At 41.8% G+C, this 72,089-nt stretch overlaps 1 protein-coding gene across 1 annotated transcript; it reads left to right on the top strand.

Annotated features, from left to right (window-relative positions):
• Positions 1-21,047: 21,047 nt before the first annotated feature.
• grik5 (glutamate receptor, ionotropic, kainate 5) lies at positions 21,048-71,187 on the top strand. Its single transcript, XM_080472197.1, has 19 exons — positions 21,048-21,203; positions 22,912-23,076; positions 27,385-27,482; positions 29,005-29,170; positions 36,245-36,423; positions 37,534-37,587; positions 38,392-38,550; positions 38,932-39,084; positions 42,825-42,929; positions 45,622-45,729; positions 51,776-51,979; positions 52,979-53,092; positions 53,684-53,793; positions 54,042-54,215; positions 56,918-57,083; positions 58,912-59,137; positions 64,823-64,951; positions 68,096-68,217; positions 69,582-71,187. Exons 1-19 carry the CDS (start codon positions 21,092-21,094, stop codon positions 70,206-70,208), a joined length of 3,171 nt encoding a protein of 1,056 aa, XP_080328323.1. The 5' UTR covers positions 21,048-21,091; the 3' UTR covers positions 70,209-71,187.
• The last annotated feature ends 902 nt before the right edge of the window (positions 71,188-72,089 follow it).

The raw sequence follows: 72,089 nt of genomic DNA, 5'->3' as shown, positions 1-72,089 counted from the left end.
GGAAACACTGCGCTGTGCAGAGACTTCCAATGCACATAAACACATGCGGTGCACACTAACCTACCTGAACAAACACTGAGAGTTTCATGCACACACAAAATGCACGCACACACACACGCTTATAGAAACTATTTAATTTCCCTAATCACCGGGAATAGAGGGAGTAGTAGTAGCTAACTCAAGACGGAACCAGCTGGGACCAGTTCTTCCTCAGGCTCAATTAGGCTATTTTGGAGACACACACACACACACGCGCACACGCACACGCACACGCACCCACACATGGATTTTTACCTACACTGGAGTTGATTTCAAGACTTTTGCCACTTTTCTGATTTAGATGCAATTCTGTTCACAGAGCTGCAGATCATCAATCATGACATATTTCTTAAAAGTAATTTTTTTCAGATTCCTTTGGAAAAACAATATCTGGATGCATTAAAGACTGAGGCCTTGATATGCAGTACAGTACATGTGCTGTAGGACCATACTGCCTATGCGTACATAGAATCAAACGTCAAATGGATGAATCGCTTTTATTTGCAGGGTACTTGATCAGGCTTAACCGATCATTGATTTTGAGAAGCACAAGTAAATAACATTGCTAACAGCTGACTATTAAACTTTCAATGAAGACAATAAGAGTAATATGACCACCCTGAATGCAGGGCAGTCACACTTTTCACACCCATTCAAGGATGGGGACATATTTTTGATCCAACATGGGAATTAATGAAAGTTTTTATTGTTTTTCCGGAGATCAGATTTCCGTTAGCTGATACTGTCGGTTACATTTGTGAAGTGATGGATGCATTATATCTTGTACTGAGTTGCTTTCTAACATTTGGAATAGGACAAGCTGCTTAATATATTTATTGAAAAGACAAAATAATATAATGATTTGTCTCATTTTATTGGTGCAGTCTTTTGAACATTTTCCCTATGTTGGTCTTGCTGAGTCAGGTAACACACTTTGATCATAGTGAATATACAATGAAGGAAATAACAAAGACATACTGTACATTTTCCTCAGCGCTTTTGCTAGCAAAGTTATTAAAGGGTTAAATAGTATGATGTTGGGGCGATGTGGTGCAGTTTTTATATTTAGTTTTAATATTGTCTGAGGTTTTCTGCCCTAGGTGCTCCACCTGTTGAATTCAGCTCTGCACTGTAATTTGACCACAGACTGCTTTGTGGCTGATTATGCTTTTTTTTGTTAAGCGCTCAAATTTTCCCGTCCTTCACCCTCCTAAAAATGCTTTGCCAAACAGCTGAACTGTAATAATTCGTTTTAACAGGAACGGATCCAGTTGTATTACCATATTAATGTCATTTCAAGGTTGGAGATTGTTTGGTCGCGTGAATGAAATTTTTAAATGAAATTTGTTTTCATTCAACGTTCTCTTTGTTTCATTTCGTGTGCGTGCGTGTGTGTGTGTGTTTGTTTGTACACATATTCAATCTCCCCAAGTCCCACAGGAACTCTCCCTATACGTGCGTGCGTGCGCGCGTGTATGGCAGGAGAGTAGCATGACAGCTTGGGTGGAGTGTTTACAATTCAGCCATGTCTGCGTGTTTATAGGCGATTATGAATCTTTTTATGTATATGAGATGCGCTGGTAGCACGGTGGGAGTGTGTTTGTTGTCCGAGTGTTTGTGTTTGCGAGTGAGTAGTGTTATCAATCCGGACCAGATGACAGAAGCCCTTTAGTGGAGAGTTAGTTCAGTTTAGCATGAAGATGAGGTTTGCTGGCTTGTGCGTGCCAGTGTTACTTTGCTGTGTGTATTCCTGTGTGGAAGTGTGTAAATGAATTTGTGTGCGTGTGTGTGTGTGTGTATGTGTATATTTAGGGTGTTTGCGTGTGGTCTTTGATGTCAGCTGGTGGCTGCTACTGTTTGCTGCGTTAGGTAATCACAAAACACAATCATTCTGATCTATTCCTGAACCTGTGCCATTATATATAGCATTCTCCACATCCACCTACAACCACTCTCTCTCTCTCCCTCCCTCTCTCTCTCTCTCTCTCTCTCTCTCTCTCTCTCTCTCTCTCTCTCTCTCTCTCTCTCTCTCTCTCTCTCTCTCTCTCTCTCTCTCTCCCCCAGACACACACATTTCTGATTTTCCTCCACTTACCATCCCTCCTCTCCTCTGCTCTGCCACTCCTCATCTCTGTCCTCCATATCCTACTCCCACACTCACTCTATCTCTGTGGTTTGTTATGTATTACTGCTCTCTGTTGTTTGTCTGTGGTCTCTGGGCATTTTTCTTGTCACCCCCCCCCCCCTCCGTCCCCTCACCCGCTACCCACGATCCACACACACCACATCAGTAACAACGCCCTCGAACCCGCCCAGCCTGTTTTGCCCCTCTCCTTCATCCCAACCCTGCAACATCCTGTCTTTACCCTTGCTATCCCCCTCTTCTCCTTCTCTTTTGCCTTCCATCACATGTGTGCATGCTGTCGGAGGGGGAGTATTGATTGCACGCTTGGCTGACAGGCACAGTAATGGACGACTTGTAGTGTGTGTGTGTGTGTATGGGTTTGCGGTGTGTGTGTGTGTGTGTGTGTGTGTGTGTGTGTGCCTGTGCCTGTGCCTGTTTGTGCGGTGTAAGGTGAGCGGGGGGGGGGGAGTGGGTTTGGGGCGGGGGAGGGGGGGGGGGGGGATTTAAGCAGCAGTCCTGGCAATAACTCACCTGACCAAGCGGATGGCCACCAGGCAGGCGGAGTGAGAGGTGCTGCAGCGTGCAGTGCAGCTTGACAGCCTGCATTTGAAAGCAGCTGAGCCAAATATAGGGCAACTTTCAAATCACACCCTATTTCTTCCTCAGGGAGCTTGCTTTTGACCAGACGCACCGTGTGAAAAAAACACACCACAAACGCTGGCACTAAAACAGACGAGTAAATTCAGGAGCCAGGGTGACTCGTCTCCCCTGTCGACATATTATATTGCTGTACGTTTATCTCAGACATACAGGATATCAAAAGTGTTGTTTTCAGAAACATTGTGCACTTTCTTTTTTCATGGATCCTGAGCCATGCTCCTCAATAATCACCACTGCAGCATGGACAGCAACACTGTGCAAGACATACGCTGCAGTTAAAATGCTAATATGGGTGATTCAATTAAAACTATCTCTTTACCATCGCCCATAACCTTGTTTTTGTGGTGTTTTGTGTCCACTCTTTTATGGATTATTATGGAAAGCGAGTCGGTTTATTTTCTCTCAGGCAGTTTCTGGACATGGCCATGATGATTGCAGAGCTTAATGCAGCAGCTTTTCTGACAGTGGAATAGCTTTTGTTTCATGGCGTTCATCTAACCAAAGAGGGGCTGTGACATTTGCGTCCTGGCCGGATGTGATTTAATGTGTCACACATATATAAACCTAATTCTACTACATCTGCTGCATGCCAACGTCCTCATTATGTGGTTTATATAAATACCAGCACAATGGTTGTATTCGTAGTGACAAACCACACGTATGTCCTCGGCACCCTGCTGACACAGTGTGCAGAACGTATAGCACATGGGTGTTGCACATTAAAACTGATTGTGACTACATGCTATAGCACACAATATATCGCTTTCATTTCCAGACTGAATGAATTTAATTCAAGTCAATCAGCCAATATTCAAATGTGAGAAAGTGCAGCCGTGATGATACTCCATGAACATTCAAACAAATAAACAACTGCATAAATGCACGTATTCCATGGATAATTAAGTTGAATCTGACTGAGATCAAGTTACATGAATGAGTGATTTTAATCTGAGCTGCCAGTTGTAAGCTGTATAAAAAATGAATGTGCGTATTCATAATTCTGTAGTAAGCTGTGGAACTTCTAAGGCTAATGTACCATGGGCTAACTAAATGTATTATGCAGTTATTCACCAGTGCTTGGTACTGATTTAGTGAACAATGGAGCAAACAAATGCTAATCCTGCATTAAATATGGTGGCATTGCATAAATAATCTAACAGACATTGCTTTTAGCATATGCTACAGCCCATTAGGATAGATCTTACAGAGAGATAACCAACAATTTAGTGTGAAAAGGCTGAGCAGAATCCAGCGGCGCAGCATTTGACCACTGAACGGCAAACTGAATCACTTCATTAACCTTGTGAAGGTTACACTCTGGTCATGGAGACACACACACACAGCATGAATGTAACCTGCGTTTTTGCTACAAATAGGCACGGCGGCTTGTTATTTTCCTTTTATATTCGCCGGCTCTTCTGCAGCGAGGCTGTTCTGCTGGCTTTAGGAGCGGTTTGTGGAGACGGTTGAGCTGCCAATTTGTCCTGCTGGTGTGGAACATTAAATATTGACTCACAGATAGAATGAAGGCTCAAACCCCAAGAAATTATTCATCAATTGTCAGATGTAGTGTTTTTGATCATGGGAGCCCTTGTTATGCCTCAGACCTTTGGCCTCTGGAGCCCTGCAGTGACCTTGGACTGAATCTCATCATACCCATGTTGAGATGACGCAGATATCCATTTGCAAACTATTTAAACACAATCTGAGCGGCTGATAACATGGAGAATATAACCGACCATGTTCAAGAGTATTTAGTATTTACATAAAAACATACAAAATACCCTTCTTTTTTACTTAAATTGTTAACAGAAGGCGAACTTGTAATGTTTCTAAATTCAAACGTAAATACTTTTGTAGTAGCTTAAAAAAAATCACACTGGAAAATAAACTCATGTTGCTTGTAATCACCCCTCTTTTTGTGCGATGTGTTGACGATGTGCACGTTGTTGTAGTGTTACTGTGAGACATTAGCTGAGTTGTCAGCCTGATGACGGATTAACTCATTAAGTTCAGCTGAAGGTACATCAGTTAGTTGGAAGTCAAATTGTGGTACGCACACAAAGCTTTTAGTCTCTTCCATTTTATCAATCATTTACAAAGTCCAGTATTTTCCACTGAAATCAAAGAGGCTACAGTTTTCACAGTAATGCAGAACTGCGCTAAACACCTGTTCGTCATAGAAACAGAGTCATGAACACATTTAACGGCGAAGCAGAGCGACTTGCAGCAGCACTCATAAATGGGGTAATGCGAATTATCGGCTGTGAACACATCTGTGACACAGGTAATCAGCGCTCAATCTTAACACCCGCCAACCTACCAGATGTAACATTGCCAATCTCACTAGACATGACGCAGATACAGTTCTTCTCGGTTCCTGTAGTCTTTTCACATTTGGAATGCTGTACAACCTTGTCACAATACAGCAAGTCGGTTAGAAAAATAAAGGCCTGGAAATGGGGCAGATGTACAGTAATTCTACTGGGGTTACAAGAACCAGCAAGTAATTCATTATTAATATTCTAACCGGTATTGTTAACATGTACAAATGGTTGTAAATCAATCATTACCTAACGTCCCAACAAAAGGTTGTAGTTCAGTCAAAATGTTGAGTGGCTTGTTTGGACACACACTCGTCACAGTGACTGGAGAATAAACGCACACGCACGCACACACACACACACACAATCATCAGTGTGACCTGAGTACTAAAGAGAAGCAAAGGAACTTGCTTGTGCTTTCTGAAAACAATTAAAAACGTGTTTTGTTGTCAATACATTTAGCACAGTTGGATACACACATTAAAATAGTAATAGAATAGCAATGCATTTTTCTTCTACACGACTCCACTCATCTGGCTCTAATTGGCCAGGTCACCAGTCTGACTGTGAGAGTAAACTGTAGTACTCAGAGAAACGTCTCAAAGGTACAGGATGAACACGCAAACTCCATGCAGAGAGGACCCTGAGCACAACGCGGTTTCAAACTGGGGACAATCTCACTGTGAGGTGATAGTGCTGACCACTGCACCACTAAGCGGCTGCTATGAGAGCATGTTCTGAGAGTGCTTCTGGCTCTCCTCTCAGGCTGACGGGCCTGAAAGTGTGATGTCTGGTTTGGGTGGAGATGAACAGTTTTACACTCAGTTATGGGAGATGTGCAAGATTCTCAAGCATGGTTGAATAATTTTCATGGGAATAAAATTCAGATAAATATCGACCATTAGATCCTGATTAAGCTACAAATCTGAAAATGTAATTATAAGACTAATTTGATTTGATTAATATGTAGTGCAGCAAAGTCGAATGATTTAGTGCAGCTCACATCAGTCAGGAGCAGATAGATTATGTCAAGCAATTTACAGCAGGCAAGTACTAATAAATACAACTTTTAATTCCTATTAAATAGTGCTAATCTGAAACGAGCAGTCAAAATACTATATACAGTCCCAGGATTACTTAAATAACATGAAAGCAGTTTTTATGGACAGTAAATACAGATACTAATGTGCAAGGCTTCTAAAGAAGTATTAACAACGCAGGGAAAAAAACCAACATAATTTAAGTCCTAATATAAACAAAACACTGTGAACTCATTATTTTTTGTTATTTGCCTCCTACAGCAGGGGGATACAGCATTTTCCCACAATAAGGCAATAAATAAATACATTCTGTTGGCATTTTACAGTGTGCTGGTGCCGAATGAAAGACAACATGAGAGAAAAAGAAGAACATGAACCAAGGTCATGAGCTATATTCATAATCATGTTGTTTAGAGTATGAGACACAATGGAGGAAAAAAACCCTCTGGGCTTCATTGTGTTATCGTATTGCTTCTGTGACCTTTTTAAAATGGGTAGTGGTGTTTTTTATTTTTTTCTTTAAATGAAATTGCTCATAAAGAATTTGATCAATTATGTAATCCAAAGCAGAAACAAGAAAGAGGAATCCTGCCTACAGCTTATTCCTATTTTACCCATGTTTAAACATGGCTATGCATGTTTAAACTTATTTCTATGGACGGTTTTTCAGATATTTATTTCTCTATTTCTAGATGCCAGATTTATTTTTGTGGTGACAGTGAGATTTTCCAACTTTAGTAACACGGAGACCAGAGTCAGTATCTGTTAAGACCCAGACTGGAGATTGTGGCTGAGTCAACACAGATTGGTTCTGTCTCGAGTCACTTGGCATTATTCACGGCTTATATTCACCATCTGGCACTAATGCAAAGTTCTCAGCTATTTCTGCACCAGAATCAAATGTAACAACACGCTGTTCATGCGTTCACGCCGATGCACAGTCCTCCACTCTACACAAAACAATGGCAAAGAAGTGAGATAGGACAAGATAATTACTCAGGGCGTTTTCATTAAGTTTGATTTGTTTTGTTCATCGCTCTGTATCTACTTACAGGGCTGTCAAAGTAATTGATAAGCAAGTGAATATGTGACAAAGCCTTTTGTTCAACAAGACGCGTTCAAGAAGTACTCAGGAAAGGTTGTCGCTGATGTGCCAAATGTAAGATTTAAGTGAAGCTGACTGGTGCCAGCTTCAGGTCAACATTGATGGGCTCAACTCCTGTTTGCAGGGGCTTTTCCCAGCATGCATTTCTTCATGTTGTAATTTTTAATTCCATCAATCTGTCTTTTGCTTTATTCTACTCAGAGTCAAGGAGTGCTTCTCTATAGTCCATCACAGTTCACACACGCCTATCAGTCATTTCATTAAATAAACATGGGTGTATATATTGGTATATTAGTGTATATATTATATAGGTAACTACTACTATATGGCACAAGTCTCTTTCATAATGTTGTGATGACTTGTTGGCAGTTTGGATTCAAACCAAAAACGTCCACTTACACACTCGTAAGCTCGGTGTTATCCCAGGTCTTCTACGGTAAAATCTGGCCTGTGTGATGTTACGTAATTCATCCATTTGCCATGTCTGTGTAGTTGATATATGCTGTTATCTCCTCCTTCTTATAAATGTCCATTGTGATGTCAGTCCACGTATTTACAGTGTGCCCTGCCTGTGAAACCAGTTTTCATGAGAGCCTTTTTGTCTGCCGCCAACAAAGTATTTAACAATTATATTTGCTGTCTGACCAGCCGTCGGGCCTGAATCCAAACAGTAACATTTTGCAATGCAGAGACAGGGGAGGGTGATGAAATGAGCTATTATTATTATTATTATTATTATTATTATTATTATTATTATTATTATTATTATTATTACTATTACTGTTACTATTACTATTATTACTACTATTACTATTATTATTATTATTATTATTATTATTATTATTATTATTATTAGATAGTGCCAAAAAGGTGATGAGTTCCATTTGTATCTTAATTTTTTTCATTTTCAGGTTATTAAACTAAAACTTCCTACTGTAACCTTAAACACTGTTATCATTCTTGTTATTCATTTGAAGGTCATCACCCTGTCTGATCTCTTCAATAATAAATTGAATCTCCGATTTTCCACTAACTGTGTCTATGACATTTAACAGGTTACACAGTTTTTTCTTTTTTATTTAATAATGTCTCGCTGACTGTGAAAGTCTTTCATAACACCTGCAGCGATCATCCAACGTCGAGATGATTCAAGTCTTGTTCATTTATTACAAATCCATGCACACCTTCCTTTTTTTCTGAAGCGGAGAAAGAAGAAAATTCTCAACAATTTCTCTGTAAAATCACTCCAAAAAAAAAAAAGAGCTGGTAGAAATAATCTGAAGGCATGATGTAAGAGTCTGCGGTTTTTACCAGGATTTTAACCCCGGCCTTCTATCATAATACCTTCCAGTTTAGCTCTACAGGAGTGCATGATTGTTCTTCCCCTGGATCAGAAATACTGGCTTGCCCCACATAAACTGGTCTTTGCAGATTTACTTTGCATAGATGCAAGTGAATCCTTTTCTGATGTTGAACCGAGTCTGAGAAGTGCAGTCAGAGAGAATTTGTCTCTCGCCCGGGGCAGCTGAAAACAAACCAAATTTGAGCATGCTGCTTTCTGCAGAGCAAATTAGTACAGACGAAAACACAAACCAGAAGCCCCACATGCAAACTTGAATCAAAAGAGCACTTTCACACCCCTCAGTTGTCTCTTCAACTTCATGGTTTTGCCTCGCTGCTCATTGTTTACATCCACCCCCCCCCGCTCAGATTCTCTCTATCAGCACTGATAGGGCCATCACACTATCAGTGCTGATAGTGTGATGGCCCTTCCTGATCTCACATGACCAGTTTTAGACCATGGTTGTGGGAGACAACATTACGCAACAACCTGAGTGGACACGCAACATGTCCTAGTCGAGGAGTGTGCACGCCCGAGTCATTTTCAGTGTGCACACTTGTTCCCGGTCACGTAACAGTCTTTCTGTTTCTGCCTCTCACTACTAGAGCTCAGTCTAACACACACACACACACACACACACACACACACACACACACACACACACACACACACACACACACACACACACACACACACACACACACACACACACACACACACACACACACACACACACACACACACACACACACACACTGCAGCCGTGATGATGCCTCGCTTTACATGACCACTGAGCTCTGACTCCCCGATCTCTCATTTACCTGTTCCATCACCGGCTCCTCTTCTCTTTTGCTCTCTGTTTCTCCCTCCATCTCCCTCGCACTACTCCCTGTTCCCACTCCCTCCTCCTCTCATCCTCGACTCTGTTGCCACGGCAGCAAAACCTGACAATGAGAGAGGGAGAGCGAGAGACAGAGATACATAGGGAGCAAATGGCATCTGAGTCATTTCATCCCCAACCTGTGTATGAAGGTGAATATGTTGGATGTGTTTGTGTAAACCTCAGTTTATCGGTGTGTTTGCGTGTGTGTGTGTGTGTGTGTGTGTGTGTGTGTGTGTGTGTGTGTGTGTGTGTGTGTGCGTGTGTGCGTGTGTGTGTGTGTGTGAGAGCGGGGCACGTGGGCGTCTAAGTGGGAGAGCTGTGTGGAGTCGGTTCATCGGTTCAACGCAGAGCTCCGGTAGCGCGAAGGCAAACGCGCCACCTTTGTCTGTCTCGCTGCATGCAGCCGGGCTGCTTCCGCTTTCTGTTTCATGTTCAGTGTAAATATGTAGTAAATTTAAAGCAGCTCTCTCTCAGCTGCTTCAGGTGATTCACATTGTCTGCGTGCCGTGAAGGTTTCTGTGCTCTGACTGATACAACAAACAAGACTTCCTCCTCTCTCAAATGCTTTTATGATGTAACAAAACTGCTCTTGCTGAAAAATGACAGAAATAATTCAAATGTTGTGCATCGAGATCTCTTGCGTTAATACGAGTTCCCCGGGCCACCGCATCAGGTCACGTCAAGTCATATCAAGTCAGATTTATTTATTTATTTATTTTTTGTATAGAAGAATACAACATACAAATATTCTCAATGGACTTTGCAGCCTGACAACACTGGTGCTAAGCTCTCTAAGAAGAAGAGAAAAAAAAAAACACTATTCGCACAGGAAAAAAAAAAAAAAGCAAGAAAAAGCAACAAGAAGTAACCTCAGGAGAAGCTATTCAAGAAGACATCCCTCCTTGGCTGGCCGGCTGTGCTGGAGAGGCAGCAGTTGGGGAAAAAGGCGACTTAGAAAAGAAGGAAAAAAAACCACAAACTCATAACAGTAAATATTCAAAAGAAAAGACATTTTACAGACCAACAGAGGGGCATAATTCTTTCAGAGACTGCAGTATATACTAGTGCTGTTATATAAAATTGTGTATCCAAACACAGACCATCCGTTTATGATGAAAGTGAAAACAATTCATATCCACTGTGACGTCCACCTCATAGCCGAGGCTGATTTAAACTGACAGCACTCTATTCTTACTCAGACATTGTTCTCTTCGCAGCACCATGTGCAATAATATCACCCTTATATTTTCCAAGGCTTTGTTCGGAATGCAAATTTTAGCTCTCCAAACAAGCCAGGGGGCGAGTGAGTTCAAGGAGAGCTTCCTAATTGTGATTAAACTGCCGTGCTTACATAAGCCACAGCTGCAACAAGTGGAACCGGCATTGACAGTTAGAGACACCGAACAGCGCATCTTTTTTAAACAGTTCCCGGGGAAAGCGGTGCACCGAGCATCACCCCCGCTCAACCCAACACTCCTTGTGCACTGATCTGCACAGCAGGTGGCACATATGCATGCAGCAAGGCTGAAATGCAAACACACTGTTGGCACGTACAAACAAATAACACGCTGGCATGCATCGGAGTGCAGACATAGAGAGAACAAAAAGGCGCACTCTTGCTCGCGCGCGCACACACACACACACACACACACACACACACACACACACACACACACACACACACACACACACACACACACACACGCACACACACAGTGTGTGTCGCTTGTGGATGCTTGTGTGTATGTTTGTGCGTGACATAGTCGGATGTGACAGTGTCACAGGAGCACGAAGGTTCCCCAAGCAGGCGGTGTCACTGACTGAGGGCCTCTTTGTCAAGGAGAACACTGGGAAGAATTTATCCATGTTCAATGAACAGAGAGAGAGGAGGGGACGGAGACGGTGGAGGGAGTGAGGGGAGAGGGGACTGTAACAGAGAAAGTGCACTGTCGAGATTGAAGAGACCGCTGAGAGCTAAGATAGGGAGAGAGAAGAGAGAGGTCAGTAAAGAGACAGGGGTATAGAGTGTTCCTGAGGAGAAGAGACAAAATAGATAGAGGCTGAGGGAGACGAGATACAGGGGGGGAGAGAGGAAGGGGGGAGAGGCGGAGAGAGAACGAGTGAGAGGAGACGGTGAGAATGAGAGATCAAAGTGTTTGCAGCCCAGCTGAGGAAAGACAAGGTGAAGATGTATAGGAGGTGGATGTAAAAGCCAGACATGAGCCTTCGGTTGGACACAGTAGCGTTAACACCTGATGTTCTCCACGGTATAACAAATAGGTTCTAGTGGGGAATGCGGTGAAGGTTATTGTTAAGGTTGGTTTTTTCCCCTTTGTTAAGAAAATTCATATTTGCTTTGTGAAATATAAGAAAAGTAAATCATCAGAATTTATAAGATTTATTTAGTTTGCAGATTCCAAGGTCACGTTTTTTGTCTTTGACCGGCAGCTCAGATTCAACTTATGGTGTGGTTGAAGTAAATATACACTTTTGATTCATATTACCGGCAGAGATGAGAGGTAACAAAGTAAAAATACTACTATAGGTACTGTGGCATATTATATATATTTACTGATATTTATTTATTTACAAGTCACCTGTCCGTCCCAGGGAAAACACAAAGAGAGAGACAGTCAAAACACAATTTAGAATCACCCTCACATGTATGACACGCCCAACCTGGACTCGAACAAGTGGACTTTTTGCTATGAGATGACAATGCTAACCACTACACCACTATGAGGCTCCGCATCAGTACTTTACTTTTAAATGTCTTCTTTCCTAATGTCTGCATGGTCGGTACATTTATCGAAACTGGCTCTTTACTTGGATGAGTTTGTGATACAAAATCATCAGCCGAGACACGGATGAACTTTTAGTGTTTCACAATGAAAGACATTTGTTTGAACAGAGTTGGAAAATGTTGTGGGGTTTAATGCAAATTCATAATGGTTATCTCTCCAGCAGTGTGAACTCTTCACAAGACTCTCACTGAAATATTTTGAATTGAAGAACTTCTACACTCTGGTGCTGTTAAAGGATATTTTAAGATTTAGTTTTCTATAAAGCGATGACTTTTTAGAGTCAGGCATGAAAAAAAACAAAAACACACACACAACTAAATTAAATTTATATGTAATAAAAATCTGCAGGAAAGTGACATTGTATTTTCTCAACTTCTATTAAAAAATTCTCTCAACGTCTATAAAAGCTTACGCAATCCGATTGTCTCATTCTAAGCCATGTATTACTTGTGTCCTGCAGAAATGCGTTTTTAACAGAAACGTGATAGACTCTATATTTATTATTAACTTATAACAGTAAATTTTCAAAGCAGCAAGAAAAAGCTGGAAGTGATCATAAATTTACTCTATAAGCGGTTTAATCTGTATTTATCACTTAAGTGTCTTGTCCATTACACATATAGCATTGCACCATAGTTCTGTTTTATTGCTTTTAAGCTGTCCTCACTTTATCCATTATAGACTGTGCTGCGGTTATCCAGCTCTCACAATATGTGCAATTGATGAATGGAGATTTATTATTTGACCTAAAACAATCAATTCTGAAACAGTTTGTTTCATCAAGAATGATTGATCGTTTATCCATCTCCTATTACCGTTTTGCTGTGATCCCATCTCAAAAACTACAACAAAGAAGGCGTACTGGGAAATGTTAATTTGTTTCTCCAATCAATTTCCTCCTTTTTCACTTTCAAACCCCTCTCTTCTTCTTGAGAGAACTTGCTCAAATACCTTAAAATATTTTGTTTTCCTGTCATTGGTAAATTGTTTCAGCAAGATGCTTCCTTGAATACTAAGATAGTACATCTCAAACACAAACTGAAGGTTTTACGTCTGAGTACATTTCCATAAATGTATTTATTACTTTTACTGAAGTATGATAATTTAATCAACATTGCTTTCCCCAGGGTTTTTTTTTTTTACACAAATGTCTTTACTTGTGAGAATTTGAGGACTTTTTGTCAAGGTCAAGGTCAAAGTCAAGGTGAACTCTATTATGTCAGAGGGGCAAATTGTGGTGCCAGCCAGCAGTGAACCATGAATAATAGAGACAGCATACATATAACACACATGTACAAATGTGAAGTTGTAGGTCTGTTTGATCGACCTGACGGCAACAAATTGAACTGAAAAAAGGAGATGGTGGTTACAGTCAACAGGGGTCGCTTCAGTCCTTTTCGGGGTTCTGGTCCTTAGTTTTTGATAAAAGAACATGTGCTGGTTTTGCTCATCAACACAGTGTTCTCAGGCCAGCGTGTTGTCTATGGTGATGCCAAAGTCGTTATATTTTGTAGGACCTCTACAGTCTGATTGGCTGTGATGACAGGAGAGAAAGCACTCTGTATTTCTTTGGTTTTGAATGCTGAGGAAGGAGTCGGTGCACTACTGACTGAAGTCTTCCACTACAGGACCATCATCATTTCTGCCACCTCTGGCTACCAGTTGTACAGTGACCCTGCTGAGAGCTGTGCGGCTTTCCGTGTTGCACAAGGTCCTATGGCCCATTTAAAGTTTGTACATCCAACTGAAGGCAGTTGGTGCGTCACAGAGTGATTGTTTTTTAAAGGCTGTCATTCAATATGGGGCGGCTGTGGCTGTGATGGGTGGTCTTCTAGTTACAAGGTAGGGAGTGCAATGCCGCATCCAGCCCCTTTCATATGTTAAAGTGTCCTTGAGCAAAACACTGAAACCCAGATTGCTCAGAATTGAGGTTGAACACCTTGCATAAATCACCATGATTGTGACTAACACTGTAACGCACCTTGAGATCGCTGAAGCGGTTAGAAAATGCTCTACATAAGAGAAGTCAATTTACCATACTTGAACCAGTTTTTTTAAGTTGTGTTCCTCTACCCGAGTAGAGAGACATTGCACTGAATGTTAATGCATGTTAGTGGATGCAGTTTAGGGTTTCGCAGACTCGCTGTGTCCATGCTCACTCTAATGATGGGGTTGATGTAAGAGGTGTTGATTTTACTCAATTTTGACTCTGCAGTTTGTTATATTTGTGTGTTGCATGAACCAATCTATAAGCTCCACCGATTGTATTTGTTTGTGTACCAGTGTACTGGATTGCATTATTTACCATGGCTGTTCATGTTGCTGTGTCCTCTCCTTTTACATAGCTTACTTTGCATTTAGAGTAGTTTTGAAGATATGGAGCCCTTCCTCTCCTTTTTCTATATTGTCAGGCCGATATAACCTTTTACCCAACATTCTCCCAGTCAAGTAAACATTTTCAAAAATCAAATTTAAGATATACATGGCAGCTTACTGGGAGGCGACAACGTATGAATAAATCATATTTGCTCAAAATGTTAGACTTCACCTTGAAGTCTGTCAGAGCTCAAATCCAAATACTTAAAAGTCTGTAACAGCGAGAATGGCAGTCACAATAAAATAAGAAGGACACGGGAGGTTAAAATCCTCAAAATGGAGATGTGTTCAAAATCAAAAGGACTAAGAGAAAGAGAGACATGGGGGAGGACAAAGTGAGGAAGGAAAGTCAGTGGTGGGGACGTTAGAGGTGTGTGCAAAGTGAAAATGCTGAGTCAATGCGACCGAGAACATGTGCAGCTGCTTTGATATTAGATGCAGACGCAAAGTACTAAACACTTAATCCCACAAAAAGCCAAAAGGGGTGAGCGGAGGGGTCGGCGGTATTTTTCCACTCGGCCCGACACTTCACACACACACACACACACACACACACACACACACACACACACACACACACACACACACACACACACACACACACACACACACACACACACACACACACACACACACACACACACACACACACACACACACACACACACACACACACACACACACACGGCCTCTCAGCTCATCTACTCTGTCTATACCTGGCAAAAAACCCGATTCTGATTCTGATTGTGAAACGGCCTGACCGGTCTCGACCCGGCGCGCCACAACAGGCCCTCTCTGGTCAGTAGTGACTGCTAATTGTGAGAAGAATGAGCAAAATAACACTCATGTTCCATAATGGCTGGCGGTACAGCCTCCTTAAATCCACAACCACTGGAGCTGTTCCACTTGCAAATTCAATTATGGGAATGATTCATCCTCCCATTATGATAACTGTCAGATTTTCTTGTGTCATACAATAAGGCAGGAGGGAGAAAACAAACGATTCGCCAGCCCCCCCACGGACACCTTTCGCCTCTCCTACTCTTCATCCCTCCCTCAAGCTGCTTTTCTCCATCAGAGTTCTTTTTGTCTTTCCCTGAATCCCTCTCTTTTTCCAGTCCTCCCTCGCTATCGCTCATCCCGCTTCCACTGCCATGGTCTCCTTTCATTCTCTCATCATCTGCCTGGGGGTGCCAGGCAAGATAGCATTCCCTCGTTTTCTGATTTTCTCCATACCCTCTTTCCCCACCACCACCACCACCTCCCCTCATTCTCTCTCTCCCTCCCACTCTGGCCATCCCTCCGCTTGCTCGCCTAACGTAAAACCCACCCCCACCTTCATCCTCATGCCTCTCTCTAGATAATTAAGATCTCTGATTTTACGGTTTTCTCTTTCATAATAGGCTCTGTAGACACTGTGAACAAGCCGCCAAGTCTCCAGCATTCACACACACTCAAGCAAAACAGCACACACGCACACACACACACACACACACACACACACACACACACACACACACACACACACACACACACACACACACACACACACACACACACACACACACACACACACTAATATGCATACGTTTTCATATGTAGACACACACGCTAAGATGAATGCATGCACCAAACAACTAAATTTCCAAATAGGATGAATGTCCCTTCTCTAAATCTCAATTCCTGCCTCTCTTTTTTTTTTACATGCACACACACACACACACACACACACACACACACACACACACACACACACACACACACACACACACACACACACACTGAGTCAGGATATTTATGTATTTTAGCTTTTGTGTATATCTCAGTGGTGTCAGCATGTGGGGTGACTTACAGCAGGGTGCAGAATGAAAGTGAGGCAGGGGAGCTAGGAGCGGTGTTCTCCGTGCAGCTCGTACTAGTCTGGCTCTGTTCGGCCCTCTCGCTGCTCAAGCTCCCTGCAGACTGACGCCCGACTGCTACGGGGAGTCAGCCATACACTACTGCAGCAAGCAAGCTCGTACAGCAGCCAGAAACAGCTTTTGCAAATTAAACACAGCAACGGTGTCTCTGGGTTTGCTCTCTAGTTCTTTCTCACTATGTCTTTTTCCCTTCAACCTTATTCCACTATGTATCAGCTGCCTATTTTCTCTCTGCCTCTCTCCTCTGCAGTCAGGAAAAAGGTACTGAGACACAAACTAAAATATGCTATATTCATTGCAATTGAAGTCATCATGCTGTTTTGACGATAGTCAGACACACTCTTTTTCCCCATGACTTAATCATTGAAAACCACACATTCTCTTAAATCTAATTTGCACGTTTAATTATTTCTTTGATATTTTGTTTTTGCACATTTTTTAAACGTTCATATTTTCTATTGTATTCTATTCACAGTAATAGTAAAACATTGAACGCTCATACACATATTTACACTGTTTTCATGTGTTCATGCACCTGTTGAACAAATGTACCAGCATCAAATGCAGTTTAAACAATATAGACAGAAACAGCATGGAAATAAAAGTTTAAGATACTGAAGTTTTTCTGCTGGGCATTGAGAGTTTAATAACTTTAAATCATTTAGAATTGCAAGATGTTACCAATCTGCAGACATAAACTACTTTTGCACTGATGCAGCAAGGCAGAGTGAATAGAGTCTGTTTCACTTTAAGTGTCATTCTTGGGCTGTTTTGTGTCTGTCTGCTTCTGATTGACGAGGGAAAAGGTCCCTTGTGGCTAAAACAATGTAAAACTGCCAATAAAGACATGAGCACAGGATGCCCTCACAAAATGTGATAATCCTCGTAATGACGGTAATAAGGTTTGTTGGCAATAATGCTGCTATCAGAAGGTGTCACCATGCTATGTTATTGAGGAAGTATAATGTAAAATCTCAATAAAGTAACAAAAATAATGCTACTCATAATGCAAAAATGGCCCCTTTGAGACGCCATAAAACATCAGTAATGACAAGTCACGAAAAAACAAACATATGAAACTAACAACCGGCCATCAAGTGACAAATTCCTCCCCAAAAAACAATGACTGAAGCCATAAATACGTCTGCTTTTAGAGCCTTTAAAATTTTAGCTTTGGGGGGGTTTGCAGTTCTTTCCATTAAATCTATTAAAACCTGAGGCAAAACATGTGTCTCTTTACGATCGAAGCAAAGGTTTGTGCGCTGCTCCCTTTAAAAGGAGATGTAATGTGGTTTCACCTATATCTGGAAAACGTGATGCTTTTCATTAGACAGGGCTCTTTAAAAAGATCACGTCACTGAAGATGCACTGAAGTTGCTGAAAGGTTGCCTGCACTTCACTCAAAACTATAATGGGTTAAAATGTGTCTCTATTGCACGTGCCGTAATTAGATGTGATATACTTGGAGTTAAAGAGTACTTGTATTCAATAACTTCATATGAAAGAGAGAAGAGATGTGAGGTTGAAGAGGATTATTTTCTTCTTGTTGAGAGGTTTTGAGTTCAGTGCATTTGTCATTAGTGATAAGCTCAACCCACTGTCATCACCAGGGTTTAACTGCTGAGCTAATAATGGGACACTGTAACAGTACAAAATGTCCTTCCTTATGTTTTCTTATACTGTGTGTAGAGGTTTAGTGATTAATTCATGTAACACAGAGTGCATACAGAATTGTAATGTGACAGCTAGGTGAGCTAATTATAACTAGTGGCTTTATCGACAGTGAATCTTGTGGTATAATTTGATTTATGTTTTGCTTTTTATAACTACCTGTAAGATGTGTAACAATGGCTGCAAAATATGAAGAATATTATTTCCTTTGAAATGCAGTTAAAGTATTAAATAGCATGAAATCAAAAATACCCATGGACAGCACTAGTATTTCAAATTTATACCTGAGCTTGGTCCTTGAGTGAATTCACTTCTTCGCCACTGCTCCTCTGGCTTTCTATCTCTATCCCGCTCTGCGACTCTTTCTGCAGAGACACTTTCCAATCTCTTCTCTCTGTATTCAATTTTGTTCTTTTATTCCCTCATCGTCACAAGCCCATTCCCTGTGCTTCTTTTTTTCCTCATTCTCCTTACTTCTATCACAGCTCCCCCCCCCCCCCCCCCCCCCCCCCCCCCCCCCACACACACACCCTCCCTCATCCCTCCCCTACTCCTTGGAGTATAGATACTATAATCTTCCCTGTCTAATGCTGTCAATAGCTCTCAATAACAATGAAATAGCACCGGTTCCATCCCATCATTGATGAAGGCATAGTCTCAGTTAGGATCTTATTCGTCATCATGGCAATCTGCTTCTTGGTAATAGCCAATCAGATGGCTCCTGTGAAATGCACCGCTCCCATGATAGGTTCCCCATTGTTTTGATTGACTGCACCTGAGGGCCCGCCACTTCTGCTGGACTCGATCAATACCCTATCACACGCACGAGGCAGGCACGTGCTCATACACGCCCTGGAATAAACACACACACACACACACACACACACACACACACACACACACACACACACACACACACACACACACACACACACACACACACACACTTTGAGGAAGAGTAAATTGAGAAAGAGACCAGTGGCGTTGGGAGCACACAGAATCTAGTGGGAACAGGCAGCAAAAAAAGGAGCACGGTGCAGCATAATGCACAGCTGTGTGACAGCAGTGGCTCCATAGAGATCTCACCGTGTGGTCAGAATAATCAGCTGTTGCATAACCTTTGTACACACGCACACAAATGTGACAGCGGCATGTGACTTTAACTTGCCAGTGCTGTAATTATTAGCCGACAGATTTGCTTTGGCGTACTGTTTTAAACAAGGACGATTTACTGTAAACAATGAGGGAGAAAACAACTCCCACTGAGGGCCTGTTTATTCTATGTTGTGTCACACATACAGATGGCCTTGCATACGCCCTACCGCGGTTCACTTTGAACTGCAGTGAAGCCATAATGAGAGCAATACAGCCATCTGCACAGTATGGTGCGTGCTATTAGTATTACAAACATGTTGACGCACATGTTTGCCCACCCCTCGAATGAGAGACACGTGGAAGTCAGATAGGAAGAAAGGGAGGTCAGCAATTGCACAGAGGGTGAAGGAGGGAAAAATAAAAAAGGAGACGTGTGTTGGGCTTATGAAAAGTGAAGAATCATTCAGAGCACAGGGTTGGAGATATTTTTGTTGTGCTTTAGACATCAAAGCCAAGCAAGTGTTGAAAAGGTGAATAAAGATCGCAAAGTGATAATGGGTGTAAAAAAAAAAAGAAGAAAAAAAAGCAGGACTGGAGGGTGGAGAATGTCTACTCAAGAAAGTGACCGACAATTCGCATCATCACAGTCCTTGATGTGATCACAAGTGTTTGCACAAAGACACAATGCCAACTCACTTCCGCCCCCACATTCACATGCCAGTGCTCCAGCTCCTCCTCCTACATCCCCAGTGTGTCCTCGCCTATAGCTGCAAGGGTCAATTGAAGGTCCTGAACTGAGCGTTTGAACTGTCTGTCAGACCAATGTAAAGCTCAGACCGGTGAACCAGGCGTTTGAAGCATTCCCAGGTCACCATCACCAACCGCCATTGCTTCGTCACTAACATCCCCGCCCCACCCCTCAGCCTCCCCCTGCCTGCCTGTCACACTCTTTCTCCTCTCCTCTGTCTTCTTCCCTCTCTTCATCTCTCCATCTTTTCACACCGCCTTGTCATGTTGTCAGTCAGAGCAAGGATTTGTCACTGCTGGAGAGGGTTGCTTAGCACCACTGGAGCTCAGCTGAGCGCTCTTTGTGTTTATTTTTCTATGTTTGCGTGTTGGTTTGAAGGTGTGGGTGGAGGACAGGTTACAGAAAACGCGCACAGACGTGTTGCTTATAGTGGGCGGCGCACTGTATCTGACTGTGTTTATATTGATTACAATTGTCTTTGTACTTTGTCTTTCGTTATGGGCCTGTTTGTTTATCTGTGTGCAGGCATGTTGATGAAAATGTGCAGACGTGTGTCAGTTTTGATGTTTTCTTTGAACTTCCTCTGGAGACCTCTTGAAGGCTGAATCTTGTCACTTCTAAACAGCTGACTTTCCACAGGGGACATGAAGAGACTTTTGTGTACCGTATTTCATTATGACACAGGCTGCATGAATGGGACTGTGCTGCTGCTCTGATAGATGACAGTGAACATCTTCATAGAAGCGTATGGGCCGACAAGTTACAGGTGTTTCCTCGACATAGGAAAATGAGAGTGCAAACTGAAGATAAGCCGCATGATGGGAATTTGAAGAAGCACGTCTTGTGCCGGGGGAGTAATATTGTGTCCAGTAACATGCTTTGTTAACGTCCCTGCTCTCCATCCCTGCAGGTGGCGGTACAGGCAGCCAGCAGACCATTCTCCATGAGGAGCAGTAGAAGATGCCGGCTCTGCCAGCACTGCTGCTGTCAATACACTTCCTCTCCTTCCTGCTAGTCACCATGCCACCACGCTCCCTCAGTCAGGCCCCCCTGCTCTCCTCCGTCCGCATGGGTAAGTCTCCCATCGTAATCCATGATGCCACTGATCTCCTTTCTGGTCCCATACCGAGTAAAACAATAGCTGGTATAAGTATTTAAAAGTCACCAAGGTGGACCATGTTCTTTCTTAATGTTTATCTCAGTTGTAAATATGACTGTGTTTGCTGCCAGAAATCATTTGAAAACCCCTCAGCATCTCAGATGATCCTCAGCATTTAGAACATTAACATCACTCATCACATACTGCATCGAAGGAGATGTAGTCATAAAAACTAGCAGAGAATAGGACTTAAATAACATGATAACATTAAAAACAGTAACTAACTACAATGTAAATATTGATATTCTATCACAAGAAATTGGTACAAAAACCAACATGCATTGTAATAGATTTCACTTATTTAACGCTTTTCTACTGCTTGAGCGGTCTCCAAAATGCTTTACATTGTTAATCACATTCATCCGTTCACACACACATTCACACACCATTGGAGGCGGCTGCCATGTAAGACACTCAGTCCATCCATTGAGAGCAATTTGGGGTTCAATATCTTACTCAAGGACACCTCAACAGGTGGGCAGATAGGGAATCAAACCTAGAACATTCTGACTGCGAGACGACCCGCTCTACCAACCCCACCTTGATGTGCAAATGGTGTTCATTTGTACAAGCTCTCTTTGCCTTGGTGAAAAAGTTCTGTTTTCAGTCTTTAAAGAAGGACAAACCTCTGTGAGGAGACAGAATGATAGTCAAGCCTTCAAAAGCCAAACTTGCATGAATAACGTTGTGAAATATGTCAGTGAAACCTAGAAAAGGTTTCCTACAGCTACTCTTGGCAGAGAATCTCCAGTCATTCTCAATCGAACTCAAAATCTTCTCATGTTCAATTTTTTGTCTGACTGAGACAGCCCTTGTACCCAGATGATAAAATAACACTTTTGAAATAAGTTACCGTCACAAAATTTGTCAGAGAGCTGTGTGATATTCTGCTCAGTGCCACTTAGAAACAATTGTCAGATATTCAATGGATCAGGCAATCAGCACTTTGAACCAGAGCTCCATGAAATTTAAATGACGTGTTTCCACAACTCTTGATATGTCAGTGAAAATTCTGCTTGAAATCTGCGGCAACAAAGACTTGAATATGTATGAAAGTTTGACTGCTTGAAAGAGGTGAATCCCATCTTTTTACAGTGGTGAACCATCACCCACTATGTGTAATAGCACATTTCCCAATCTTGTTCTTGATTGGATTTTTAACCATGTATTAATCTGAAAGAGGGAAATTGCTTCAGTTCTTTAAAAGTCACATGCGATGACCACATAGTTAACCCTTTATTTCTATACTTTACTAACAATCTACTAGATTGTCCATGATATTGAGGATGATCTCAAGAATGATATGTTTTTGTCAATGTGCAAATCCTGGTAGCCTCCAGGACTTCTACAACACAATGGTCCAATCAATTTGTAACTTGACTACTGTCAAAACACACATTACTATTGAACAGCCAGATATGGAGAGCTGGAGAAGAAACACTCACTCACATTTTTTGGACAGTTCTCCAGCCATGAAGTCAAAATAAGTCCAGGCTTCCTCACAAGACGTCCACTTCTGTTAGCCATCATGTTTTTACCTTTATTCACTGTCACTTCCCGGCATCTTCATACTCTATCCTTCTCTCCTCACCTCTGTCTCGCTCACTCTCTGCCTCTCCAGCGGCAATCCTGGATGACCAGTCAGTGTGTGGGCGTGGGGAGCGGCTGGCACTGGCCTTGGCCAGGGAGAACATCAACAGCGTGATGGAGGGCCCGGCCCGAGCCCGAGTGGAGGTGGACATATACGAACTGCAAAAGGACTCCCAGTATGACACTACTGACACCAGTGAGTGGAGTTGCCTCGACACACTTCAAAGACAACCAGATTTATAGGAGTCATCCGAGAATCATTCGGTCTAGTGAATGCCTTTTTCGAGAACAGTGTTTTATTAAGCACCGGCAGAATGGCGCCACTTATTATACCCATCGATATTATTAGTAATCTTGGAAATGAATATTAATCGTGACCAATGCATGAACAGAAAAGAGCAGAAGTATACACTGCAGTGCCGCAGTTTTATTCCCAAACCCTTCAGATACGCTGCTGATTTATAAATATATTTCTAAAAAAAAGAAAATGAGATTTTTTAAAAAGCTGCCTTTTACAAGGAAAAATCTCAAATGATGACTGGAATGATAAAACACCACCACTTTCATGCGATTAAGAGCCAGCAAGGGCTTTTGTTGATTAGTTTACATGTCATTGGAGACCAGTAATGGGCCACTAAGACTGTCTCATTAAAAACAGTGGACCCGTGCCCTCCAGTAACAGCTGGTGCTGTGTACTGTGTGGGACATGATAAAAACAAATCATCAAATACTAATACAGATCAACAGTACAGCCAACAGAAGGGAGCAGCATACCACAGAGGCTGCACCATGAAATTTGTATTGATACACAGAGTTAAAACAGAATGTTTGGAGTCTGCAGAGACAGAAGATGCACTGCTGAATTCAACCACTGAGGAGACAGAGACTCCCTGCCCCTCTTTGAATAGGTCACTGACCCTGCCACAAGCTACTGGCAAAATGTCTATGTGTGCTTGAGAAGGGTTGTGTACATATGTGTATGCTTGAGTTGCAGGCCTGTGTGTGTGTGTGTGTGTGTGTGTGTGTGTGTGTGTGTGTGTGTGTGTGTGTGTGTGTGTGTGTGTGTGTGTGTGTGTGTGTGTGTGTGTGTGTGTGTGTGTGTGTGTGTGTGTGTGTGTGTGTGTGTGTGTGTGTGTGTGTCCTTGACCGATGGGCAGGAGACTCTGACAGGCGTGTTTGCTCACAGCACTTTTTGGTCCCTGGATCAGAGAGAGCTCATCATCTTACAGCTACAGCTGACTGCAGCATGCGGGAGCGCACACACACACACACACACACACGCACGCACGCACGCGCGCATTTACACATGCATGCACCCACATCCTTTCTGCGCACTCGCACTAGAGCACGATGCGAGCGCGCACTCACACGTACAGGCACGCTTCCGCACAATCACAGACACTGGCAGATACCAAGGAGGACTAATTGGGCTGAATTAAAATACCAACCAAATACACCAAAGCCAGAAACAGGCTCATGACCATTAAAATTATACGGTGAAGTTACCAGGTTTATATTTGCTGTGTCCGTGAAATATTCTTTCAAGTAGGTACACAGAAAGCATAGTGAATAAAAATGGACATGAAGAGACAAAAAAACACACTCAGTGACCACTTTATTGCAAACTCTTGTACAGTTTGAAACGATCGAGTCCAACACCTCTGCCTTAACCGAGGTAAAAATGTTCTGTTTTCACAGATCATCAAAGGGAATTCATTTCAACGTTATATTATTTTTGTGGTTGAGCTGGACTTGACTGCATCAAGAGAAGTTTTAGATGGTTTTTTTCCACCACTCACATACAGTAAGTTAACATAGTGGCCAAATAATGAGGACGAACTCTCAGTCTATTGCTGAAATCCAGTGAAAAGTCTAAAATAAACATGGAAAGAAATTCAAGCCTCACTGATAATTCTATCTATTTATCTATCCATCTATAATCTTAAGCTAAATTGAGCATTATGACATTTATAAAGGCTTAATTTATAGCACAGCTGTTGTACTGGATCATATTAGTTTGAACAAGTGTACCCGATAAAGTGGCCAGTGTATATCAGTCAAGTATTTCTTGACATTAAAGAGCTGAGCCCTTGTGTGCACACTGTGGCCCCACTACTGTCTGGTATGGAGATTAACTTGCAAATGTTTGATTTTCAAAAGAACATTTGAGAAATGTTGTGACACGCGCCGATCTAATTCTGTCTTTTCTTCCCGTTGGTTCAATACAAATGTACAGCTTTCCTCAGCATGAAGACAAAAAACAAACAAGCCTCAATGTGTCCTGCAGGAACTAATTACACATACCGGTCCCAATAAAGCGTATTTATTGACGTAATTTGTTTAATCTGTATGAAAGCAGGAATAAATTGAACACAATTTGGCTGTTTTTTTGAGGGGTTTATGTGCAGGATTATCCTCAAAGAAAAGCCAGTCGTCTTACTGTATTCACAAAAAAGGTAAATTGTAGTTCTGCCATGCGCATTGATATCATGCGTTAATGTATCAATTTTTTTTTAACTTTTTGAAAATGACTTCAGTTGACAAAGGAAAAGAGCGTCGAGCGAGTCCAACGGATCACGTGCCATCCCAACCATGTCATGAGTCACAACTTCTGTTTTATGGTGTTACTTTGCACACTGAAGAAAAACATATGGATTTGCAAATTCCATAACTGTTTTGGCTACCAGGCTGCTGAAGACATTGAGGGAACTTCGATGTCTATGATCTGTAATATGTAGCCAGAGCTTACTGTGGGTTCCGCCATGGCTTGTTCAGGCTACCATGTTTTGTACTTTGATGCGTTTAGTACCAAATCTATTTTTCTTTTGTCTCTGTTGTTGTCAGTGATTGTGATTGTTTTAGTCTTTTTTTTTCCATTTTCTCCCTTCAAATGGCTGCCAGTTGCAATAGACTTGCCCTTGGGGATAAAAATAGTTATTGAATATTCAATTTTAAGAAACAAAAAAATTAACAAACACTTCGAAAGTGATCAAACATATTTTCAACAATTTTTCCTTTAAGAGACGCCTACATTCATTAGATTATCTTTGGCATTGAGGCGCGTGATTCTGTTACAGCTGTCAGTAACAATTTCAGCCGGGTCCTCAAAGTCAAGGGTAGGACAGGCAGCAAATATAACCTGTCCTGCTCCTTCATGTTTTTAATCAGTCATGTATCTGCCCGGTGTATTGAAAGCAGCAAACTGAAAAGGAGCAATATATTTTACCCCCAAAAAATCCGTGACTATCTCACGGTCATTGACCATGTTTGTTAAGTGCTAATATTAAAAGAAATCAGTTTTTCCACATTGAGAACTTTAAATGTTTCAGAGTCACTGGAAACATGATTAAATGGGTAAGCTCCACCAGGTGTGCCTAAACATTTTTTATTAAGGGTCAGATTCAAAATATATCAATGGCAGAGCAATTACTAGTGAAGCATAGTTTCACCATATTCTACAATTTGTAAATGATTGTGAGCCATCATCATTGACCCAGGCCTCAGTTTGGACACCTCTGTGCTCAACGTGTAATAAGATTCCCTTTTTTGCCTTTGGTTAAGCTCGACTTGCTCACAAATTTGTTTAGTCTTTTTTATTTCTTGAAATGGCGAATTAAATGTTGTTCTGGTGGGTTTATTTTGGGGTTGTGCTGTGAAAAAGCAATTTTTCAAGGTTTTGATAAGTGACCTCATTGTGGTGCATATTATGAGCTAAAACCAAAAGAAATAATGCAGGGAGAAATAATAATACAAAAAAACTAAACAAAATGTGCTTATTTGATAAGGAATGAAAAGGAGTATAACTTGTCAGTTCTTCAAAGGGTTAATTTATCCTTAATTATATGCAAAGAGAAGTGAGATCTGTCGGGGTCGTAAAAAGTGGGACCCTTTGCTTGCGTGTGCTTCACGCTGAATCCCAGAGACACAAAAGACATAACTGAGGTAATGGACCCATAATTTTATGATGTGTTAATGTAACAGACAAATGTGAAAACGATTTCTCCCACATCAACATTTGCGTCCTTATAAAGGTAATCAAGAAAATTGGCATTTGTAAACTGAAAGAAAGCAGCAGTCTCTTAGCATTGTTGTGATTCCAGAGCTATAATTAGAGTAACATGTGTTAAAAATCACTAAAGTCATTCAGAGCGACTTTTCAAACAAGTGAATAATAGCAGCAGGGAGCTTATGTGCCGGCCTGCGTGTCCTCTGAGTATTTTTTTCAGAATCAATCAGATTGTAATGAGATAGATTGTGCCACTACAGTGAAGCCAGCAGTTAAACTGGAATCGTAATGCATCCTCTGAGTTTTGACTCCGTTTTAGATTCTCGCAGTTTTCTTCCTGACTGCAGCTGCTGCTGTCTGCTTACTCGGTGCTGCTGTGAAAAGAAAAACACACACACAAACAGTGGAGGAGAACGGTGTGTGTGTGTGTGTATATGTGTGTGTGTGTGTATGTGTGTGTCTGCACACTCAGGGTTTGTTTTCCTTTCTGCCTTTCAGTGTGTCAGATTCTGCCCAAAGGCGTCGTCTCGGTGATAGGTCCCGCCTCCAGCCCCGCCTCTGGCTCCACTGTCAGTCACATATGTGGGGAGAAGGAGGTGAGTGCAGAAGATAAACGCACACATGCACAGTGAACACACATCACTGCATATTTAGAAGCTTCTCCCCTTCTGCCCACAAACACGCCATGAATGTTTCTGAGATTCGTCTCGCATATTGAATTTCTTGGACCAGCATCCACTTCTCCAGCTGTTTTCTTCCTTCTTCCAAAAGCATTTTATTCAAAGGTCTCTCTCTGTTTTCTGCCGATGCTACCTTTCTTATCTTTTTCACCCTCCAGCCACTTAAATGGATCTCCTTCATGTGCAATTCTTCCCGTGGTGTGTGTTTTGGGAGAAGAAAGCAAATCATAACATATTTGCTTTTTCTTGCTGATCCTGTTGTTTTTCCTTTTCTCCTCTCATCTCCTGGTTTGTGCTTTTCTTTTTGGTCGGGAGTAGAGTGTTTTGGAAGAAAAGTGTCCACACACTGACAAACAATGCATGTATGGAAGAGGAAGTGTTCCATATGGAAATATTTTGAAAGCTGTTGTATGTATATTTAATTGGGATGTATATATTATAGTGCAAACAGTAATGCAGTGGTTATCACTCTCACATTATAGCTAAAGTGTCCTCAGTTTGAGTCTTTGTTGGACTTGAGACCTTTCTGTGTGGAGTCTGCATGTTCTCAACATGCGCGCAAGGATTTTCAAGAAGTACTCACAATCCAAAACAATGTATTGCAGCTTTTTTTTTTAAACTCTACATATCAACCGTGGGCGTGAATGTGAGTGTGTGTTTGTCCTGTGATGGATTGGTGACCTGTCCAGGATTTACTCTCAGCCAGCTGAGATCAGCTCCAGTCCTGCAACAACAATTGTGCGTACAGCATATATAGTGTTGAATAAATAAATAATGGCCAATGATGTCATACGTGCCAGAAATGTTTTGTCCATTTTGACTGTTATAAAACAAAAAAAAGAGCAAACAATTTGATAACTTGCCAACAGTGTAAGAAAAAAGCTAAATACTTTTTGAAACCTTGGATGATTTTTTATACTTTGAAACTAGAAATCACAGTGTTGGCAGTGTGGAGCTGCTGCTGGTCTTCTTTAAGGCTTTTATTTATGTGTTGTACGTTTTTATTTCTTTCAATAATAACAACCATTGTTTGTAAGTTTAAAATGTTTAACCCTAACCCTTCTTTCATTCTAGCCTTGTATTTACACATCTTCTGTCTTTAGCAGGTTTGTCTTGTCATCACTTTCTCAGTCGACTCATAAGCACCTTGAATTGGGTTCATCTGCATGAAGAGTGTTTAATGAAGGAAGTCTGGCTGATTGGCAGCCTTTTGACTGTTTAGGAAATATGAGCTGTTCTCTGCTGCGTGGGGGCGGATGAGGAAATCTCGTATTGAATAAACATGTTTTGGTTGTTGATGGTTGTGCTGTTGTGCGTCAGGTCCTGCAGTTGTTCAGTGAAGAGGATTGGGAAAACCCAAAACCAAAACGTCTCCTTATTTATGTTGGTGAAATTTGACTGTGGTTTTGTTGAAAACTATCTTCTCGTTTTCTTGCAGATTCCTCATGTGAAAATCGGTCCAGAGGAAACTCCCCGTTTGCCATACCTGCGGTTCGCCTCTGTCACTCTGTATCCCAGCAATGAAGACCTGAGCCTGGCCATCGGAGCCATCCTGCGCTCCTTCAGTTACCCATCAGCCAGCCTGGTCTGCGCCAAGGCCGAGTGTGAGTGGCCTGTCCTATAGCCAAGTAGTGCTCAACTCCTCAACTTTATTGTCTATCCAGCCATATGTGCAGGACAGATGGAGAATCGAGATGCCTCCGCTTTCTCCGACATTGGTGATAAAAAAAAAAATTATAAAAAAAATTCAAGAGTCAAACAATTAGAAATACATACATGTGCATATTACACATATCTGAGACATAAAGTCACAAAACTGTTCAAGAAAAGTACCATAGCTTGGAGTTAATGAGAAAACACTGAACCAATACAACCCAGATATTTATATAGCTTACAACATTTTAGACATTTATCTGTTTTGTAGATGTATTTGCATTGTTGTTTTTCTTTTTAAGTAGGTGTAAATACTCATCTAGCTAGTCTATGTGTGTTTGAAAGTGTGAATGCCTCTGTGGGAGTGTTCGCACATTAACATTGTTTGGCTGCTTGGCGCCGTCGGACTCTCGTTTTTGACTGTCTGGTCGTGAAGTTGTGTCTGTTGTCAGGGTTCAGAACGTGGCTCAAGCTGTAGCCGTTCCTATTTATTACTCGTGCTCTCGCACACTGTCTCTTATCCACCTCAGAGGGTTGTTAGGCCAAACCAATTTAATAAATATTCATGTCTGAAATGCTTTCCAGTATTGGAAGAACTTAGGGGACATTTGATTTAACTTGCCAGGCACTCAGAGAGCTTTAACATCACAGGGGATTCAGGGCTTAGTCACTAGCCCTCTTTATTTTCATTTTGAAAGAGTGTGTTATTGATTTATTATGCACTCCCCTATCGAGAGTCGCAGGAATTAAAGGGCTTGGTTGGATGGTGGCTGTCGTATTCAAACAGAGCTTTGTGGAAATGTGACAGAATATGCTATGTGCTGTAGGAGGTGGAAAAATCCAGATTTTCTTTTCTTTTTTTGTCACTGAATAATCACTTGACTTTTTGTCCACTTCTGAGTGAAACTGAGCTGGGATGACTTGTTGTACAGCTGTTGCCTGCTCACACCAGCCAACCAAGCAGAACCATCCAAGAGCTGAAGGGCACTTACATAAAGAGTTTGTGGGACCAGAAACGTCTGCGCGCCTCCCGTGGCAGAGCGAAAAGGGTGGATTTTTGACAAACAAAAAGCTGTGACATTATGGAAGATTGATTCCATCGTTGCAAGGCTTTCATTATCACCCCAGCAGTTAGCGGGCGTCCCGCGGTTTCCTGAAAGTAAGCTGAATTCCTTGTGGACTTGTCATTTCATTGAACTAAAAGAGCTTTGAAATGGCATCAGACATCTTTTCAGGTTTGATCATCAACCGAATGGTTAGATAAGAGCCTTGTCTTTCACCAGGCTTTTTCCTCTCCGAAGAATTAGAGGCAACTCGCTGCCTGATCGTTACCGTCTGGGCCAACAAATGCAAGCTTTTACTGGTGGAGAAACTGAGAAGTGCATTTGTGTGTAATATATTTGCCTTGAAGGTGATCTTTACAAGGTTATCGCACTCACAGACTCTGACCCACTTGGCTGCGCTATCTATCGCCGTGGAGCTGGTTGCCATGGCTGCCGAATAGGTGCTAACTGCCACTCAACAGGCTTGTTCCACACTCCGAACAACTGTGTAGGTGTGTGTGTGTGTGTGTGTGTGTGTGTGTGTGTGTGTGTGTGTGTGTGTGTGTGTGTGTGTGTGTGCGTGTGCGTGTGCGTGTGCGTGTGCGTGTGCGTGTGCGTGTGCGTGTGTGTGTGTGTGCGCGCGCGCGTGTTTAATGCTTTTTATTCCTGTTTGCTTGTTTGAATTGTCCATATATGCGTGTGTTCAAGTGTGTGTGTATGTGCCTGCGTGTTTGTGTGCGTCGACACTGCCACAACTGTAAAAACATCATCTTATCACAAACTGAGCTCCATGGCCATGACGACAAGGGAGACATGCAGTTTGGTAGAATAACATGTGCTTCATTAATTAAACCAAGGAAAACTGCAGAGACCACAGTTGTAGTTGTCATCAGAGGAGTTGGTCGTGTAAATGCAGTACATTAATCAAACAGTATATTGTGCAATTAAACAAATCGTCCACCCATTTTATATATCACTGGTTGACAGTCCACCACAGGGCAAACACAGAGAGATAAACAGTCTCCAGTAATCTAAAATGCATGTTTTTGAATTGAACAAGGAATCTGGAGTAGCTGATGAAAACCTATGCAAACACCGGAATAACATGCAACCTTAAATCGAAAGGCCCTCGAAGCCCAGACTCAAACCATTGGGACACCATTGTGTGGTGCAATCGCTAAAAACTATATGATACAGCCCCAAAACAAACCAAACATCAACCAAGCCCAAGAGTTGTGTCAGCAGGAGGGAGGAGAGCAAACACTAAGATCGAGCAGAGTTTTTAAAGGAACCCTCACACACTGCACTCAGGTGTTGTCAGTCCTGCTGAAGAGTCCTTAATCCGGTAATGACAATTTGCTCCAAATCCACCTTCAGGACCTGCGATAGAAGCAGTCACAACTTAACATGCAGACTAGGCTCAACCCTCTCTTCAGAGCACAACCTCACAAAAACTCATACTACAGGTCTACCACTCTAAATTAGTTGTTGAAATAATTCTCTAACTGTCAAATTGAATGGGGACTGCAATGGAAAAATGACAAGACACTTCAGCCCCATTATTAAGATAACTAGGTCGTATGAGTGCAAGAAGAAAAAAAAACACCTTACCAGCCTCAGGTTGGAAAAACATGAAGCGCTTAAATGTCAGAGGATTATGGTAATAATATGAACACCTATTGTTAGTTAATGCTTTTCTATTCAGTGAATATAACTCTCCTACCTATCGCTCCACATCCATCTTCTTTACCCCTTTATACGATATCAGGTCGCGGGACACTGGGTCGGATCCCAGCAGAGTACGCCGTGTACAGGTCCCCAGTAAATCATAGAGCAACCACAGATAGACAGAAAATCACATTCACACACATTTAAGTCTGCAACAATTTTAGAGACAATGACATGTTCTTGGATTGTTGTGTTCGTCTCTCTGCAGTGCAGCCCTACTTACACGTTTTACGTCATATTTTCTAGCTTTTGATTCATTCTTTAATTACGACATTGACTCATGAAGCAGCATGTTTTATTAAACATGTTTATTTGATCTTCAATTGATGTTTTTCTTGTTTAAATCGATTTCCTCTAAAAAATCATAAGGGAAAAGTCCTAGTTGGGTTCTTCCTTCTTGTTAACCCCTAACCACCTTTCTTCCTGTTTTAACCTGCACCAATACCTTAAATTCAATTAATGTTCCTTCATCTGTTGATTTATTTTTAGAAAGATGGTGTCATCCTGAATGATAAACATGCATTCTTCAATCACAAAGCTTCCCTTCATATGACTAAAAGCGAAGCGGGATGTTGGTCTCAGCTGTGTTTATTTTCGAGGCAAAGTGTGTAGATTGAACTTGTAAAGTCTCATTTAATTACTACGTAGAAGTCCTTTAGTTTGACAGCATTTGTTGGAGAAATCACAACATGAAAGGTGAATATGGGAACTGAATGTGGTATTTATTCTATTAAACATGCAATTTCAGAACCAAATGTGATGTCGATCCGTATAACACATTGTGACCATTGCAGGCTATAACTAAAGAGTCATAGTAAATAAAGTTTCAGACTAGCACACCAGTAACTTACTGCCTGGCATTAGAACAGAGGATGTCTGTTCCACGAGAGAGCCAGTTTGGAGTAAATTGTGTGACTTTCATTTCGGATGCATTAGAGTTGGCTGCTCTGCTTTACTTTGATTTTTAGAAATACATTAATTTGAGATGTTTGTTCAGCCTGCTGGTGAAGTCGCTTTGGAGGATGCAGTTGATTTCAGCGCCTCTAAGCAACTGAAGTAATTCAGAAAAATAACAGATATGTAGATCAGACCTGGGGCAAATCGCACCCTGTGTATAACTGTGTGTGAGTCTGCCTTCCTGATTGAGTATATGATGTCTGTGTGTGTGTGAATGAAGTGTGTGTGGATAAATGTGTGTAACTGTGCGTGTGGCTCCACTGTGGCCCTGCAGAAGTTCCACGTCAGATAATATTTACCACCAGCCCACTGGTTTTATTCATCTTGTTTACCCCGGTGTGGTAAACAAGTGACGCGTTCAAGTGCACCCCACATTCTGTCTTTCTTCTGCGAGTATAGTGTGAACTCACACATTTCATTGACACCCACTAAACGTGAATACAAAGTAAGTAACGTATATAGAAGATGGTCATTTTGCTGGGCTGCATGCTTCAATGGCAATATCAATTTTTTTCCTCCTTTTAGCTACCTGTTGTGTTAAACGAACATGAGCCAGAGACTTGGGGTCATTTCCAATGTATGCATCCCATTTCTGTCTTTGCCTGGGTCAGAGCTATCTGAGTCTAATTCCATTATGCAGTTTTCATGAGATGGATGAGGTTAAGGACAGCGAGAGGGAGAGACTGAGAATGATGAGGGGGAGACGGTGGCAGTGTAAGTGTGAGATGGATAAAGACAGAGAGAGGTAACTGGAGCACGGGGCGAGGACAAGACAGATAGAGAGGTTAGAGCTTATGTGTGTGACGTAGGGAATATTTGAACGAGGGAGACTGAAAGAGGGGAGGGGAGAAAGCTGTAAAGTGCATTGATTTTCTTCTTGTCCCCCCCCCCCCTCCTTCCTCAAACTAATTAAAGTTTTGGCCTGGTTCAGTGATTACCCCACTGCTTACAGAGGCTTTCTCCTGCTGAAGGGCTCTATGTGCCACCTCTCCTCCTCCTTCCCCCTCTCTACTCTTCCCCTCAGTCCCCCAGATGCCTGCCCCACCACTTATTTACATAGCTAGGGGTGCTTTACTATGGAATTACAATTAGGAGGCAGCAGAGTAGACTTTCTAGTAAAGGCTTATTTCACACAGGATGTCAAGTGAGTCTTGACTGCCATTGGTTACTAATTTTCAAGAGGAATTTGCTTGAAGTGGGCGAATTGTCTGAAGTGCTACATTTCAAACCTTCTGCTCTTCTGTTTGTCCAGAATTACTCAGTTCTGTTATCCTTAGGTTCTCAGTTTGTTTGTTTGTTTGTTTGTTTGTTTTTTGGAATGGAATGCTTTAATTTACACTACGGTCATGAAATATTGATCTCTCAAAACACTACCACAATGACAAACCCGGAGACAAAGTACTTGAGGAGTACCTGATTCACAATGAGACTTCGTCACATATACATTTTTTACTAGCCACAGAGTCACAAATAATCATGTTCCAAGTATTCTCACACTAAGTGAACTGGACATATCAGGCTAATATTGAAACAATAATAGTTTAGGAATCAATATCATTTCACGCATCCATCAAATCATCTTTATACCTGCTCTATTAGTATCCCACCGTCCCTGATATTTTCAAACCTGCACAACATATTATAATTACACACATATTAGACATTCACTGTCAGTAATCTCACCAACATACAAAAGCAGGAACCTTCAGGATTAAAGTAATGATCAGATAACCAGGTTTCTTCCTGTGGTTTTATTTGAACTGTGCAAATCTATATTTGAAAACACGCATGCACACCCAACCTCATGACGGGCAGCCATGAATGTCCGGTGCATGTCCTTTCATTGTAGAAGGAAACCACCGACATCCCAGGACATGCAAACTCCACACACAAAGACATACTTGTTGGGAGGCGGCCGTGATCCCAGTACATAACTCAAAGAGCTAAAAAGTAATAACTGAAGGATGAGACATCAAAGAGCATTACATAGTACTCTGAGAGTGCCCACCTCGGCTCAGGCTGCACAACCTTTAAGATTTATTATTCTATTCAAGTGTAGAAACTTGTCATGTTGATTGATTGATGGCAGCCATGAATTTTGGAGCGTATTTTACGACTTTGTACAAAGATGAATTCCAGTTGAGTCACACTCATAAGCACCGTGCTCAGTGAATTATTTTTCGCCAAGTTGCTGTAGCACTAAAATGTCATCATATTTTGCTGTACTACTTGCTGTTGTGTTCAGATATATACACTTGTTATCTGGAGGCAATAACACGGTGAATTCAAATGTCAAGATAGGTTGGACTTATAAGTAAAACATGCACCTATGAGCACTGGAAAAAGCAGTGGAGGGTAGTCATGGATCAACCTGCAGTTTACACAAGCATACACAGACTGAGTGTATAGTAAATCAGTACACCTTGTGAAAGTTTTACCAGGTAGTTGAGCTTTTTATTTAATTTTTTTTTCTTGGGAATGCCACAGCAAACACCAGTACAGTATTTTGTGTTGAAAGACAGACGGCATCTGTCACCTTTTTTCAGTTGGCTCAAATATTTTCATTTACCGAAAGCTGTGAAGATCCATGCATATGATGTGAAATCTAAAATCTGATAGGAGCCTCTCAAGTGGAAGCTGGAAAAAAAAAATGCTGATACATATGGACTCAGCTCTATAAAATCACAACAGTGCAGATATGTATCCTTGCCTTTGCCTGTGTGTCTGTGGGAGGAATTATTAAACGAGCTGCTTTGCTGAAACATAGTGCAGAATATGTCAGTGTGTAAATGGATGTAACACAAAGTGAAAGATACACGAGTCATAAAATCAATAGAAAATAAATTTTGCTTCTGTGAATCACAGGCATGGTGTTATGGGTAAAATGTAAAGTGCTGATAAACAGCTACACGGTGGCTCTCGCTATATCGAAGAGTAATAACTTGATTCTGTGATCATAGCTTCAGTACTTTTCATATTTTTATATGTGACTGTATGGCACATCGATAATAAGACATCCTGTTCACCGACACACAGGCAAACATCTGTGTTCTGAATATAAAGCATCAGAATAGATTACAAAAGAGATCTGGTTAATGCACACACACTGTGAATTCCTTTTTAAAAATGTTTTATTTCCTTGTGATTCGAAGAAGCCATCAATCATGCCTGGCAGAATGACACAAATATGGGACCATCCTACATAAATCAATATTTTAATGGATCCTGGAAAGATGAGCTGTGTGGCCTCATGCAGACGGTGACATGAGGCTTTTCTCTGCTGTGGCTCTCCCTCAGGCCTGCTGAGATTGGAGGAACTGGTCCGCCGCTTCCTCATCTCTCGGGAGACGCTGTCAGTCAGAATGCTGGATGACAACATGGACCCTACGCCCCTGCTGAAGGAGATCCGCGACGACAAAGTGGCCACCATCATCATCGATGCCAACGCTTCTGTCTCTTATCTCATCTTGAAGAAGGTCAGTTAGGAAACATCAAAACATTTTTGAGAGCCGCTCACACTTGTCTTTATGTTCCTCGTCTGTACAGTACAAATGGTGAGACTCCAGGGGATCTATGTATTCCTGGGTGTGCTGAGAAAAAAAAGAAAATCATGAAAATAAATTTTTTCTTAATTTTTTTATCAACTAATAAGATTCAACAGACAAGAAATTAATATTAATGTACTTTTAAAATAGCTACTACTGAAAGAGCTGCATGGGGAGCATGTTACAATCTCTTCTCGCACATGTAATCACTGATCGCGTGAGTAAAGGAGGCCTAACTTCCTTCTGTCCCCTCATGTGATCTCAGTTATTTTGAAATGCTCCCCAGCATTACTCCTTGAACTCGTACCTCTTCTTCACAATGAAGATAGCTCTTGTTTTGTTTTAGCCAATCAGGTGCCTCATTGCATGGTGGATTAGTAGCATTTCCCCCCCCCAAGCTTGCCTCAAACCTTTTCACGGTACTGTATGTTCCCTGTTGGTAAATCCGGGTTATAGTGATGAAGGGCATGCAGATCTTGCCATCTGTAAAATAATAAAACAACTTCCTCAAACTACCTGGGGCTGAACATTTGTTGAAGAGGAACTAACTTCTATTTTTACCTTCTCTGCCCCATAGAGCAGCGCAGGGAACAATATCTATGCATGTCTGCCAGCAACGATCACTTATACTCTTCGGAAAGTATTTGACAAAAGAACATCTTTTGCTAGGATGCGGTGCAGATGTTACCCAGGCTTGTTCTGATTCATTGTACGGGCTGTAATGCCGATAGCCAGCACAGTGACTCACAGTTTGAAAGCGTACAGGATGTTTTCACTGGGCACATCGGGAGCGGCTGTCCGCCCTCAGCCAAATGTCCTAGTGTTAGCCTGATGATGTAAAACTGTGATTAACGTATGCTCCCTCTCCCTCCCTTTCTCCTCCTCTTTTATTTTGTCCCCCAACTGTCTCCTTTGCTCAATAACTACCCTCTTTTTTCCCTTCCTCTCTTACTTCATCCATCCCTCTCTGTATGCGCTGCATCTCACCTGCCTCCTCTTTACTTTTATTTTCATCATATTCTCTTTCTCTTTGTCCTACAGGCATCAGAGCTGGGGATGACGTCTGCTTTTTATAAGTACATCCTCACCACCATGGTAAGAGCATACCAGTCCCACTCCTCTTTCCTCTCTTTTACTTGTTCCTCCTCCGCCTCTGTCCCTTTATCAGCAAGCAAAGGTGCAATGGCAGGGAAAGTATTCAATAAGGGGAGGTAGGGAGAGGTGACAGGAAAAAAAGCGAGTGCAGATGAAAGAAGGGATGAGAGAAGGAGAGACAGGGAGAGATCTGAGAAACTACCGTACTGTACAAAGATGTGGATCTGCAGAGGGAGACGGCTGAAAATAAAGGGGAAAAAGAGGTTTGAGGTGAAGGAGATGACAGGTGTGAAGTGCCCTTCTTCTCTTGCCACCCGCCACCTTCTCTGTGCCTTCACTGTTTTCATCTGCCCCCTTGATATACTCTCCCTCCCCTTCTAATGTTTGAATTAATGTGTCATTTTATCTCATGCGTCTGATCTTTTTTTTCCTCTTCTCTCTGTATTTCCCCTCTCCTCTCTGCCCTCTGTACGTGATGTGCTCTCACGCTTTAGATGCACTTGTATGTATATCACTTTGAAAAGCCAGTCGAGCCATTTCCATCAACCTCTCTCTCGCTCTATTTTTTCCTGTATCACCGTTTTCTCTTCTTCTCCTGGTTGTCTCCATCACCTTTTCTCTGTTCACCAGAGATTAGATCCTGTTGCTCCTTGTACCCCTTTTCTCTATCAGGCTTTTCTTTGCTCAGTATTTTTCCTCCGAGCTAAGATTTGATACACTATCGACATTGTCACTCACCTGGATTTTCTGTCCCACTGTGCAAACACCCTTTCTTCCTGTCCTCCCCATCTTCCTCCTTTGCAGGACTTCCCCCTGCTGAAGCTGGATGACATAGTGGATGAGCAGTCCAACATTGTGGGTTTCTCCATGTTTAACACCACACATCCCTTCTATTTGGAGTTCATCAGGAGCCTCAACCTCTCTTGGAGGGAGGGGTGCGACTTGACCTACCCTGGTCCTGCGGTCAGTATCACGGCATATGAGTGCCTCAGCATGCACACCATTAGGACTTATTTCTAAGCTTGTGTGATTATATGTTACCTAACATTAGACCACTTTATTTCTCACACTGATTCATAGAGCAATTAAAGAGATTCAGACAGTCCTTTGCTTGTGTTTAATGGGTATTGATGTATCCATTTTTGTGTCCCCCCTCGTGGTTTACTTGTACCTCCCATCGTTTCTCTTTCCCGTTCCTCCATCCCTGTTAACTCCTCCACCATCTCCGCTCTGCTTTCACTTCCTTCATTACTACGTCTATTCTCTTGACTTCCACCCATTCATCTCTCTCCCGGCTTTCTCTCCATCTGTATCCCTCTCGTGTGTCCTCTCCAACTTCCACAGCTCTCGTCAGCTCTGATGTTTGATGCGGTACACGTGGTGGTGGGGGCGGTGCGGGAGTTGAATCGCAGTCAGGAGATTGGAGTGAAGCCACTCAGCTGTACCTCACCTCAGATCTGGCAACATGGGACCAGTCTTATGAACTACCTGCGCATGGTAAACGCTTCATCAATCTGCAAGCCTGCAAGATGTGTTGTCATCTACTGATGTAGAAGCTCCCATCCGTGAGCTTGAATTCATTTTCACATGAAGAGAGTCACCGAGACGTGACATTTCATGCCACTTCTCAGTTTCATTTGTCATCATGTTCCCATAAACATGTCAGAAATAAGATGAAAGTATATTGTTAGTAATGTATTCAGATGCCAAAAGTAGATTTTCATTTCTCAAAAAAACAAAACAACCTTGCTGAAATTCAAGTCTTGGAAATGCACAAAAATCTTTATGAAAAAAACTTATTGTGTTCCTGATATCCAGAAAATTCAGAAGCTACCACAAAGTGGATTTTTTGTCCATATATTAGTCACTATGTTTGATCCAAGGTCTTCCACAGAACAGCCATGCCATCATAGACAAGATTCACCAGCTTGTCACGTCTTTGTAATATGAGCTTCTCGGCATAAAACATACTTCACCTATAGCGTTCATTTCTCCTTCTCCTGCAGTCTCAAAGCAATTTACACTGTTTCTTACAATCACCATTGGGAGCAATTTGGGGATCAGTGTCTTGCTCAAGGACACTGCGACACATGGACAGGGCGGGACAGAGGGATTAAACCCCTAACCTTGGGATTGGAAGACAATCTGCTCCACCAACTGAGCCTCAGTCGCTCCAGTGGCACCACATCAATATGATTTAACTGCCAGATATTATAGGTTGAAGTGATCTTGGGAAAATAGGCAGAAGCAGTCACTCAATACACAATTTTTTTTCGACAATTCTAGAACCATAAAATCAAATAAAATTCAGGCTTCCTGAATATAATAATATTCAGAAGAGAGTGAGATGAAAAACGAGGTGATTTTCACAAGTAAATCATGATCAGTGAGGAGTGAAAAACTTGATTGCCCTGAATATTAATTATTATAAACTGAGCTAAAGATTATAATTATGAAGAGAAACATTTTCTCCTTTGGGTTGCGTAAACATGCACTGATTCAGTCTGACTCAGGTGAATTGCTCAGCAGGATTAAACTTTACATCATGTAGACTTCCACACTTGAGGTCACAATAAATAGTGCAAAAGTTTTTTTTAAATAAAGGCTATTAGATAGATTATTTCTTTGTGTTTAACCCATTCTTTTCAGTCTTAACTACACATACTAGGAAGAGCGGCACCTGGGGTCAAAGGTTTTGCTCAGACAGCCACAGAAGTGACCTGTCAGCAGCGGGATTCAAACCTGCAGTCCTCCAAACACAAGAACGCATGGCTATCCTTCAGGCCACTGCAGCCCTTAATGCTCATTTCTATCAGTTTTCTATTGTAGAACATTGAAGGGAAAATGAGCTGCTTTTTTTCATTTAACCAATAAAATGTCAGAAAAATGTAGGAATCTTTGTATTTACCTGAGCGGGAGGTGACATTTTCAAATTAGATCTGAAAGAATTGCTTGAATAATTGAGTAGTTAAAAATTATGCTTCCCTTATTATGATAATCGATGAAATGAGGAAATCCTTGTATATTCAAGCAAATAAGGCCAAATATGTGCTGCTGCCGGCTTCTACTATTGAAGGATTTTCCACTGGAAACAATAAATGAAAACGTTTTTGTTTTTTTTTTGATTTTAGGAATGTGGAATTGTCAAAAATTGTGCAAAGTGAGAGCTTCTGCTCCTTACAAGAAAACCTCTGACTAGTTGACTGTTCTTCAGTATCTTTGCGTGTTTGATATTGGGAAGCTTGTATTAAATGTGACACGCTGGTCAATCTTCAATCAATGTGATTGCACAGTCTTACAGTGAAAGTTGGTCCTGAAGGCCAATGAAATAACAGGTTTGAGACTGTAATCATCCGTATTTTAGTCGTTTCCAATTTTCTAGCTGTCCTAAATGGTCTGCAGTTGTTGTTATGGGAACATATTGTGCATCAATCAGATATTATCCATTTTAATTTGACTAAAATGGCTCAAATGATCAATTGCTGACCATAATCGCGTTCTATCCATTCTCCTGCTATTGGCTCATCGATACCTCCTGACAGTACACTTCCACTCAGTATTATCCTCATCTCATGTTGCATGTAACCTCTGTCTCTTGCTGTTTTTTGTCATCTACCATGTCTGGTCGTCTGTTTCTTTCATCAACGACCTGTTGTCACGGCAGCCGGAGTCCCATCCCTCACTGCCTCTGCCCCACCGAACCGACATCTGTCTTTGTTAGTCAACATCATGCTGTGCTCCATCTTCAGCACTGAGCCATTCATCATCGTTCTCGCTAACCGTGCCACCACCTGGGTTTTTGGGAGAGGCAGAGCTGAGCCGTGAGGTGCAGGTTTGGATCTTGTTAGGGAGCTGCTCCCTCTCTCTCTCTCCCTGCTGCTCTGTCTGAGCCCCTCAATCACCCGGTTTCTCCTAGTTGATCCAAAACTGATCATCCCTGTCTCGTCCAGTCTTAGACCTTTTTTTCCCAGTCTGTCGCGCTCTGTCTTTCCTCTTGATCTGGGTGTCTGCAACCTGCGTCTTTTTAGTCTCCCTGTGGAAACTGCCTGAAGCGTTGACAAAATTACACGTAAATAAACGGGATTATGATTTACTTTTCCTCCTTTTGCACAGCAAACTATCTTTCAAAGGGGCTCTTATCTTGCAGTTAGAGGTGACAAATGTGACACTTGAATAAAAGAACCTTTCAGTGTTTCTTCAACAGGAATGTGTGTCACGTCCTACTATGTCACCTGTCTGACTCCTTTCACTGTCAATGATAAATGTTGATTTTCAGCACCCGGAAACTCTCTAACCCAACCATGGATGAATCCAAAAAAAACATCATTATTATTTGCTTCATTCAGCTAAGAACTTGGTCTTTTTTTTTGTTGTTGTTTTTTTACCAGCTAAAATAGTCATAAAATGTCAGCTATTCTTGAAGCACATATCTCACGGAGCTGCAGCAACTCACAAGTTGGACACAACAAAATAAATGTGGGAAACGTTTTGCTTGAAATCACACTGAATTGGTACTTGGTATGAACAAGTTAATGACATCCAATTGAGAATTCTTACCCATATAAAATCTGGGTTCTCTCCCAGTACATCAATCAATTTATCATCAGCAAATGGATCTCAAAGAATTGCAGAAGCTTACGAGACCCGGAGAAGGATCAGTCTGCTATCCTTGCAGGTTTTTTATTCACAGTAGCTTAGTTGATTGTCTTGAAATGGGTTTGTGACTATAAATCCAATCTTTGCACATTTTCCAAAATCAAAGCAACACATTTTCAACATCAAATGCCTGATGCTAGAAAATGTTGAACCTCTCTGAATGTTTGGAGATATTTTACAAACTCGTTCATGATTTCCATTCAGACATTTTCGCAGTTCAATGAGACAGGTTTAATCTTATTACACTTATTTTATTGAATGCGACATAAACTACAGTTTAGGTATATATGTATGTATACTATGTTCTATTTGTTGTCATCTTTCAAAATTTGAAGGTTAAATAAAGGTTTATAGAGCGGGAGGAATGAGGTTTTTTTTCGAGGTTGCAGACCCCATTTTAATCACTCCTGATACTATCTAGCTTTTGATAGTCAATAAAAGCAGAGTGGCTATTATATTTTTGGATCCATATCTTTTTTCATTCTCCCCACATCATCTACTTTCATTTTGTCATTTTTATCCTCCTTTGTTTTCACGCCTCTGTCGCACTCCTTCACCCCTCTCTCCGTCTTGCCTGCCAGGTGGAGTATGATGGTCTGACAGGGCGAGTGGAGTTCAACAGCAAAGGTCAGAGGACCAACTACACCCTGCGGATCCTGGAGAAACACAGGGGAGGTCACAAAGAGGTCAGGACAACCTGTTATCGTGTAGCAACCAGGTCACTTTGCCCTTAGGGTTTGGGTCAGTTACAGGACGCCCATCTGGTTTCACAGAGCCGGGAGAGGCGTTTAACACCAAGGTCGGCGTCATCTCCGCCTCCCCTGATCACACAAATCTTTGCTTTGAGGAGTGGGTGTTTCTTTCCCCCCGTGAAGCAGCACTGTAACTGCCATCAGACAAGAGAGGGTCATATTTCAGCTCCAAATATGTGTTAACATTTGTTTTTATCACCTGAAGGCTACTAAAACACATTAGCTGCTTGTTGAGTGTTCAGCTGCTCTTAAACGGCTGCTTAACTTTCCTACAGATCTGTTGTGTAACTTCAAGTGTGCCGTTTGTGTGCACACGTTCACCACTGCGGACTGTCCTTGTCCTGAGTGTTCGCTATTGCTATTTTCTCAGCCACCACTGGATGTTGACATAATATTTTCTGATCTGAAAACACAAAAATGATGTTTCATTAGTGATTTGTGTATTTTCTTCCAATGCCTACAAACTGCAGTTTGACATTAATTTGTTGAAATCAGTGTTTGTTGCCTCCAGCTCTGCACAGACTGTATGTGCAGACGTAGCTGCATCTCCGCTCATCGAATATGTAATGTATAGCAGTTTTATGCTTTTTGTAGGGTTTATTTTCCTCTTCGTTACATATTGAACTGGATTTGCTGCAGGCATAGTGTTGATTCACATCTGGGTTTTTTTTCTTTCTTTCTTTCTTTCTTTCTTTCTTTCTTTCTTTCTTTCTTTCTTTCTTTCTTTCTCTCATTTTGCCTGTCCTTGTTCTCAGCTGAATACAGTCCTTCAGTGCACACAGTCTTACATGAAAGAAGTGCTCATGATTATTATTTCTAAGAGGCTATTTTGCACACTGACCTGATTAGTTAAGCTCAGCGAGACCATCAGGATAAATAATGGTTTTCAGTGAAACTCTATCTTTTATTATGCTGTTTATGTTAATAGTTATAACCACACTTAAGATAAAAGTACTAAAAGCTAATATAATTTCACTTGTCAATTAGACAATAAGAAATACTGAGTAATAGAAGTTACACGTGAATAGACCAATGAAATCTGAAGTGCAGCAAATATTAGTTGCAATAAGATACTGAATGCACCAGAAAATGAAAGGCTGCAGCAGCAGAGCCCAGAGCTGAGTGGAAAAGACTTAAGCATAAGACAGAAGACAGAAGCAATAGCTGGACATCCATCCATCTTCTATGCCGCTTCGATCCAATTCAGGGTCAGGGCTGGACTGGATCCCAGCTGACTGTGGGTGAATGCAGAGCACATACTGGACAGGAGGCCAGTCCATCACCAGCAGCCTATCTCACACCAACACACACACACACACCCTCGTTCACACCCACGGTCAATTGTGAAACACTGAACTATCTAACAAACGTCTCAGGGCTGAGGTTGAAAACTCATGCATGCCCGGGGAGAACATGCAACATCTACACAGAAAGACCTGAAAATGAACCAGGAATTTCCTCCCTGTCAGGTGGGACTGCTAACAGTCATTGAAATATACAGGCAATTTACAAAATAAACTGTTGGGAGATCGTTGATGTAAAAAAATACATTTTGTTGCATTTTTGCATTGTGTCAGTTCAGACTCCTCCAGGTAGGACCTGCAGGAAGGTGAAAATCAAAATGCAATTCACCTGCATTTCAAAGGCAATGTTAAATGAACCGCTCGCACACACCTCACTGCAGATCCAGATTGGGGGGAATTGCGTTGCAGCTCATTGACCGGAGGAAACACTTTCTGTTCACCTCCTGCTAATATGTCATCCCAGGCTCTCCTCCCGGCCAGCTGTCTCCCATGTGAACACAAAATGCCACCTGCTAAGTGTACTTAAAGCTAGACTTTGACTTAGTGGAGAGTTGGATTGTGGTGATTAACATTTTAACTCTGCCCACCTCTTTGCAGACTGACGCCTGTGCTGTTGCCAGGCAGTGATGGTTCACAGGAAAAAAGGTCACTCTTAAATGTCAGGGCAGGATAAAGAGTGTCACAGAAAAACTGTGATTCTGTCTGAGGTGTCATTACCTCTACTTTGACCTATTGAAAGAGGTACAGTAATATCTGCCAAAGAAATGATTTCTGCAAGCTGCTGTTCCTCCCTGTGCAACCGCTAGGATATAATTACACACTGTACCACTTATGTTCTTACGTGAGTTTACTGTCTTCATAAAATAGAAAAAAATGTGAACTGTTTTTCATACAATTTAAAAGAGGCTGTGAGTGTGAAAAGAAAAAAAGAGACAAGACAATGAAACTGCTGATCGTGAATGCTTTTCATTACCGTCTTTGCCATCTTGTCTCAGCTCATTGCTCTGCTTGTAAACAGCGGGGCTTTTTTTCTTTCTACAATGGTACATCGTAATGTAAGTACGTCTATGACTCTCCTGGGAACAATCAAATCAGTATGCACATACAGTACGCAGATATATGGAAACACAAGTAAAGCAGAAAATAGAGAGTATGAAAAGGTGTTTTGCACTTTAAATCAGGCCAACAGGGTGAATGTACTTTTTGAAATAATACCTACAGATGATTTGTAGCCGGCTGCGATACATTTGCAGTGGAGCCTAACTGTGCGTTCTTTATTCCTCTGTAGCCATTGATTTTCTCCTGCTTTTTCTACTTGTTAGATTGGGATCTGGTACTCCAACAACACCTTGGCAATGAACTCCACCAGTCTGGATATTAACATCTCAGAGACGCTGGCAAACAAGACCCTCATTGTTACCACCATACTGGTAAGGTCTCAGTTACCCTCTGAACTTCCCCGCTGGAGGGACTTGTTTTGATTCTGTGTGGCGTGCGTGCTGTGCTGGAGCTCATGCTGTGCTGTGGTCTGTTTCTGCTAATTCTGCTGTCGCTCCAACTGTCATAGAAACTGACAGAAAGACGCGTAACTAAAGTCCGACTGCCAAAATCCTGGTGTTCTGATGTCGAAAGCCTGCAAGTTATCTCATTCTGGTGTTTATATGAGTAATGCCATATCACATAATCAATAGATATGCCGCTCCATCATCTTCAAATTGATGTAGAAAACCAGCTTATAGACTAAATTAACTCAGTTTATTGTCCTAAAATAAAGTGACTTATGTGTGGGAGTTCAGTAGGCAATGTAAAACTACAATGCATTGTACTGTCCTCAGTCAAACACACAAGTCATTGTGTTAAGCATTACAACACAAAGCATGATTATGTGGCTACAGAGAGGATCAAGTAAGCTGTGAAGAAGGTGCTGGTCACCATGTTCCATAATGTTTTTGTGTTTCACACAATGCAAAAGGTGGTGTTTTTGTCATCAAAGTGTTTTTGAGATTTGACAAGAATATGTAGATGAACTGTAGAGGCTGAATGCTGAGCTCAGTTCACAAGGAAGTGGAAATTAATGCCTCCCAACCGTGAAGCCTTCCCCCCCTCTAGGCTGGGTAATTTATACCCGTGGGTCATATTATAAATAGCTCATTGGACTATCGGAGCCCTTTTCGCTTGAACTTGTGTAATATGTGAGGCAGTTGGTGAAGTTGCTTTCACCCCACACTTGGAGCGTATACCAGCGGCACCATGACCTCCTCTTCTGGCTGGTCTCGATGCTCATGTAGGCGTCGCTCTTACCCCTACACAGCAGCATTTAGTCGGTCCCAAGACTCAACAGGGTCACATTAAAAATCTCGCGAAAGCACCCCAGGGTACCCCTATGCGCCTGATCTGTGTCAACTGGGATAATGACTTTACTGCTTCATATGGGGTCAGCACTATAGCAATGTAGCTGGAGGTTGGGCTCTGACATGATTTAGTACAAATTAAGAATCTTTTCTGAGCCAATGCAGAGAAGCTCAGAAAGCTGTAGACTCCGGAGGAAACTAATATCCTGCTTGTAGTCATCTCAGTAGTCCAGAAGAACTGAGCAGCAATTACAACTTGAAGATCAACATCAAAGGAGCATGAATAGCGTCAATCATTCAGATTTGAAGACTAATAAAGGCTCAAAATGGCAGGAGCTGCAAGGTGGTGCAGGAGTTGTAAAGAACCAATGGAGGCAGCCATTGTTGTTGCAGAGTATATTGTTCTCCTTCTTCTTTTGTCGCTGAAATAGACGGGATATGGTTTCAGACAATTGCTGCTGCTGCAAGTTAAAAGGTAAATCAACCCGTTTCTATGAAGGTTGCCAGGAAGAACTAACTGAGAGCCAGCCCAGAGGTAGCAACAGTTTCTTTCTGCTCTGGAAGGTGTCAAAGAGCTCTGGTAATTGAGAGATGAAAAATATCGTTCTTTGAATCAAGGTCAGAGATTGACAGGGGACTCAGGGGGCAGCCTTTCTGCAGCCCCCAGGGTTTGCAAGCCCTTGATTATACACCTTTCGGCCTTAATGGCATGACATGGAATGACTGTGTGCCCATTAAGGTAACCACACACCGAGTGATTTTGGCCGTCTCAGATGATAGTCTTATGTTGCATAGTGAGAGGTGTTAGTGGATGGCAGTTGTTACAGTGGGACTGATGCTACGTGGTCCAGCTACACACCAAGAATAGAAATGCAGTGGAATATTTTGAGGTGAGAAAAATGCTGGACCACGTCCTCAATCTTGACATGCAGGATAAAGTTGTACGTCTTAGCAGTGGATTCAGTCAAACTTACAAATCTATAAATTTTTATGAAATCCTCCACACACAGTGTATAGAGGAATAAACTCACCAGACTTATGAAATTCCACAATCGAAGAGCCTTTAGGCTTTTACTGTATATGTTGTGTCAGCCAGCAAGATGGTTGGTTTCAAGTTGTTATTGATGCAAAAACCATTCAATACAACTAAAATATAATTTTGCAGGAGTGGCTTGTTGATTTTCAATTAAACTATAAGACGTTCTAATAATGTCTCACATCAACAGATGTGTCAAACATGTGGCCCTTGGGCCAATACCTGCACGTAGGAATCCTAAATCTGTATTTTTCAAGAAACGTAAACCTTTAGTGCACTAGTACAATTCTTTGTTTAAATTGTTCATTACAGATTTTGTGAAAAGTGCATTGTGAGAAAACTATCTTAAAGTGTGCTTGGTTTGGGAAACTAAACTAAAAGAACCAATTGGAGCTGTGTAAAACTAAATAGCATTATTAGAAAATCTCAAATATATGGCTCTGTTTTTTGAAATCCAATAATATTGTCATGACTTTTGGTCCCACGTTACTTCAGAGGTTTAATTGCATAATGTAGAGTTTATTGTAAGAATAAAAAAATCATGGCAGGATAAAATCAATGTTCAAAAATTGCTGACAAAACTCTGAACATGTTCAAAAGAAGAAGTCTTGTAGTTTTTAGATTTTTGGCTGCTTTCTCCCACGTTGTTGCCCAACTTTGCTTTGTTTGTGTGTTGCGGGATTCTAGATGTACAATGCTTTCTTTATTAATCATTTTCATGTTGATGTATTTGTTGCACTCAGCGAGGAGATGAAACTCAGCACAGGAAAAGCACAGCCCGAGTTTCCAGGTTCATTTGGGTCGATTTGTTTCAAAGGGCCAGGCTGTGTCTATCTGTGGTTCTCTCTCTCTCACCTGCGTCTGCAGCTGCTTTTCTTAGTCCAAATTATGTCTTAAAAAGCAATTTAACATTGGAACACCATAACTGCAGGGTGTTCACAAGACAGATATAATTTGGTCTAATTGATTCTATTGAGGCCCAGATATCCTGGCTTTTAGTCAGTAGTATTGGTCAAGCTCTAAGAAAGCTTCTCCGTTCCCATGATGCTTATTGTCATTTTGCCAGGCTTTATTTCAATGTCAGTACTATCAGCTCTGGAGCGTTCTGGTCTGTTGAGCTTATTTTCAGTTTTGACAGACATAAACAAGTTTGAACCCTCAAAGTTAGTCAGAAATGGCATTTCATGTCACTAAAAACAAACCAGCTTATATTGTGTTTTAGCAATGCACAGAATCCAAACAGGCTGGAGGAATTAAACATGATATAACATGCAAATACATACATGACGAAGCAGAGTGGTCAGTGATGTTCAAATAAACAGAAAAATATATTCTGGTGATCATTGTGAGCACACGAGGAGCCATTTATTGAGAGATTTTCTCCCCCTGTCGAAGTACATAATAACAGATCAGAGAGAATATATTGATAAAATTAAAAGTTGGAAAAAGAGTAGAGATAAGTCAATAAATCTAATAGCTATATCCTTCCATTCATTTTCTATAACCATTTTATTTCAGCAAGGTTTACTGAAAGCTGAAGCCTCTACCGACTGATTCCAGTCTTAAGGACACGTCCTGGACGGGTCACCAGTACTTCACAGTTAATACACAGAGCCACAAAGTCACTAACACACATACTCACTCAGCCGTATCATCAATTTGGAGTCACTGCTTTACTTAATAAGCTGTTTGAGAAAAGACAAATTTCAGAAGCATAGGTAGAATACTACATGGCCTCCTCAGCCAGCGGGTTCAAACCAGGAACCTTCTTTTGTCTAAACTGTGCACAAACAGTGAGGATAGTTGTTTGACACATTTGCTCAGTTGTAAAAATGCTTCATTCAATACCTTCAAATAACCTATTTTCCCCCCTTTTAATCATTGCGATATTTGCCAGGAACATGTTTGTAAGGGAAGTTTTTCTTTGCTCCTACTGACTCTTGCGTTGAGCTGCTGGTGGCCTCAGGTGCTGATAGTCAGATGCCTCATTTGCACCTCTCGATGCAGAGTCATGGTGATAGATGAGTGTCTGCAATCCCATATCACCACAGTCTGGGACCAAACAAGATCCTCCAGGATGACAACACTCAGACCCACATATTAAAGATTTGGGAGTGGAGAGGATGAAATAACCCCAGCGAGCACTCGTGGGATCAATTTGTACGTGCACTTCATGACAGAGTGATGAACACAACCATGTTGGCTGATGAATGTCGCACACAGTGCTGTGTGAACACCATGAAGAGGAGAGGCTTGGCTTTTGGCTTCCATTTTTCTAATAAATAAATTGGGAAATTGCTAATATCTCTTTATTCGTCAGTCCCAAATTATCCAATAGACTGAACTACACCAAAGTCAAACTTCTGTCCTTCAAAGAAAATCTCGATTGCATTGACAGAGAAAATTGTTGGAACGTGGACACTTACCTTTATTGCTCATCCCACATATGTTTACAAATGTGGAACCATTTAAAATTTAAATTATCAAGCAAACGTAATTTTTTAAAATTTTTTGCAAAGGTCTTACGTTGGGAATACAAACATAAGCAAGATTTAGAGGTCTTGCACAAGAGACATACATAACTTCATATAGAGCTTATTTGGCACACAAGCAGCGAAACATCAATGGAGAGAAGGCGGTAAAGTACAGACTGAATTTATGATGCGCTTTCTGATTCACATGACCACAGAGACTCAGCTACAATGTGTTGGAATTGTGTTTGATGGGTTTGAACTTGTGTCTTTCATATAATGCTGCCAAAGTGTGTACAAATAATTCCAGTCGAAATGACGCACATCAGGTCGTAGAGGTGGTGAGGATTAGGGCTGAGTTTATGGACTCCATAACTGCTTTTACCCTGTCAATAGATGCTGATTGAGATCCTGCGCTCTCACGTTGTCTCAATGCTTTCGTGGTGTTTGATGTTTTACTGGATGCATGCTAGACAGTTTGTTGAGTTGTAATAATACAGCACAGGGAAAGCAGTGTGATGTCTTCCCAACTGAGCGAGGTGTTAACACATGGAGGGTAGTGTACCCAGTTATCTCGACTCTGTGTGTGGGTGTAATTCCTCTGTGACATCACACGTTGTGTGTTTACTACTGGCCTCTAGTTAAAAGGGAAAAAAGGGAAAACATACGCTGTCATGACATATTTCAATATTTTGATATACTGTTTTTTGATCTCTATTACTGAAAAAGACTTCATATTTTTAAGTTTATGGGCAATGACTAAACTTTTTTTTTTTTTTTTAATGTATAAGAAATACATTGGCCGCACAGTGGTTAATATTCTCGCCTCACAGGGAGAAGGTTTGGGTTCAAATACCAGCTGGGGCCTTTGTGTGTGGAGTTTGTATGATCTCCCCGTGTTTGTGTGGGTTTCCTCCCACCGTCAAAAAATTTATAAAACAGTATAGAAGATGGATGGATGAAGAAGTATGTTTGAAATGTTCTTATCTGACACAGAAAGTGAAACTACATCATTACTAAAAGTTCACACCGATCATTTAGTCTGTTTGTAATATCTCCGCTCAATTAACATATTTGTAGTTCCCCTTGCCATCGGAAGATGGGGTGAAGGTTATGTTTTTGTCAGCGTGCATTTCTTTATTTATTGGCTTATATGTATGTAGTTTACCAAGTTTCGCAAAAACTACTCAGCCAAATTGCATGAACGGTTCAGACATGATTTGTCATCATCCAAGGACCAATCCATTAGATATTGGGAGCGAACAGATCCTGGGGAGGTAAGATAATTGCTCCATTGTAGACACACTGGAGCTCCGCGGTGCGCCATCACTCAGGGTTGATGCGGCCGTTAGCCGTCTGCTAGCACACTGCTAACTCCACTCTCAGCCAATCACATGCCAACTCACTCCAACGGTTCGTCCAACATAATTAAACCTTAACGTTGCAACAACCTGAAGCAATTCAAACAACAATGACAAATGATGGAAGGAGTGGTGTGGTGGATCAAATAACTTGTAATCCATTGGTTTTCATGATGACAAATGTGGCGTTGGCGAAGGTATGCGCTCTACCGAGTGCCTAGTTTTTAACTGTTTTTGTGTGTGTGTCCCGTGTTCAGGAGAACCCGTATGTGATGCGCAAAGACAACTACCAGGACTTCCAGGGCAACGACCAGTACCAGGGCTTCTGTGTCGACATGCTGAGGGAGCTGGCAGACATCTTGAAATTCTCCTTCAAGATTAAACTGGTGGATGATGGGCTATATGGGGCTCCAGAGCCCAATGGCTCTTGGACTGGAATGGTTGGAGAGTTAATCAACAGGGTGAGTACTCATCCTTAATTCCCCACATTTAATACCCCCCCTTATCTCTCTCTCTCTCTCTCTCTCTCTCTCTCTCTCTCTCTCTCTCTCTCTCTCTCTCTCTCTCTCTCTCTCTCTCTCTCTCTCTCTCTCTCTCTCTCTCTCTCTCTCTCTCTCATACACGCACATAAGAAACACAGAAACTTGCACAAATGTTTTAACCAGTGTTTCTTGTGCTGTAGCCCCAAAGCACAACTCTGCTGTAACTTCCCGTGTCTCAAATTTCCCTCAGAGGGGAGTAAGACTCTTATCTAGGACAAAACCTGACTTGATAATTCCCCAATAGAGAATTGGTCGCATTGCCTAAAATGTTCTGTGCCATTTTCTCCTCACAGTCACCTGCCTCTATGCCAACCCGTTCCTTCTTTCTCCCTCTCTCGGCCCGGGCCTAGTGCGCCTGTGATAGACACTCTGGTTGAAGCAGGCTAATGAGAGCCCCTCTCTGCTTAATTACCATAAGGTATACTTCAATTACCAGACTGTGGTCCCTGTGTGGGGGCTGCCACATTGGTGCTCCCCCAGCTCTCCACGCTTCCTCTCCCTTCCTGCCCTCCCCACAGCCTGATCACTCAGCTCTAATTAGCGGCCCATGTTCATCAATTAGCTTTTAATGGAATAGATGGAGAGGAGGCGAAGCGACCAGAGACCTGCAAGGTTTTATGCAGGTGGAAAGACCAACCACCCAGTGCTTACTTGCAATTAGCCTCATTTCGACTGTTGCTAATGTGCTCGAGACAGAGTGCCCATTTGTATGTTTTTGCAAATGTGTTTTCAAGTGCACAGTCAAACTTTTCATCTTTCATCTGGGAAATCAACAAACCGCGAGCAGCATCAGAGTTCTTTTCTATTTTTGCACAGCTATCTGACCACCTGTCGTTTTCTCTCTCCTTTGCTACTTCTGTCTGTTTCTCTCGCCCCCGCTACTATCCTTCCACCTATCTTTCTTTGTCAATCCTCTAGAAAGCAGATCTGGCCGTGGCGGGCTTCACCATCACATCAGAAAGAGAGAAAGTTATCGACTTCTCTAAGCCGTTCATGACCCTGGGGATCAGCATCTTGTACAGAGTTCAACTGGTGAGGGTGTTATCTCGGGCTGAAGGGTGCCTGCTGGGTGATACTCCACACAGATCTTGTACTGGATTTAATTTCTTTTGCTGGCACTGTTTTAAAGCCAAGAGGGTCACGCAGAAAGATGACAGCCTACGTGTGTAAGACGAAGCTTAAGGATTCTAACTGCTCAAAGCGTAAAGGTTGATCTTTGAAGCTGATGATTGTATTTCTGCCATATCTCCGTGTGCTGCATTCACTGACTCCACACTGAAGCGCATAGGTATAATTTATATTGCTCAATAAGTCAGTGCTCTGTAACTGGGAAACAGTGGCAGCTTTACATTGCTAATGAGGCTTGGAGTCCGAGCCAAGTGAGCTTCAGCAGTAGGCATTGTGAAACGGAGCATTTATGGATTGTAGCATTAGCGTATCAGAGCACTGCAGACATGGTATCAAAGTGCAGTGAAGGACACTGCCCTCCTGTGGTGCAAAGGGGACATTCGCTGACAACCGAAGCCTTGACACCTTTTTTTGAACCTTTCTGTCCGTCCATCAGTCACTGTCCAGCTTTGGGTTTTTTTCATCTCTCCTTTTCATTTTGTTTCTTGGTACCAGGGTCGGAAGCCAGGTTACTTCTCCTTCCTGGACCCCTTCTCTCCAGCCGTCTGGCTCTTCATGTTACTCGCCTACCTGGCAGTCAGCTGCGTGCTCTTCCTTGCTGCAAGGTCAATACATTACATCACACACACACTGATTGTCTCCAGCTCACATCTGCGCGCTGTCGCCATTTATCTTGTTGAACACGAGTCTCCTGTCACTTATTGAAATTTTTTACCTTATACAACCTCCTGCAGACAGTTTGACAGGGGTCAAATGACTGATTGCTAATGACTTGAATGATATGACAGAAGTAGATTACGGCGTTGGAGTTTATCCTTAAGGTTGCTTTGCTGCACCTGTGTTTGCCCACCAGGTTGAGCCCCTACGAGTGGTACAACCCCCACCCCTGTCTGCGAGAGCGCAGAGACATGCTGGAGAACCAGTACACCCTGGGGAACAGCTTGTGGTTTCCTGTCGGGGGCTTCATGCAGCAGGGATCAGAGATAATGCCAAGAGCCTTGTCCACCAGATGTGTCAGCGGGGTGTGGTGAGTGTCATCTGTATGTCTTATGTCTTGTCTTTGCTACTGAGTTCTGTCATAACCAAATATTAGATGACCATGAAACTACTATAAATGACGCCAACCCAAAATCCCAAATACAAACAAGCCCTTTTCAAAAGGTGGCTGGTTGGATTATAAAGGCGATGGAAGTCCGCTTTGTACTGGCGGCTGCCATCTTGGCATCTTTCATGTCTCCCCACTTCAGGCCAAGCCCAATCAGCTCTAACAAGTGGACCTGCCACGCCAAGCTCTGAGCCAGGCCAACACACAAAGAAACTGTTGGCAGTGCTGTCTGCGCTTCACAGGAGGCTTTCTTCTTATATTGAAAAGAAAACCACGATAAAAAGGGAATACGTGGGTAGCAAAGCTAATCATGTTTTGAAAACACACATTTTCATACTGAGTGTACTATTGAGGTAATACAGACAAATTAAAAATATAAAATAACCATATGTGCGAAACAAAAAATTTGACAGTTGAGATGTTTCAGGTTAATATAGAAGAAAATGCTAAAAGTAGCTCACATAAGAAAATCATCATCTGTTGAGCCCAACAGATCAATTTTACAATTACCCAGGAGCACCTTCTACCTAAGTAAATAAAAGCACACTCTGCAGATGTCACACACACTCGTAAATATACACAAATACACACTTCTATTGTGACAGTACGCCAACCAGTTTAAAAGCTTTCTTGAATCGTTTTTTACTTCACTTTGATGTTTGACCTTCACTGTGCAGAAAGAAGTCTGAGCAGTGTGACACGAGAAGGCCGGTTTTGCCTTTATCTGCTGAAGGAGAAAGTTTCACAGTTAGTGGTCTGAAATATGAGTTTGAGACATGAATCTGCAAGCAGGGACTGGACCTGGCAGCCTCTTCTCCCAACACATTTCTGGAGGGATATATATATATTTTTTCTAACTGTCACTTTTTTAACTGTCACACATGATTTAGACACCTCGGTGTGTGGTTTGTATTGTAAGTAAGTTCTTGAAATGTGGACAGAAGTAGTGGTGCAGAATGTAAATGGTGGAGGCAGGACGACAATACAAAAGTAATAAAATAGTGATTAAATAAAAATGAACTGAATTACATTGAAATGGTTGAAGGTAGTTAAAACTGAAGAGGCGATAAATAACGTTTATGACTGGAGACACCAGAAGTCCAAACAATATAAATGCATCTCGAAACAAGATTTGAATATATTAGCTGTAAGAGCCATTTTGACAATATGTCCTAAATTGATACGATGAACCAGATTTAGTGTTTCACTTCCTTTTAAAGGTGCACTTGGGTTACTTTTTTTTTTTTTTTTTAAATACAATAACTTGCATTTTTCTTCAGGCTTTTTTTTAAGCACAATCTGCTCTGTAAGATAATGACATTTACATTTTAAATTTCAGGCATATAGCTGACTTGTAATGCATAACTTTCAGTCCCTGAGCAGCAACATTTTATGCAAACAAAGAAAAAAATGCTAAGCTCACAGAAATACTAGCCGGATCCCACTCCCGTGGCAAAAGAGTGACTCTGAAAGAGACACATGCTGAGAAAGAAATAATTATTGCTGAGAGCCAAGGAGATAAAGCGGAGAGGGAGACAGGAACAGCAAATTACAGCGTTGAATATGATGAGGGATATTATTAGGCATCGTTAAGCACATGAGGCTGTTTTTGAAAAAAGTTTTTAGATGTACAAGAATATAATGGTCTATAAGTTCAACAGTTCATCCCGGGTGTGAGTCAATAATAACCCAGTTTTTTTCTATATTCGCGCTTCATTTGGGAGTTGAAAAGCTTTGCTGTGATGGTCTGTTCTTCTCATTTTACAGATGGATATGGATTGTTGGGTTTTTTTACGCGATGATTCCCTGTTTAAATCCCCTGTGGTGTTCGGATCAATTCAATCAGTTTTTTAACACTTTCAACACTTTGGTTTTCTTATGTATAATAAATAACTTGACCTTGTTGAATTATGTGTGTTTTATCAATATTCAGAGTGTGTTTTCTGCCATCAAAATAAATGACATAAAACACAGTGTCTGAACTAAATATTATGGTATTCCAGTTTGTGATATTCTGTCAATTTGTGTTCCTGTGATCATAGCAATCTAAAGATAATTCAACATCTCTGCTTATTTTCATTCAAAATGTAGAATCTTATTTAAATTTGGTCTGTCAAACCACACATTAAAAAATAAGAGAAGTGAAAGTGTCAGAAACATGTGCACAAAAAAGATGAAATGTCCGAGTTTTGTGATGATTTTATGTCATGTTTTTTCAAAAGCAGTCAAAATAGACGGGGTGAATTTGACGAAGGAAGACGATATGAAGATTAAGAAACTATCTTGAGCTGAGATTTGTTTCTGTTGCATGAGCCTAAAGCATCTCTATTATCTATTTAGTCTGCAAAAAATATTTCTATTGATATTGTAAGACATTGACTAGTTCCGGTCATGTAGAAATTTGTCTTTGAAGAACTTCATGTGCTACATTGGGTTAATCGATGTGTTTAAATCGCTCGTCGGTGTGAGCGTGTGTGATTGAATGTCCTTTAGTGTTGGCTCAGTGATGGACTGGCTGGGATTGGCTCCAGCTCCCTGCGACTCCACTTTGGATCAAATGTACATAGAAGAAGATGGACGATAGAAATTCTCATCCGTCTCTTTCTCCTGTTTCCTCTGGACAGGTGGGCATTCACCTTGATCATCATTTCCTCCTACACGGCCAACCTGGCTGCCTTTCTGACCGTCCAGAGGATGGAGGTCCCCATCGAGTCCCCAGACGACTTGGCTGACCAGACCAATATCGAATACGGGACCATACACGGAGGGAGCACCATGACCTTCTTTATGGTACGGCCTGTTACAGCAGCTGCAAGAGGAATTTTATATATTGAATACATAAACTATGAGTGTTTCATGTGCATAATCATGTTATTATAGTAAAATAATACATATCAAGTACAGTGCAGGGAGAGGGTTTTGAAGCCTCTCTCTAATAACATTTTCACAGAGCCATTTAGAACTCACAATTACAGAATAACTACAGAAAATACCTAAGAAAGAGAAAATGACAATATACTACTAATGCATGCTTGATTACACATCAAAAGACAGTAATAACAGGGTTTTTTTTAATAGCACAATATGTGAGCGTGTGACGCATGGCATTTAGCAGGTGTTTAATGCATGCGTGCGTGCAAGGAGACATTATGGTTCATGCTAAGTTGTCCATTGCGCGATAGTAAAAATGCATTACAATGGGATAAACAATTTTAAGCATCCACAATAAAGCACGAGAAAAACCTACTACAAAACAGCAGTGAAATGTTTTTTCCAGGAATCTTTATGGAGTTGCAGATTTCTGCTCGGTAGATAAAGTCACCACTTTAGTTCCCTTCCCCATTGTTTAAGGTAGCTGTTGGAAATGGACCTCTATGGATGTCATATTTTCAAGCATGAAGCGCTGATGATTTATGGGTTATATAGATATTTACAAAGGTATGAATTGTTTTCTGTTACCTGTTTGATTCACTGATATCTTGAATCACCTTTATCACATTACAGGAAATAGTGAAGTGTTTGTGCTGGTTAGATTTACTGCAGTGATTTTGTCTCTACTGCTATGAATGGAGTGAATTATTATCGTAGTATTTACCACTATATCGCTGAGTTTTCGTTTATGCGTTTGTGGTAAGTGGTTGACTGTGTTTGTTTGCCTACGAGAACGTTTCTGGCATCTGTGTCGACATCTGTGTTTGCCGTAGCGTGCGTGCGTCTTGTCTTTGTTTTGCAGGTGTGCTATAGCACGGGGGCGTGTGTAGGTGACTGTTTGAAGGATGCATTTGTTTATTTGTGTGCATGCGCTGGAAGTGGCAACATGCCAATATGGAAGCGTGTGCTTTTCAGTCTCCAGTGTTTGCCCGTGTTACTCAGGATGTGAGGAAGAGTGGCCTGTGTTTGCTGACATAAGCCACTTTCATTGCTACAGTACATTACCCCACTCAGTGCTCAATCCACACACACACACACACACACACACACACACACACACACACACACACACACACACACACACACACACACACACACACACACACACACACACACACACACACACACCCACACACACACACACACACACACACACACACACACACACACACACACACACACACACACAGAACATACGATCATTATAACACACAGATGCCTCCTCCTTTACTCCTTACCTTTCTTCTCTTACACAGGCGTGTGACTTATAATTGTGTACATTAAATACTTAATCCTGTTTTCAGGCTTGCCATATTTTGTTAAGTGCTAAGCCACCGTCTCTGTGCTGATTTGCCTCCTTCTTTATAAAGGGTGATGCATCAGCTACGCTATGAGCAAATAATCTGTTACCTCGGCTCACCTTGCTTCACCCCCCATTCTACTCCCCTCGCTGCTTTTTCTGTATGTCTCCTGTTGATGTTTTACTCTGCTTGTCATTGTTGACACCAGATTTTCTGCTCCGTGTCTGCTCTCTTTCTTGTTTATTTCGGATGCATCTGATTCATTTCCCCATCTTCCTATTTTCATTCCCCTTCAAAGTCAGACCTGCGCGGATGTTGGGGAAACTCGTACAAGTGCGCGCCTTTGCTGAATTCACGATTGTCTCATGTTTCTCATTTCTCCGCAGAACTCCCGGTATCAGACCTACCAGCGCATGTGGAACTACATGAACTCCAAGCAGCCCAGTGTGTTTGTGAAAAGCACAGAGGAGGGTATTGCCCGTGTACTCAACTCCAAGTATGCCTTCCTGATGGAGAGCACCATGAACGAGTACCACCGCGGCCTCAACTGTAATCTCACACAGATCGGAGGCCTGCTGGACACCAAGGGCTACGGCATCGGCATGCCACTGGGTAATGATATTATATATATGTTAATGAAAATTTGGTTTGTTGATCTCGGCATATCTCCTCTACTTCTACTTCCTTTTAAAAGAGAGTTTTTCTCCCGGCTCGTCCTTTGGGATTTATAGTGTTTTCCTCTTTAGTTTATTTGATTGTAAAGTCTGGTGAGATGACTGTGTCGTAAGTAGTTGTTGTAGTGTCAGTATATGCAGAGTTGTGCAAAGGTTTCAGACTGGTGTAATATACTTCCACTAATCCATCATGTAATACAAACAGGACGTCATCTGATTGGCTCTAAATATATTCTGCGGCAGAGGAAAACAGCCTCACACGGTTCACTCAGCCTTTATTAAGAAATCCCTTAAGCAGAAAGAACAACAATGGTCCCTGGAGGTGATAGTGTGTCCCCCACAGAGCCCCGAACTCTACAGGATCTGAACCAGACTCCACAGCAGGTCTGTGCTTTGATCCCCACAATGGCGTGAAAACAACCTCCGTGCAAGTTCCTTCAGAAGCTGTGTGCAATGTGCTGAGAAGAACTGATACTGCTTTGAAGGCAGAGTGGTCACAGCAAAGACTGATTTCTCTCCCGCTAATTGACTTTGCACTTCACATTAAGAGACAAAAATAAACTATTCTCCCACAGTTTTACACATATAGCAACTTATATAGTAACGTGTTACACTCGCCTATCAGCCATCACAAGAACTAAAATCATTACAGCGTCGACTGACTAAAGAGATTTTACATGTTGACACATTTGATCACTCGATTTTATGGCCTACTCATTATATTATAGCCTTTTATTTTCTGCTGTGCTTTCAAACAAGTGAAACATTTAACATATATAAACAAAAAAAAAAGTAGGCCCGACAAATTATGACAATTGCAGGCTTTGTCGTAAGAAAAGGTTAAGAAAAGCGGTGTGAACATAAACAGTGATTCAGTGGTTTCCTCGAGCTTTAGAGCCTTTGTTCCCTACGGAAAAACTCTCGATCTCTCTTTGTCTTTTGCTTCTGACATGCCTGAAGGAATCATTTGGCCTTATCGGGGTGTTCCTGGTCGTGAATACAGCTGTCATGTCTTTGATTGGAGCCTCGATTTATCAATAAGGTTTTTAAATCTGTTGTAAAATGACCAGCAGGCCTGAGTGATGCAGGTAAAAATGTCACTCTTTTTTTTGGTTTTGTCTTTTTACAACACCGCTAACTGAGAGCCGGTGAACTAACCGAACAAGTGTTCTGGTAATCAAGACAAGAAGTTTATCAATTATGTATGTTTCTCTTAAAGGAAGCGATGTGTTGTCAGCCGTTCAACAAGTAAACGATACACAGAGAAGAAAATCCATTTTAGTGAAGCCTTAAACAGAAACAAGTTGTTTTCACTGCATCACAATAAAGCAGCTCCCGATCTGTTGTGGTTTTTCTAATGATAGGAAACACCTACAGTACTTGTGACTCTTTGCCACAGGGTCCATGCATTTATAATGATAACGATAATATTATGTAAAGAGCAGCTTTCAAAACGGTGCCTCAAAGTGACTCTGAAAAAGAAATACAATGCAGCAATCAAAGAAAAGGCAAGACAAGGCAGAAAATAGTGAAGGAATCATCAAGCAGTTACATCCCCTCATAAAGTAATAACATGCTTTCTGATAAAAGGACGGGTTTTTTTTTCTCTTGAAGCAGCTCACTGACTCGGTTAATATTTGTGTTTGAATTGTGAGCAATCATAGAGTGACTTTGATTATAATATTTAATTTTGGTGTTTTTTGAGGCACAAAGATACAAATTTTATTACAGTTCACTATTTAATGAGTGAGAAAAACAGATAAAAGATAACATTAGAAAATTTTGCATAACAGAGTCGTCTGAGTTCTTTTAATTACCTTTATTTTTAATTATCTCACAGCCTCTTGTTGAGAACTTCGTCTGTACGTCAAGGTCCACTGAGCCGAAGGAGCGAGCAAGACAGACATCACACCTTGAACATCAACTAACCGATCCTGCGTTTTAACAATAGTAATTGGATCTTTTCAAATTGCACATGTTAAAAAACACATTCAAGAATTAATAGCTTCATTCATCCCAAGGGCCCTTATTAGATTAATTCAGCAGTCATGTTAAAAAAAAAAAAAAAAAAGTCATAAATATAATTGCAAATACAGTCGGAGAAACATTGCGCCAAGTGAAAGACAAAATCAGATTTCAAAACGAGAGCAAATGCAGCAAATACAGTTTGCAAAAAAAAGAAAAAGAAAAAGGAATTCACTTTTTCCAATTCAGGATTTCAGGTTTGAAGCTGATCCCACTTCACTGTGGAACAAACACAGTGTAAACACTGACAGGTCACATCCGTCACCCACGAGCAAATTGGAGTCACAAGTTCAATGTAATGTCTGTTGGTTCTGTGCGGGGACACCTGGAGAAAAGCCTCACATTCACAGGAAGATCATGCAAACGCACACAGGAAGGCTGTGCAGCTGGGAATTGAACCAATGGCAACAAGTTGTGAGACGAGAGCGACAACCACTGCACCCAAACTACAGTATGCAGGAGTTAAATAAATACATATATAAGTACATAAATTGAAAACTGTACAGTGACCAGTGTTGCCAGTTACCTTGAAAAGGTAATCCGATTTCTTATTACTAGTTACTCCTTTAAAAAGTAACTTAGTTAATTAGCTGATTACTTGTTTTTAAAAGAAACTAAGTTAGATTACAAGTAACATTTTAGTTACTTTCAGCAGTTGCCGACAACATGCCCCCCTTGATCTCAACATAGAAATGACAACTGGTTTTACCAAAAACTCAGTTCTGACCACTGCCTGGCCTCCTGCTGACACATGTTTAACCTTTGACCTTCATTCTTTGTTGTATTTATATCTGACTCATGCGTTTATTATCAGATTTTTACTATTACGAGTATTTATCTACCCGGAGATGTAGTTGTAGCCTGTTGTTGCACTATTTATGTATTTATTTATTTGCACTACCTGCTCTATGCGACCTTTTAATTGCCTTTCTTTGATTGATTTATTGAAAAAAGGGGCGGCTGATTGCAATGCTAAGGTTTATTGATGACGTTAGTTTGTTCCCCTTCTTTCGCGTTACCTGAATGCGCTGTTAGAGCAAGTTGGCCTGTGATTGGCTGAAAGTGGAGAAGGGGGCGGGTCAGGCGTGTGTGCAGACTGTATGCCTGCTCTGCGTGTGTCTGTGTCAGTTTGGAGGAGTGGCCGGGTTCTGTTTAATAATAAAGCGGCTTTGCAGACAAGAAACTCGTCCTGCGGGACGCTACAACAGTAACGCACAGTGACATGGATAAGTAACTTTAATCTGATTACTGGTTACTGGAAATAGTAATGCGTTAGATCATAACAGAGTAACGCTTTACTAATTAACGTGTTACCGGCATTACTGATAAAAACACCCAATGGTCAAAGTAGCACCAAGAAGCCTGATGACAGAAGGAATAAATTGAACATCAACAGTTTCAATCTATTAGAAATGAATGCATGAATGTTATGTAGGTAGATTGTAATGCAGGAGGCTAAATCAACATTAAAACTACATTACATAGGTATCAATAGTTGCACGGTTTGCACTGTATTAAATTTCAAGGTGAGATTTCCTAAGCTACACTCTTTCTATCCCAAAAATAGCAGCATCATTAGTTAGGAGCTGTTTACAGATGGGAGCGAAGTGGGTCACCTATAGCCCCAGTGACCTCTTTGAGGACAGCAGCCGGTCTAACAGACTATGAACACTCTCTGTGTGTCGGCCCGGCTGAGGAGGAGCCCCATTGGGACTGTGCAGGTCAGACGGAGAGCAGGAGGCGTGAGCGAGCGATCTGAAGTGTAAAAATGTAAACTCAATCAAGGAAAAAAGACTGGAAACTCATTAATTGTCAGTGGGAGCAGCAAAAACACCTGCACGAGATCAATTATGCTAAATAGACACGTGTAACTGTGCCTTAGCTCTCAGATTAGATCTGAAAAATGTCTTGTACGTGGTTGATTTATTTTTTTATCAGTGGCATTAGTTCCTATTTCTACTGGAATTAACAAACGTGGCGATAATTGCTTTCCAAGGCATTGAGAAGATGTCACTAAATCACAGTGATCTGCCCTAATGAAGCAGTCAGTCATGGCTACACTTGTTCTTATTGACCAGCAGGGTGAAAGAAAAGACAGCTCAGGCCAAGCAGGCCAACGTTTTGTAAATGAGCCTTGTCAGAAACCGAAAAAGAATAAAAAATCCATAAATACACACACATACACCATATTATATGGATAATTCAGTTTACATGAATAGTTTACAAAATGAATCCTATATAAATATAAATCCAGTTGCTTATGAAGTTCTGGCTGTTGAGGATAATCTAAAGAGCTTCCTTTTGCAAGGTGTGAGAAAAGGAGTTTTTAAAGGACTTTCTAATCTTATCTAAGCAGTGACTTTCTCAAGACAACCAGCAAATAATTGGAAATATGCTGCATTTATGCTGCTTTGAACCTAGAGAGTTACCAGCTGGAAAGGTCCAATTTCACAGTTTACAGGGTTGAAATGACAATAACAAATAAGTAACATGGCCGCCTCCTGCTGTGTTGCTTTATTGCTGCTGACAGGGTTTAAAAAATGAAGACAAACCAGCTCATCATCGCACACGTCAGTTAAGAGGGGGATGAAAGTGATACACATTTGCTGTACAGGTGTTTTGAACCCTTAATCTAACAATGGTTTTAACAGCTCCTGTAAAACTTTATTGTTATAGACGACCTGCCTATTTACTGTATGCGACACTATCAAATGTCCTAATTTATGCCTGTAAATACTGGCAGAAATATAATGAACATTAAGTTTGGTTTGTGTGTGGATAGATGGATGGATGGATGGATGGATGGATGGAAAGAACCCTGTTAAGACATACCAACCTAAAACTGCCTTGCCTATTTGTTATTGTTCATGAAGAATTTAGCAGAGAATAACAAATGTTTTTTCTCTTGAAGGTTTATAATTGATGTTTGCAGTTGTTGCTGAACAAACCTTGAAATTCCCTATTTTGAACTGTTGTTGATTGTTGCGCCTGTTTTGAAAATATTTCCATTTTCAAAGCATTCTTCTTATTTCAGATTTTTCTCTGATAGACCATCCCCCCTGTATGTTGGTGTTATACTTTCTTTGTCTGTCTTTGATTTTGACTAATCTCCTCTAAGAAGCACCATCACCCATTCCTCTGCTAATCCTCTGAACAGCTGTCCACACTTCCCATAGTGACTCCTTCTCTGACAAGCACCGTCTCTTGGTTATCAGTCAGATTAGATATCACGATGGTTGCTGATGAAATGTGTGTATAATTTCTCGTTAAATACCTTGTCAAACCTGTTCCCGTGCCGTTGAAGGGTATCCTTTTGGTAACTTACTTTTTATGCCAGCTGACCAGCAGCTGTGCCATTGTCCGTGTCTGGTTGTAATCTCACTGTTTATCTCACACTAATCCTTTCTTTATACTCACCACAAGTTCACTTGTCGCCATATTCAAAGCTGCTACAGCTTTTCGCTCTCTTTATACCACATTATCTTCTCTTCTCTTCATGCTTTCTCCCTTTTGAAATGTTCCTCTCTCTATTGTCGGAGCTCTTGCGCTGCATCTTGTCCACCACTTGCTCTTATCCCGCTTTCCCGTCTCTTGCCAGGATCTCCGTTCAGAGATGAGATCACGCTGGCCATTCTCCAGCTGCAGGAGAATAACCGTCTGGAGATACTGAAGAGGAGGTGGTGGGAGGGAGGCCAATGTCCCAAAGAGGAGGACCACCGTGCCAAGGGTGAGTCGACCGCAGCTGTGTGGCTCCTCTCCCTCCTTCTCTGTAATGTCCACACTAATAGTCTCCTCACTCTCCGCTACAGTTCAGCTAATGGCTAATGCCTAACCTAATGTCCTTGTGAAGGGTGCTTTGCACAATCCACTTTCACAAATGTCTTTTCTTTGTCTCAGGTGGTGGGAAATGTCAATTTTATTGCAGAGACTTGTCTGTTTACAGGTGTGTGTTAAACGGGCACGACTGCTGAAAGTGTGCGACTGTATGACCGGCAGAGATCATAAAAATGAAACTGTGTTGATGTTGTTGCTGTCAGATGTGTTTCAAAGTCTCATAATTCTGTTACTCGCTCAGCCACTTCATCCCGGGCCATTTGAATTTTTTAATTCAATTGAAAGAGCACTCAAGCGAGTTAATATTGCACTTACATAGAGCTGAGGTACTTGCAGGAGACATGCTTGAAAAAACACCGGTCAGAAGTGAAGCCACAACTCAAGCTCCGAAAATACTGAGTGTCATATTTGGCTTAATGCAGCATGACAGCATTTTTGTGTTGGAGTCTGTCTGAGTGGTGATGGTCATTCGCTCCGTCGACTCCCTGCCGATTGTTCCACAGGCCGGCCTGTGACCACGGAAGACCAAAGATCAGGACAGGGAAGTCATTCGAGGTCTAACGTTAAACTCAAAAGGAAGAAATTCAGACTGTCAACAAAAAATGCGTAGATATTACCTGGTTTTCTTAACTAAGCACAAGTACTATGTACAAGTGACTTGGTAACATCTGTATTACTTTTTTCTTTAAAAAAAATAACATTATGATGTCAGTCCCCAGCAATCAGGAATGTATAAAGTATGAATGAAGAGTTAAAAAACATTTTTTTGGGGTTGGGAGGGGGGTTTAGTTACACCCCAAAAAAAGTGTTGAAATATTTAATGTCAGGTATTTTAATGATTGCCTTTCAAAGGGTAAAAAAAGCCTGGTTACAAAATGTATCGTAACAATTTGAAGTTGGCTACCACTGCAGATTATTTCATGATGGTTCATTCACGTAAAAACATAAATTAAATAAAATGGTGTCGATTGTTGAGAATGTTCCTTTCTACAATATTCAAACCTGTGGATATTCTGATATGGACCAAAGTTGGTTTTATCTTTAGTTGAACATGTTTTATACTCACACTGACATTTTAAACGTCACACCTAAAGATATAAAAAGTGCACGTTTGACAGCCGCTTCTGCAGCGTGTGTTTCACAACAATGTAGTGTATAAGGGTAAATGTTATAAAACACATGTTGTCATATTTCGCGGGGGTGAATGTAGCAGTTAGGGATTCAGTCCTCAAAGTAAACAGATTTGTTGAAAAATGAGTTTCTTCCCATCAAAGACCGAGCAGTTCAATCCTCCATCTCAACCCAAACCATGAGTCAAACTGTCCGTGAAAGTGACTCTGCACCCCGAGTAATTCTGTATTGATGATGTTAATGGGTGACAGGGATGGATCATTTGAATCTTATTCAGACTGCTGAACTGGTTAAATGTGCTTTATAAGCAACGTTAATTTACCACTTGAAGACAGCTCCCAAATTGTATAAAGACAGTTGCAGGAATTCTTCTGTTGTGCACACTAATCTGCTATGGGATAATATGTTGCTTCTGAAAACTGTCACAGGAAAATCTTGGAGCTGCTTTTCAAACAGTCTCAGTGTGATTCTTGGATTTGGGAATAAGGTTTGAACAGCAGGAACACATCATTAGAACCAGAATATATGATAATCAGTCCAAATTGGACAGGTATGAACAGTTACACAGTCTTCACAGTAGAGCTGCAAAAAAAAAAAAGGACTACATGTATCCGGTTTGCTTCATGCAAATAGTAACATTTTTGACATCCGTCCAAAAGATGTTTTAAAAAAAGAAAGTCCTGCTGTACAGCTGAGGTTATGTGTATTTTCTGATGTAACTCCAACAACAATGTTGCGTGCTTATATAAATGCCACGTAATGCATGTTGGGTTATGGAGGTGTGATTTGTACAAGAACTCACCCACAGCCTATTAAATGTATAAAGGAGTGAAATCAGTAGCTGGAAGTTCTCGGTTATGCCTATCAACTATGATAAACTGTGAGGGTACAGAACCTGTGGAGTGTCACATCCTGTGTCTGGTCCTCCCACAGCTCTTTGGTCTGTTCTGCTTTCATACTCTAACTTTAACTGAAGTGCACATTAGTTGCTCTGCCAACATGTCGTCTTTTGGTTTGTTTGTTTGTTTGTTTGGTGTGAATCAGGCTGCAGATAAAAACAGTTATACTTCCACAGAGAACGATTCAACTTCAACTTTATCATTTGTCCCTTGAAGGGCGATTTGATGTGCAGCAGTTATGAGCATGTAAAAACACAGTTAAAATGGTAAACAGTAAAAACAGTAAAAGCAAAGTAAAACAGTAAAAACACAGTGAAAGCAGTAAAAGATTGAATTTTCCAGGGGAAAATACTTTTTCATTAGAAACCATGATTCAGAAAAGTTTAACAATCTACTGCATGTACAGCACGATCTTGCCTAACATTGTATATATAGTGTTGATGTAAGAGATGCAAGAGAGGCTCGGATTTTGTGCACCGCTTGTTAATTTCTCTTTCTCCACTTGTTGTCTGGCAGAGGAGCCAGATTTGATGACATTTTTAAGGAGTTTACAATTCATCTAGCTGTTTGTCATCCTGATTGTTTCTCCTATAATTTTACTATGTTTGCTCGTTCTTTAAACAAAATTTATCGCTAATCTGTCCTGCAAGACACGCCCCTTCTCTGTTGCACTTATTCAGATTTTTTTCTTCCTCTTTTATGAATAGTTTTGTGACTTTGTCATTGTAATTATCTGCAGGGAGAGGCCAAGGACAGGACAGAGTGTGTTTTATGCGGTGCCGATTTTAAAATCTCAAATTTATGATTCGTGATGCTGGAAGGCTGTCGGTCTCTAACTCTCTGCGGGGCAGAAAAAGAACAAAAAAAAACCCCAACAATCATTTAACCCCACAGAAGACTTTATAAAACAATTTCCTCAGACTGCCCTGTTCATCCTGTTACTAGTGAACCGGTGTTGGTTTGTTTGTGCAATTCAATAACGTTTGTCTCCTGTGGCACACTCCCAGGTCTGGGCATGGAGAACATTGGGGGCATCTTTGTGGTGCTGATCTGTGGCCTCATCATTGCCGTGTTTGTGGCCATTATGGAGTTTGTGTGGTCGACACGCCGCTCGGCAGAGACAGATGAGGTATGCCCCCATACCTGCCCTCGCCGACCCCACAGACACACCCCAGTAGGTTCCCATGGCATCCCGCCAACCCTTCTGATTATGTTGTTTTGTGTGTGTGCTTGTGGGTGTGTGTGTGTATGAGAGACCGTGAGTAGATCTCTTTGTCAGCTTTTACCTCCATTTGTGTTTCGTGTGTGCAACAACATTTAAAGTTCAGTGTTTTACCTGCATGTGAGATGAGACGTGCGCAGCTCTGGACTGCAACTGTGTCCAAAACGTTGAACGGAAATGGAGAATTCGAGTGCATGTCCTGCCTGGTGTGATGTCACTGTGCTCTTTTTAGTGTTCGGTGTTTTAACAGTATGGCAGCAAGTGTTTGTGAGCTAAACATGATAGTACGAATAAGCAATATTGAGAAGTGCCAATATTTGCTTGCATAAAGAAGTAGTGTGATCTTTTCTCCCTGGCATTAAATGTCATGATGTATCTTCTTTTACATGCCTCACATGTATGCTGGTATTCTTCGTTTCCATTGTTGGATTTCCTCTCACCCATTTCACTGTGCGTCCCCCTCTTATCTCTCCCTCTCTAACACACATCTCCTGTCATTCGGCCATCAGTGTCTGTTCTCCAAAAACGAGTACTGTTTCTGTTTGTGTGAGCACATGACTCTTTGACTTTATTCTTTTCAATCATAATTTCAATGTGAATGTTTATTTGTAGTGGACACGTCGGTGCATTTTGCTCATCATGTGTGCAAATTACAGTAGACACGCTGTTGGAATGATTAAAAAAACACTTATGGTTGTGTCTTAGTGTGTGTGTGTGTGTGTGTGTGTGTGAATGTGTGTATGTGTGTGTGCGAGGGTTTGCATTGTTGCTGTATGACTGATGGCTTTTGTAAATGTGCTGCTGAGTTTGCAGGCCTGCCTGTTTGTTCATAGTGCCATAATGAAGTGCCCATGAACTAAGCAACATTTTGGTGTTCTCTGTGTTTGGATTGTAATAACTCTCTCTGCTCCTTGGATATTCTCCCATCTCTATCCACGTCCACATCCTTCCCATCTCCTCCTCATTTCTGTTTTCAAACCATCTCTCCATTTGTTGTTTTCTGTGACCTCGCTTCTCCTGCAACTCCTTTTCTTTAAACCATGCCTACTGTGTCTTTCTTCTGCCTTGTTGCCGCCTCGTTCTTTTTCTTTGTTTTTTTACTTTCCCTTTCAATCTTCCTGTATCCCCTCTGCCCTCCTATTTATGTACTGCGTCTCCACTGTCTTGTTCTGCTGCCTGCCTACTCTGTGTCTGTGGCGTCCCTCCTACCTTTGCCTTCTTTCCTTTTCCTCCCCTTCCGTCTCTCCTCCCTCCTCCCTTCTCCTCTCCAGGTGTCTGTCTGTCAGGAGATGATCACAGAGTTCAGAAACGCCGTCTCCTGTAAGAAGAGCTCCCGGATGCGCCGCCGTCGGCCCCTGAGCAGCTCAGCGGCCCTGCGCCACCCCACCCGCATTGCCCTGGGGGCCCCGCGGCCGCTGCGCCTGGTCCGGGAGATGCGACTCAGCAATGGCAAGCTGTACAGCGGAGCCGGCCCCCTGACAGGTGGAGCTGGAGGTGGAGCAGGAGGGACGGGGCCTCCCGATCTGGGTCCCGGGCCCCAACGGATACTCGACGATCCACTGGGAGCCAACACCACCCCGCCTCCACCTGCCCCCACCCCTGTGATGCTGCCTGCCCGAAGCTGCACCCACGTGAGAATCTGCCAGGAGTGCCGGCGGATCCAGAGCCTGAGGTCGGGCAGCAGTATAGGGTCGGCCTCGACAAGAATACCCCCTTCATCCGCTCCCTTGCCCCGGCTACCTCCGCCCCCGCCCCCATCCACCTCCAACACAGACAGTGAGGGCGGAGGGGGGCCCAGCCCGAGACGACAGCATCACAGCCCCCCGCCTCACACCCCTCGACCCATTCCACCTCCACAGAGCAGCAACACCACAGACCTGCTGGGGGATCAGGACTGAGACCGGGGGCATCTGGGGGCGGGGTCGGAGCCAGTGAATGGACACTTTTGCTGCAGAGAGAAACATTATGGTCAAAGTTGAAATTCATCTGAGGACAAAAACGTGACAGATGAGAGAGAGGCAGGGAAAAAAAAACTGTAAGGAGTCAAACGCAGCCGAGAGGAAGTGAGATGACCTTCATGGGGAGAATAATCGTGAAAAACTCTTTTTTTCCAGCAGAGATTGAAGCCTGCAGATATGAAACTAACTATGAGACGATCATCCGTAAAGCTCTTTGCAAACACTTCAGTTTGGATTAATCTGAGAAGAAATGCACATGACCAGACGGCCTCTTTTTGTCTCTTTACTCCTCTCTCACTTCACCTTCAAACTGGTGGCTGCTGGCTTTCTTCCCTGGGAACAAACTATCCCTTTAGTGAAACGAAGCCTTGCTGGAGGACATACTGTGTCTGTATGTGATTTAAAACAGCGACTAAACGACTCCCAGAGAATTATTTCCTGTTGTTTTTTTGTTTTCTTTTGTTGTCTTTGTTTTGTTACCATTGTTCTAAGTGGGAATTACAGAGTAAAATACAGACTATGTGTGACAGTATGGTGGATTATAACATTCTAAGAAACTTGACAACGGCTTAATGTGTTCGAGAGTTTTGTGTCCCTCCCTGTGTCCCATAGCTACTTTTTAAAAAAGACTCGGGGAAGTTGGATGAATCGACTTCAAGACAACATAATGCAAACAGTAGCAGAGAAAACTGTTGGTCCGCCTTCCTTTACACTGTGTGAGTGTGTGTGTGTGTGTGTGTGTGTGTGTGTGTGTGTGTGTGTGTGTGTGTGTGTGTGTGTGTGTGTGTGTGTGTGTGTGTGTGTGTGTGTGTGTAAAATTTGTGCTTCCTGTGAGTCTGTCTCTTAACTGCTCAAATGAGGAGAACCAGTGTACCCGGCTACAGAAGCCTTACTGTTAGATAATCAGACATCCACAAGGAAAAAAAAAAAAAGAACGGAGAGAGAGAGGAGCGAGCGAGCAAGCAAAAGGCTTTGAAATGTGAAATTAATGTCCCTCGTTATCCTGGGCAACGCTTGCCAAGCCTTTACTTCTTTTTCACCTCTGTTCAGACAGCGTAGAAGAGATGTAGAGAGACTGGGCGAGACAGAGAGGCGCGATAGAGAAGAACAGAAAGAGCCGGAGTGAAAAGGACACCACAGAATCTGAATGAGAAATCCCTCACTGAACTACTTCCATTATTAGATCTGTCCTGATCTGTTAATTCTGGGCATCTTTTAAGGGGCTTGTTAACGTGCCAGCAGGCTGTGGCTGCAGTTCCTTCCCTTCTCTCTGTTCGGCAGACTGACTTGGCCGTCCGCAACAGCGGCTCCTGCCAGAGTGATAGACTCAACACAGCCTTGTCAATACTGTCTCAAGCTTTTGATCGCCTAATTACTCCCATCGGTGGCTGGGGACTCATTCAGGAGGGGCCGCGAACACAAGAAAACATGCTGATAAATAGATTGGGAAGAAATACATGTTTTTCACTCGGGCTGGCTCTTTTAATTACGTTGTGAATGTTGCAGCTCCACAATCCAGAGTCTACACTGCGTCGTCAAACTCTTTTAAGTCCCGGACCCTCGTACAGCCGAATTTTAAACTTAAGTGAGCCGGACCAGGAAAATGAAAGCATAATATGTAGTAATGTATGATCATGAGGAAAACTAAAGCAAACAATCTGATTGCAAAACCGAAACAACCTAAAGATGTAGACCAGTTTGAACACTGTATAATTCTTTACAATGCCTGCTGGAGCCTAAAACACTGAAATGGACAAAAAAAATCCTGTCATTTTTTTGCAGTTTGTATTATTACTGCAAATGTTTTTGCAGCTGAACATG

Source organism: Lipophrys pholis (assembly GCF_963383615.2).
Source record: "Lipophrys pholis genome assembly, chromosome: 9".
Lineage (NCBI taxonomy): Eukaryota > Metazoa > Chordata > Actinopteri > Blenniiformes > Blenniidae > Lipophrys > Lipophrys pholis.
Note: the sequence above shows the minus strand (reverse complement) of the source record. Positions and strands in the feature narration are given on the sequence as shown.

Bases quoted from the DNA above. Each gene is read 5' to 3' on its own strand.
- grik5 (XM_080472197.1), top strand. From the start codon at position 21,092: ATGCCGGCTCTGCCAGCACTGCTGCTGTCAATACACTTCCTCTCCTTC. The intron at 45,730-51,775 runs GTAAGGTCTCAG...TCCCGTGTTCAG, and splicing joins TCATTGTTACCACCATACTG to GAGAACCCGTATGTGATGCG. The intron at 53,794-54,041 runs GTCAATACATTA...TTTGCCCACCAG, and splicing joins GTGCTCTTCCTTGCTGCAAG to GTTGAGCCCCTACGAGTGGT.